Source organism: Pinus tabuliformis, chromosome 2_1, assembly GCF_031772625.1.
Source record: "Pinus tabuliformis cultivar Carrire ecotype Pingquan chromosome 2_1, CPIR1, whole genome shotgun sequence".
NCBI lineage: Eukaryota > Viridiplantae > Streptophyta > Pinopsida > Pinales > Pinaceae > Pinus > Pinus tabuliformis.
In genome coordinates this window covers 840651540-840723628 of record NC_142299.1, presented here as the reverse complement: position 1 = coordinate 840723628, position 72089 = coordinate 840651540, and the positions used below count along the sequence as shown (strand labels likewise).

Sequence of the window (72089 nt, the reverse complement as noted above, 5' to 3'; positions counted from 1 at the left end):
CCTCGGTAAGAAGATCCACGAGGGGCCGCAAAACAGACAGAGAAAAAAGAGAGGAGGAGACGTACAAGGAAAAACTACAAGGCAGTCAGCCAACCCTGGAAAAACTGCTAGCCTCAAAGCCTAGGATGCAGAAAAGCCAGCCACAAGGCTCCAAGGGAGCCCACCAGAAACATAAATAATGAAGATCATCTCCTGGAACTGCAGAGGTATGGGGAGCAAAGTCAAGGAGGAAGCCATGCGAAGTCTGATCAGAACAGAAACCCCAGATATACTTCTCATCCAGGAGACCAAATTGGAAGGCTCAGCCTTCCTCCAAACAAGCAAGAAATTTTGGTTCAACAGTGAAGCAAGAGCAGTCTCCGCAAGGGGAGCCTCGGGAGGGATTGGTACCCTTTGGAATGCTAACAAATTTGCAGTCACCAGTGAGGCTAGCAACACACACTGGTTGCTGTTGAAAATGCAGAATCTGATCACTAAAGAAATACACTGTATCTTCAATGTCTACTCTCCAGTCAACATTGGGGAAAAAAAACATGCTGGGATTCGATAAGACTTCAAGCAGATCTTATGAATCTGGAAAACACTATCATCGTCGGAGACCTCAACCTCACCCTCAGCTCATCTGAAAAAAGTGGTGGCAGTGATGTTCATGATCCGGCAAGAGAATGGGTGGAGGACCTCATGCAAGACTGGGATTTGCTAGACATCAAACCCTCCTCCGGTAAGTACTCCTAGTCCAATAAAAGAATAGGCCCAGGTCATATTGCTGTTAGATTAGATAGATTCTTCATTCAAAGCTCATACTTGTTGCTTGGACTAGAACCAAGAATGCACATTCTCGCTAACAGCATCTCGGACCATAAACCTATAAAGCTAGACCTTCTAGCTCATCTGGATCTGGGCCCTATTCCCTTCAGATTCAGCCCAATCTGGGTCAAGGAACCAAACTTCATGCAGCTAGTCAAGGAATGTTGGAGCCAATCTGTTAAAGGATCCCCCTTCTATATATGGGAAGAAAAACTCAGAAGGGTAAAAAGAGCTCTAAAACATTGGGCCAAAAACCTCCCCAAACCTGATATAGAAAGAAAAAATATCAAAGCCGCCCTTGTCATTCATCAATCTCACATGGAAGACACTTCAGTCACCAAGGATCTGCTTGAACAGGAAGCCCATCTGCAACAGCACTATCATAAGGCCTGTCTTGTTGAAGAGGAATACTGGAGATTAAAATCAAGAAACCTCTGGCTCAAATCAGGGGATAGAAACACTACTTTCTTCCATAAACAAGCGCAGAGCAGAAAATGTTTTAACACCATATCTGAGATCAAGGTGGACAACGAAACTTACAAGGATTTTGCAGACATAAAGAAGGCAGCCCATGATCACTTCTTAAAGCTGTACAACGAAGAAAAGGTCCAGCAACAAGCTACAGATCTGTTAGACTTGATCCCAGCCACAATTTCTTCGGGTATGAATGAAATCTTAGAGGCCAACATAACCAAAGAGGAAGTCAAAAAAGCCTTATATGACATGGATCCGGACAAGGCCCCCGGGCCGGACGGATTCTCTGCCAGGTTCCTCCAAATATGTTGGTCTATTATTGAAAAAGATCTGATCAAAATGATTCGAAAATCTCAGAACTCCCAGAAAATAGGCGGCAGTACAAATTCTGCCTTCTTAGCCCTCATACCCAAGGAAAAAGGAGCCAACAATTTCAGAAGATTCCTGCCGATCTCTTTATGCAATATTGGGTACAAGCTAATCACAAAAGTTATAGCAAATCGATTGAAGCACATCCTTCCCAAAATAATCCCAGAGAATCAAGGAGGCTTCATCCAAGGGAGGCAGATAGTGGACAATTTCACCCTCGTTCAGGAGGCAATCCACTCAAGTCTTCAACGAAAAGAGCAAGGTATGGTAATAAAACTAGATTTAGCAAATGCTTTTGACCGTGTAAATCATAGTTTTCTGTTAAAAGTCATGAACAGGTTTGGATTTGGATCAAACTTCATTAATTGGATCCGAGCTTGCATCTCAGAGCCATGGATTGCTCCACTCATAAATGGAAGAGCTACGGACTTCTTCAAAGCATCAAGAGGGCTCAGGCAGGGGTGTCCACTCTCCCCTATGCTCTTTGTCATTCAAGCCTCAGCTCTCAGCTTTCTGCTGGACAAAAAAATGCAAGACCAAGATCTTATGGGACTGCGTATAGCAAGAGGAGTCAAGAACATTAATCATGCCCTTTTCGCAGACGACACCCTGCTATTGGGGGCTGCCTCTCTCCCCTCCGCCTCCAAATTCAAATCTGTTCTGGAAGAATTCAGCAAGGGCTCAGGCAGCGTTGTGAACAAGAATAAGTGCCACATCTTCAGTTGGAATACCCCGCCCAGACTTCTCTCTGCTATCTCTAGGTGCCTAGGATTTGCAGCCTCCGCTTCATGGACTTCCTTCAAATACCTGGGCCTTCCTGTTGCCCACAAAAGAATCTCAAGCAAATATTGGCTACCCCAGCTCAAAAAATTTCAGTCAAAAATTCAGGCCTGGGGCTTCACCTGGCTCAACTATGCTGGCAAATCCGTCCTTATCAAATCAGTGCTCACCAGTCTTCCTATTTTTCAATTTGCAGGGATCCTAGCTCCATCAATCATACTAAAAAAAATGGAAGAGCATATCCGGAGATTCTTCTGGAAGGGAGGAAAGCAGAATGAAAGAAAAATTCCCCTCATCAGTTGGGAAGTCATATCTAAGCCTCTGTGGGAAGGAGGCCTTAATTTCAGAAACTTAGGCCACCTGAATGTAGCAATGGCTGCAAAGGTCATTTGGAGAGTTGTCATGCCTAACCCTGGCTGGGCCCAAACAGCCCTCAAAAAAAAAAAATTCCGTGGCCCTCGCTCCAGCTGCTTAAACAGAGTGATCCGTCTACCTAATTCGACATTTCTCAAGCTATATGACAAGGTCGCTGCTCTGATCAAGAACCACATCTACTGGATTCCTGGAAACGGTAAGAAAATAAAAATCTGGACTGACAAGATCATGCTCTCAGATCCGATCACTGACAGAGCACAAATGGGAGAGTTGCGGGAGTGGATGGAAAGAGAGAAGCTGAGAACTCTTTGGGACATCTCCCTCTGGAATGACGATGAATGGACAGGCTGGAAGAGAACGGAATTGCCAGATCACCTGGTCGATGATTGGGCCACGATGACAGGCCTCCTTCACGGTCTTGCGCCCATCAACAGGAAAAAACAAGATGAAATCGGTTGGGGAAAGAAAGCCAAAGGCTACTCTGTCGCCGAGGGATATGCCAAACACTGTGAGCGACCACACGTCCCCTCAAATCCTGCGCCCTGGAAAGCGATCTGGCACTGTCAGTCTTGGCCCAAAATCGACACATTCGCATGGATCCTTTGCCACGGTCGACTCCTCACCTTCGACAGGCTGCAGAAAATGGGATACAATGGCCCTTCCATTTGCCTTATGTGCAGTAACAGCGTAGAAACAACAGCGCATATATTTTTGGAATGCTGCTACGCCAAACAGGTATGGAGCGCCCTCCTTCATGCCTTGGATCCCGCCTTCTTGCTTCCAAATTCTATCGCAGATCTTTTTTCTAGCTGGGTACTCAAATACCCTGGTCCTCCTCCACAAAATCGATTGATCAAATCAGCCTGGGCCACTCTTCCAAAGGTCATCTGCTGGCAGTTATGGCTGGAACGAAACAGAAGAACCTTCAGGAATTCTAGACAGCACCACAAGATCATCGAAGTTAAGATCAAGTGCCAAATAAAGGAATGCCTATCTCAGATAAACGATGATGCTAATCTCAGTCATCAAGATATCATTTGGGGCTCTTTCCTTGGATTACAATTTCTCCCAGCAACCAGAAACGCTCCACCTCTCAAAGACTGGCAAATAAGAAAACCGGAAGCAGACTTCCAAGACTGGCTTACATCGCAATCAGGGCACTTTCTATTTTTCGATGGGGCAGCTAAGGGTAATCCAGGCAGAGCAGGTGCTGGAGGTGTCGTCCTAAACTCAACGGGAGAAAAAATTCATTCATATGCTTGGGGGCTTGGACACATGACCAGCACTCAAGCTGAGGCTTTGGCCCTCCTGCAAGGCCTTAAGACTCTAAAGGAGTTAGACATAAGGGAAGCAACAGTTATAGGAGACTCTCAGATTATTATAAGTGCAATGGTTTCTAACTCCTCTGCTGCTGATCTTAGTCTAGCCAGGATGATTTCCAGAATTAAAGGCCTAGAAAACGCTTTTCAGAAGCTGAACTACTATCATGTTCTGAGAGCTCATAATAAAGAAGCGGACAACGAAGCAAATAAAGCAGCCCTCCTCTCCGCCGGGGTCAAGTTGAAAGACGGAAAAGAATCATGGGAACCCATCCCATAAGCCGCGGGCCGCCATGTTTTACTGCTTGATCTTAAAAAAATTTGTTTGTATATCCAGGTGGGGGAAAATTGCGGATATAGAATCTATAGAAATCCAAGCTAGGAAAAAGATCTCAAGTCATAATAATACTCTCACTCCCATTAGTGAGACTTTTCAGGATCTAGACATCCTCATTGTATACAGATACTTGGCATTTAGGCCAGGAGGAATATAATCACAATATAACCGTTTCTGTAAAAAAAAAAAAAAAAAACTTTATATAATTTTAGGAAATAGAAATTATAACTCACTACTACTTGACTTAGTTGTGTAACAAAATCCTCTATGCACCATATTTATTTCTCACAAATTATTTTTTGATTTTTGATTTTGTTTTTAATTTGAAAGTATGATAATAATAATGCTTGAACGGTTGGGCAAAAACTCATATAAATTTTAATTTATCAAAATTTAAAGAAAAATAAGACAAAATTGATATTTTTTTATAAAAATATTATTTTTATTTAAAAATGAAAAATTAATTAATTTTCATAACTTCAAAATAAGTAAATTACCCAAAAAAAAAATAAAAAAAATGGTCCTATATATTTTAAAAGCATATTAATTTCAAAATATAAATTTAAATACGTGACTAAATCTATATCATGTTATAAATGCATTATTTCAAAAATAAAATATTTAATAAATTCACCACTTTGACTTAGTTTGGTAACAAAACCCTCTATGCACCATATTAATTGCGCAGCGATTCATATTAAACTTCATCCTATATATTTTAAAATCACATTAGTTTCAAAATATAAACTTACATATGTGATTAATTCTATATCTTATTATAAATGCATTATTTCAAAAATAAATTATTATATTAATTTTTGCTTTTAATATTTAAAAAATATAACTGCTTTGAGTTAGTTTTATAACAAAACCCACTAAGCTCGCAAATTTACTTCTCTCTATGCACCATATTTATTTCTCACTAATTATTTTTTGGTTTTTTATTTTCTTTACCATTTGAAAATATGATAATAATAAAGCTTGAGATCCATTCTACAACCTCAAAAGGAGTTTGACTATACTATTAAGAGTTGTGTCACAATTTTGATAATTTCAAAATAAATAAACAACCAAAAATATTAAACTTTCTACCTAAAAAGAAGGAGATTGACTATGTTATTAACTGTTGCATCACAATTTTGATAATTTCAAAATAAATAAACAACAAAAAAAAACCTTTCTTATATATTTTAAAATCGAAATATAATATAATACTTTAATTTCAAAGTATAAACTTACATATGTGACTAATTCTATTTATTTTCTATAAATGCATTATTTCAAAATAAATTATTATAATTTAAATATTATTTAAATATTTCAAAATTATAATAATAATTAAAGTGAGGAAAAAAAAATCTAGTAGTTATAAAACATAAATTTTCAGTGACCAAATATTTTTCTAAGTTTACCATTCAAACCACTGTTACTATCTCATTTTTCTTCCATTATCTCTTTAAACCAAGGCTCTAGACATAGTTTTGTAATCTCATAGTAATTATGTCACACCCCTAGTTTTGTAATCTCATAGTAATTATGTCACACCCCATATAAAGAATATATATATTTTTTATTCATTTAAAACTATATGATAAATATTGTTTTTACCATATGATATAACTATATGAAAAATTCTAACTTTAATTATACAACATAAATATAGAACAGAAATTTCAATATTCAAATTTCGTTCTTGGAAATTACAAAGGTAAATAACCATGTCGTTAACGCAATAGTTAATTCCTTATGGCACTATTAGATATTTATTTAAGACCTACAAATTCATTGGATAAAGCCTAAGTGAATTTTAGTCGTATGATTTGATTTTTTTTAATTGTATTAATTTCACATATTAGCTGGTACAACCGTTTAACCACTTGTTTTATTTCTAGGCGGCTAACTGCCCTAGCCTCTCGTACCTCCCATCTCTGGAGTCTTCTCCATGGTTTCCAATTGGCTCTACTTCGCATGGATACTTGTGTTGCTTCAACGGTTCTGCTTTGCTCTTCCAATCAAACAGTGGAAACGCCCTCCCACGGATCTAAGCTCTAGTTGGGTGAGGGAACTCGGCCCTTGTTGCATTTGCCAATTGCTAGCTCGTTCTCTGGTTCTAGTAAGTGGTTTTGTTGTTAACTTTATTCAGCCGATAGTGAGCATAGTCCTACCTTAGAATCCTACCATTGTAACCGAGGGTTTCGTTCTATTTACAGCCTTCTGGTCATGGCTAGACTTTCTTCTGGTTATGGTTTGAAGGTGACTATTGTCGAGCCAGGTAAGAGTCCTTCTTCATGATTTCTTTGGATGTTATTTGTTTCTTTCGCTCCAGTTTGTGTACTTACTGAACTTATTTGTTGGTTCTTGTCAAGCTTTACATGCTCGAGTGCTGGAGGGTTTTGTGGCATAGCTCCCTCTACCAGAATCTCTAATCTTCATGCCATTCCTTACTGGGTCTGCAAGAGAGTTTTGAGCTAGACAGAAGGGGTTTTAGTTTTCTTTTAGAGTGGCATTTTGGAATCTAGAACTATAATGTTTGTATACTATTATTTTAAGGCTTAGATTCTGTGTTTGGTTGAGGACTTCGACTACAACCCTTTATTCTATTTTTAAATTGTTCAACTATAACAAATTCTCCCTGAAGGCTACTAAATGTTTGGGTCATTTTGTTGCTTAAGGGGTACAATAAACCTTGAATGAACTTAGTTGCTTTCATTTGGAATTTTCATGTTGTAATACAAAGGATTTTGTCCCTATGCTTGTTATTTCTCTCTTACAAATGGTAGTAATGGTCTTTGATTTTCTGCAATTGTTTGTTTAGACATGATATCCGTAACTCTTAAAGAATTTTATTAGACGAGGGTTCTTGTAAATGCTAAATCGGTTCTTTTTCTTTATCGTATGCTCATTTTTGTATGGCTAGCATCTTTTGTTGAGTAATATATCAAACACTTCGTAAGATGGTTAGGGTTCCAATAATCTGGTCATATAATAATGACAAGGGCATTTACTTAGGCTAGAATTTTAATCTCCTTTTAATATAGACACTTTCATCCTTTCATTCTTTCTGGTGAATTTAGTTTCCTGGGGTTCCTCGATCGAAATTCCTTAACCAGGAATGTCGAAGTGTTCAACCCCTATATTATAATTTATAGGGTTTAGGGGTTTTTCCTAATTCTGAAACTATCATAGATTTACTTTTTTTCATTCTCGTACTTGTACACTCTGAATTTAACTATCTGGATTATTTGGTGGCATTTAACTACCTTCCCTCATTGGTTAGTTTACCACAGTATTTCCTTTCTACAGGGTTTTGTGTCTGTTTTCAGAGTTTTCTTTGAGGTTTTAAGAAATATATTCATTTAGTTGTTCTGTGTCTTTTTAAAAAAATAAACTTAATAGCAGCTAAAGTTCTTACCCATCTTAGCTATAGGCATCACATCAAAAACCTTTCATATATATATATATATATATATATATATATATATACTTTCATCTGTACGCAATTGCTAATAAGGTTATTGAAAATATATAATCATCCTGTCATTCAATAAATGGATTTGATGATTAAGTGTTCAAGATTCCAGAATATACTTATATGGCTTTGTTGAAGCCCCGAAAATCGGGTCGACAACAAGGGGGATACCCACCCGGTCCGGACCTTGGTTGGCAGCTCCTTATCCGTTTGGTATAGCGGGTCCGACTGGGGATAATGGGACCAGTTTCCCAATCTAAGGGTGTGTGTGTGCAGAGTTGGATTATGCTGATCTAAGAGTTCTGATCTAAGCTACTTTAATCTAATTCTATGCTATTGTAAACTAATGAAAACAACACATCTAATCTATGCTAACCCGGGGTGTATTTCTTCTATTATGCGATCTAAAGAGATTTCAAACAATAACTGGTAATAAAGATCATTCAGCTATCATAAGAATAGAAATCAATTAAGATGAACCACTTTGCATAAAAAGTTAGGCAAAACAGTTGTGAACAACATATCGCATAATAAGTTATTCATATATCAAACATAAATAAATGACTCCACCGTACAAAAGTGCCAAATGGTAATTCACGCATTCATGCAATAACATATAAACAACTAAAAATTGTATATCACTTCAAGAATATAAGCAGAAATGGCCAAGAGATAAAAGTACCATTTATGACTGGTCCTACTCATAAGCTTCAAGTAATAATGATTTATCTCTCCTTGTTCTGATATCTACTAAGAGTATAGAAGTGCAACATCAGTAGCAGACATCAAATTCAAAAATTAATAAACCTTGATCCATTCATTCATCAAAACCTCCTCTGAGGGTGCAAAAGTGCATGTTTTGAGGACAAGTTTTTGACAAATTTCCGGACCCTTCTCTAAATGCATGAGAAGGGCTTAAATACTGCTAACTAAATAACTTAATTACATAAATTTCGGATACGGTTCAAAATGACCGCCATTTAACTAAGTAAACTTATTTCTAAAAATTGAATCTAACTTCTAACTATTTCTGCATTTTCTCCTTAGTGGTGTGAGTATGCAACATTTGCCTGGGAAGAGTCCGCTAGTCGTCTTTTGCTTTTGTTTGAGCTACGAAAATAGAAACGACAAGTGCCAACACCTCTTTTTAGTAAACTGGAAGATATTTTTGAGAATTATCTTCTGGTTGAGCGAATTTACTGCGTGTATGCTTGGTAACAACCCAGATTCCTCTTAGCTGCCTCTGCTTTTGCTATCTAGGCTTCCGGACTCATGGATGACTAAGTAAGTTATGGACTTTGCTTTCTGAACAATTTTCTTAGCGATGCATCAAAAACTGCCTCCATTCTTTGATCAGGGCCTTTCTAGTGCATTTTCCACCTTTAACGCTTTTTCCTTTACCGGGCATGAGCTTCAGAATTTTGTAAAAATGCTGCTTTTATGAGTTTATTGACCTTGAGTGTCGAATCGCCTATTGATATCAGTATCTGTTTAGTAACACTCTCAAATCTGCATTTCTGTTGTATGCGGCATCCGTGTATGAGAGCATCTCTTCCCTGTTCTCCGAGCATTGGCGCTTTCCCCTTTTTCCTTAGATGTTTCCTGCAGTTCACGCAAAGGAAAAAGTAATGATAATAAATTTTGACATGAAAGCTTCAAGTTCTACGAATGTGTAAAATCATGACACCCACAATGAACTGACTCTTTGAAAAACACAAAATTGTCCTTCATGAATACCTTGACGTACATTCATTAATTTTCTTTAAGCCGTGCGCTCAATTTTTGGTTTAGGAACAGCTTTCCTTGGGTGCTGGGCTGAGGAAAATTTGCGATGGGTGATTTCTGCGACTCGCAGATCGTAGTTATCGCAGTATTGCGGCATCGCAGATCGTAGATATCGCAGCAATTCGTCAAGTTATTCGTGTGCTGCTTAGGCGACGTTGCGATATGCGATATCGCATATCGGCCATCGGAGATTTTCTTAAGATTAGTCATTTATGGGCGCTTCTCAATGTATGCGATGTGATGAATTTCGCGCCACTTCTTCGCAGTTGTTTTAAGGTGCTCATAAAGGAATGCTTGACTCTTCTTCGTGCGATGCATTTTTTAGGAGTATAAATACAAAAATTTTACAAAAATCTTTTTGGATTTTTTATTACTAAGGGTCCCCACTTCTTTAGCGTTATTGCTAATACTAAAGAAGGAGGGGGGTTGTTGGTGGTCACAACAATGGCGATTCACTTGGAAGAACTATTTATCTTTGCTTTTCTATTAAATTATTTAAACTTCGAAAACTGAAAAATATTCATAAATCTAAACTTTGTTATGGACAGCCAGAGTATATTATGCCTTATTCTATCAATGATATTTTGTTTCAACCTCTTTCTTTTCTAATTGTTTTCTTCCTCAGTCTTGTCCTTGTATCTACATCAGCCATTACTTGGTCTACATCAGCCATTACTTGGTCATGTAAAGAAAAATAAAGTTTTCTCTGTGTGCTAGCCTTAAAATATGCTTGTTTGTTGTAGGTAGACCCTCTGCTGCCAGCAGGCGTCCATAGCCTCGACAGGGTTACCTGTTACCCAGAAATGATCCTTTATCCTGTTTAAGGTTACCTACAACCCTCAAAGAAAAATCCATTTTGACACTTTTTCCTTTTTTATTCTTAAAGAACAATGTCTTGGTTTGGTAGCCAAATTGTGACAGTCATTCACTTGATTTACACTTTTGTTGAACAAGCTGGCTCGTGATGAGACCACTTGTCTTTTGATTTCAATAATCTTGAGTCATTGCCCTGTTTTTATGGACAGTGTTTGGCAAAGTAAGCAAAGTTATTATATCTGTGATCATGATAAGCCGGCTCGTGATGAGACCTCTTATTCTTTGAGATATAGTGTTTCTTAGATTGTCCCTTTGAATGCTACGATTTTCTTTAACAGGGAGGATATCATTGTTTTCCTTAAGAAAGCTCTGGACGACAACAATAGAGTTTGCAAATAGCAGTTTTACATAGAATCTTTATTTTGTTATTGATACCTTTCATTGTGATGATATAAAACAATTCCTTTTCTAAAGGTTGCTTTCATCATATATATATATATATATATATATATATATATATATATATATATATATATATATATATATATATATATATATTATTTTATTTTCTGAAGTCGAAACTAATATCATGTCTAGGCTAAAGTTTTTTTTTTTTTAACTGTGTCTGTCAATAATAAAGATCAGATTTTCAAAAAAAATTCTATTTATAAAAGCGAAAAGATCAAAATCTGAAAGAGAATTGGTGCCCTTTTTGCAAATACCGATAGTAAACATTAACAACGAATTTTATTATGAAAGAAAGAAGAAAAAAAAAAATGAAACTATTCTACAAAATAGAAGAATAATCTTCTATGGAAAATATATTTTAAGGACTTGACCATTCACAGGCAAAGAATCCCTTCTACCTGCTAGATCCTGTAAGACAAACGTTGATGGACCTATGACTTCAACAATCTGAAAAGGACCAAGCCACATCTTTTGAAATTTTGTATGTTTGCCCTTTTCTTCATGAGCTTTATCCCATTTTAAAACTAAATCTCCCATCTGAAAAAATTTTCTGGTCATTTTGTTTGAATCAAAAGAGGATTTTATTAGCACTTGATGATGAGCATCGGTTCTTTTAGCTTGTTCTCGCTTTTCTTCTAATTTGATTATTTCCATTTGTCTTAGCTGTATGGAGGAAGTAGCTACTTCATCAATGTACTGTATTAAAGACAAAGAGGGAATGACTAAGTGAGTTGGAAGAACCGCTTCTTTCCCATAAACTAAATTAAAGGGGGGAGTGTCGATCGAAGCTTTTTTTGTTATTCTATCTGCCCATAAAGTGTTTATCAAAGCTTTATGCCAATTCTTTTGGTTCTGGTCAACTGCTCTTTTCATAATCCTGATTAGGTTTTTATTTGTTGACTCAGCTAACCCATTACCTTGCGGATAGTAATTGGCCGAATATTTTAGTTTGAATCCCCTTTTAAGTGCGAACTCAGTCGTTGTATTTCCAAAAAAGTATGATGCATTATCAAATATTAAATTCGTTGGCAATCCAAACCTAGTGATTATAAATTGATCTATGAATTCGATAATATTTTTAGAATTAGCTATCTTGAGAGGAACTGCCTCTACCCATTTAGTAAAATAATCTGTTGTCGTGAGGATGTACCTATGATGTTTAGAAGAGTGAGGAACGATCTCACCAATTATGTCCAAGCCCCACTGGCTGAATGGTTGCTCGATGTTTACCGGTTGTAGTGGCAGGGATGGCTTCTTTTGTTTTCCAGCAGTAGTTTGGCAGACTTGACATTTCCTCACGTAACTGTGTGAATCTTTGAATAGCGTAGGCCAGTAATATCCTGCACATAAAATTTTATGTGCAGTAGCATCTCCAGCATAGTGTTCGCCTACTGGTCCATCGTGGAGTTCCTGCAAAACTTTTTCGGCTTTAGTTTTTTCAAGACATCTAAGAAGAACAGAATCATAATTCTTTCTAAAGAGAATATCATTTATGAGCTGATATTGTTTAGCTTTCAATCTCAGAGCTCTTTTCTTAGTGTGATCCAGGTGTGATGGAGCATACCCATTCTTAAGATAATAAATGATATCAGCATACAATGATTCTGCATCATTCAGGCTTATCTCATACATTTGTACCTCTTCGGATGGCATTTCAGGGATTTGCGATGCTCCAGCTAACATCCTGCAGAAGCCTTGACCTCTTACAATGTTTGTTGGTTTGATCTCAAGATCATATTCCTGTAAAGCAGTGATCCAATTCACTCTTTTCTCGACCATATCCTTCTGTACTAGAAGATTTCTTACCGCTGGAAACGGTACTATGATCTTAATATGGGTTTTGAGTAAGAAAGGTCTGAAATATTTAACCGCTTTGAAAACGGCATAGGCCTGTTTCTCTACATCTGAATAATTGAGTTCAGCACCTTGTAGATTCGAGCTAAAAAACACAATTGGAGATTCTTTTTTTTCTTGATTTGCTTGGGTTAGAATCGTAGCATATGATTTTTCTGAGGCAAATGTGTATAAAACAAAAGATTCTGAAAAATTCGGGGTTGCTAAAGATGGAGCATTAATAATAGCTTGTTTAATCAGGTTGAATGCTTCATGTTCATCTTGACCCCATTTGAAAGTTGAATTATTTTTAATCATGGTTTGCAAAGGAGATACAATTCGTGAAAAATCTGGGACAAATCTCTTTACAAAATTGATTTGACCAAGGAAAGATTGCATGGATTTTTTATTATGAGGTAGGGATATTTCTGAGATTTCTTTGATTCTGTCAGGATCAATGTGAATACCAGAGTTTGACACTATGAATCCTAGAAGTTTTCCTTCACTTAATGCGAAAAAAGATTTCTTCGGGTTAAGTGAAATCCCATACCTTAAACATCGTTGAAAAAATTGCTTTAAATCTCTGAGATGGTCGCTTCGCTTCTTGGAATACACTGTTATATCATCCAAATAAATCACTACAGATTTATTGACTAAACCCTTAAATGCGATGTCCATGGCTCTTTGAAATGTAGCGTCGGCATTAATCAAACCAAATGGCATCTTCCAATATGCGTATGTGCCACATTTAATTCTGAATGTGGTTTTCAACTGATCATTGGGATGCACCAGCACTTGATTATATCCTGAAAATCCGTCCAAGAAAGACATTAGTTCTGAGCCTGCTACTGCCTGTAATATCTGTTCCATAGGTGGACGAGGAAAATTGTCTTTTTGACAGGCTTTGTTAAGATTCCAAAAATCGATACAGATTCTAATATCTCCGTTTTTCCTTCTAATGGGTACCATATTGGAGACCCATTTGGAATGTCTGATGGGGAAAATTATTCTGGCTTTTAACAACTTATTTAGCTTAGTCTTGATCTGATTTTCTAAATTGGGGTGGATCTTTCTCAGTTTCTGTTGGATAGGTTTTTCGTTGTCAATCATAGGAATAGTGTGTTGAATGATAGAAGTGTCATATGTCTTTAGCTCATCGTAATTCCAGGCAAAAACATTTTTATATTGTCTCAAAAGATGAATATACGCTATTTTTTCTTCAGGGGCCAGGTCTATGCCTAGATTAATGTTTTGTGGTTTATCATCGGTTCCTAGGTTTATTAATTCATAGTTCAGAGTTGAACTGTAGAGCTTTGAATTGGTAGAACTTTTGAACCGATTTTTCAAATCGTACAAGTCCTCTAACTTAACCATCGATTTAGGTATAGCATTATCAGTTCTATTTTGTTTTGTTTGTCAATCGTGATGGTCTTCGTCAATTATCTAATTGGAGTAGGATCCTTCAGAAGTGAGGAAATTTACAATATCAGGATCATCATTGAATACTCTCCAATTTTTAATGTTGTCAGGGATGGAAGGTCTAAAGATTAATTCTATTGAGAATCTATCTGGACTAAAATCTTCGGAGGGAATAAGCCTAGAGGCTACATTAGCCAAAAGGTCTGCACTCGCATTTTGGAGTCTCGGGATTGAAGAGATATTAAATGCTATGAAATGCTCAGTCAGATCTTGTACTAAAGATTAATAGTGTTTTAAATGACCTGATAGGCAATGTATAGTGTTACGTACATGTTTGACGATAATCTCAGAGTCTCCAAAGACCTGAAGATACTTGACGTTTAACCTGATTGCTTTGTATAGGCCTTGCACCAAGGCCTCATATTCTGCTGTGTTGTTTGTGCAATTGAATTCAAGTTTGCATGTAAGCATGGTCTTGTTTCCTTCTGGACTAATTAGAACGCATCCTGCTCCTGCTCCTTCGTTAGATTTAGAGCCATCGAAAAATAATTTCCAAAACAAAGATGTATTTACAGGTTCATCTACAAAATTAACACACTTTGAACTATCAGTTTGGGAAAAAATTTCGACTTGGGATAAAACTGAATTTTCTAAGTAAGGTGATGGGTGAGCATTGAAATTACCGAGAAAAGAATCTACCGAATAATTGCCTATGATACTGTTGTTATATGATACTGCTTCATTTTCTCCCTCTAATTCCGTTACTATGTACTTCTGGTGTAATTCTCGTTCAACTTTTATCTGATTCGGTTTACCATTATAGGGTAACCACATGTGCGACCAGTTGGTTGCAAAGTATCCATGGAGTTTCTCAGACCAATCCCTGCTAAGAATTAATCCATATAATTCTGGGATATCAGCCACTAGAATGTCAATAACCTGACATACCTTCGGGTTAGACGAAAATCTTATGGTTACTTGATTAATTTCACCAATCACTTCGACTTAAGATCGATCAAGCTGAACTATACGCACTGCGGATTTTTGTGGTTGAACATTTAGCTTAGCACATATTGATCTGGGTAAAATATTCGAAGAAGCACCAGAATCTATCAAACAATTGTGCACATTTTTATTGAAAATCTCATAAGTGAGAAGAAACGGGGGAGTGTGAGATCTTGATCTTCCTCCAATTAAGGTGATATCATTTGGATCAATCTTATTGATCACATTAGTTGGAGGTCTTCCCATGTTATGGGAAGCTTGAGAGAGTACAGCGGCAGGCAAAGGTAAAATAGGCACAACATGTAATTCTTTCATCATTATCTTCTGTTGATGCTTCAATTTGCTCAATTCATAAAGGGTAATATTAGCCCTAGTCTTTTTCATGTCATCAACAATATTGTACTCCATTTCATCTGACATTATCAATGTTTTTGATGGAGTTGTTTGATCTGCTTGGACTGGGCTAGACTGAGTCGCTTTAGTTGTTGCTTTCTTCGTTGCAACTTTATCTTTTGTTGTAGGGCTTGCGCCCTTCTGCTTGGGGGTAGTTTGGGGAGGATCAAGCTTATTTTTGCTTCGTGTGCTAACCGGAAATATTTCTTGATCCTCTTCTTGTGGGAGGATGAAATCCCACATTCCTTGTAATTCCACAACTTCTTCGTCATCGGTTTGCCCTTCAGTGGCACTTTCTTCTTCTTCCTCTTCCTCAGTTTCAACATTGGAGATGGCATTGGGTGGTTTTGTATCCGTTGAAGGACTTCTTTTAAAAGTTCTGTAGGGCTTTTTTAAAGAAGTTTCTGCTACTTGTTTTTTTATGTCAATCATCTCATTAGACATGGTCTTTAATACTTTCTGCAATCCTTCCAAATCGAAAGGGTCTTTTGTTTGTTTCTTCTTGGGGTCTTCCTTGAAGGTGACCTTTTTAGACTTTCGTTCCTCTATCGCAGATCTCTTTTCCAGGGCTATTACGCGTTTCTCTACTGCTATCGCCTCTGTCATGTTTTCAACTAAAGTTGTTTTATTTGCTCTATCCACGAAGATTGCTATGTTTGATGGTAAAGCAGTAATATACCATTCACATCGTACTTCTTCACTGGGTTGGGAAGTAGTAGGAATTTTGTTGAGAATTTTATTGAACCGTAAATCGAAATATTTGATAGGTTCTTTAGCTTGGGCCTTGAGATTGGATAGGTCATTGATTAATGTTGTTGTTGATCTGTCATCACCAAACTTGATAAGGAATTGATTGTGGAAGATATCCCAACTTGTGATAGACCTGGAAGGTAATGAAAAATACCATGACCCAGCTGTTCCTTGCAGTGTGTAGGGGAAAAGCCGAACAACAACATCTTCATTAGTAACTCCGTTGAGATTGATAGAAAGCATGAAATTGTTTATGTGTTCTTCTGCTAGAATGCATGCTTCTGGATTGAATTTAGGCAGCCATTTCTCAGGATGGGTCGGTATTGGGCTCAATGGTGCAGGCATCAAGACTGCTCCAGGGTTGTTCCATGGAGATTGGGCCATCGTTGAGCTGCTAGTAGAGAAAAGTGCAGGAGATAATCTCTACAGTTGGGAAGATGATGATACTATGATCGTGGATGATTGAAGAGGGATTGTGGTAGACGGATGAATGATGGTTTGGAATTGAGGTGTGGGTGGTTGACTTTGCAGTGAGGTAGTTGAAATGGGTGATGTAGACGAAAGAATCTCACTGTTAGACTCTTGTGGTGATTTCCTTGCTCTTTTCCTGGTGGGAAGAGGCAACTCAGTCGGCTAGATGCCAAATTTTTCACTTTTCAATTTGGTTAGGGGATGAGCAGGATTGTACTGCGAAGTCACACTGCTTTGAGATTTATCACACCTCTGAGGAGAAATGGAAAATCCCTGAAGTTTGTGAATCAAAGATTCGACTTCAGGAGGTTTAATGGTAAATTGGTCTGAAATATCAAGGTGTGCAGCAGCGATTGCTGCTCGAGCAACTTCCGACTCTAGATTTAAATATATTGGAGAAGTCGGGGGAGATGATAAGGGCGATTTACTCTCAGAATGGTATTTAGATTTTGATTTAAGTGCCATTCATAGTTCAGGCCCTACTTCTAGCGCCAAATATGTTGAAGCCCCAAAAATCGGGTCGACAACAAGGGGGATACCCACTCAATCCGGACCTTGGTTGGCAGCTCCTTATCCGTTTGGTATAGTGGGTCCGACTGGGGATAATGGGACCAGTTTCCCAATATAAGGGTGTGTGTGTGCAGAGTTGGATTATGCTGATCTAAGAGTTCTGATCTAAGCTAATTTAATCTAATTCTATGCTATTGTAAACTAATGAAAACAACACATCTAATCTATGCTAACCCGAGGTGTATTTCTTCTATTTTGCGATCTAAAGAGATTTCAAACAATAACTGGTAATAAAGATCATTCAGCTATCATAAGAATAGAAATCAATTAAGATGAACCACTTTGCATAAAAAGTTAGGCAAAACAGTTGTGAACAGCATATCACATAATAAATTATTCATATATCAAACATAAATAAATGACTCCACCGTACAAAAGTGCCAAATGGTAACTCACGCATTCATGCAATAACATATAAACAACTAAAAAGTGTATATCACTTCAAGAATATAAGCAGAAATGGCCAAGAGATAAAAGTACCATTTATGACTGGTCGTACTCATAAGCTTCAAGTAATAATGATTTATCTCTCCTTGTTCTAATATCTACTAAGAGTATAGAAGTGTGACATCAGTAGCAGACATCAAATGCAAAAATTAATAAACCTTGATCCATTCATTCATCAAAACCTCCTCTGAGGGTGCAGAAGTGCATGTTCTGAGGACAAGTTTTTGACAAAGTTCCAGACCCTTCTCTAAATGCATGAGAAGGGTTTAAATACTGCTAACTAAACAACTTAATTACATAAATTTCGGATACGGTTCAAGATGACCACCCTTTAACTAAGTAAACTTATTTCTAAAAATTGAATCTAATTTCTAACTATTTCTGCATTTGCTCCTTAGTGTTGTGAGTATGCAACATTTGCCTAGGAAGAGTCGGCTAGTCGTATTCTGCTTTTGTTTGAGCTACGAAAATAGAAATGACAAGCGTTGGCACCTCTTTTTAATAAACTGGAAGATATTTTTGAGAATTATCTTCTGGTTGAGTGAATTTACTGCGTGTATGCTTGGTAACAACCCAGATTCCTCTTAGCTGCCTCTGCTTTTGCTATCTAGGCTTCCGGACTCGTGGATGACTAAGCAAGTTAGGGACTTTGCTTTCTAAACAATTTTCTTAGCGATGCATCAAAAACTGCCTCCGTTCTTTGATCCGGGCCTTTCTGGTGCGTTTTCCGCCTTTAGCGCTTTTTCCTTTACCGGGCATGAGCTTCAGAATTTTGTAAACATGCTGCTTTTGTGAGTTTCTTGACCTTGAGTGTCGAATCGCCTATTGATATCAGTATCTGTTTAGTAACACTCTGAAATCTGTGTTTCTGTTGTATGCGGCATCCGTGTATGAGAGCATCTCTTCCCTGTTCTCTGAGCATTGGTGGTTTCCCTTTTTTCCTTAGATGTTTCCTGCAGTTCACACAAAGGAAAAAGTAATGATAATAAATTTTGACATGAAAGCTTCAAGTTCTACGAATGTGTAATGACACCCACAATGAATTGACTCTTTGAAAAACACAAAACTGTCCTTCATGAATACCTTGACGTACATTCATTAATTTTCTTTAAGCCGTGCGCTCAATTTTTGGTTTAGGAACAGCTTTCCTTGGGTGCTGGGCTGAGGAAAATTTGCGATGGGTGATTTCTGTGACTCGCAGATCGCAGATCGCATTGATCACAGATCGCAGATCGTAGTTATCGCAGTATTGCGGCATCGCAGATCGCGGCATCGCAGATCGCAGATATCGCAGCAATTCGTCAAGTTATTCGTGTGCTGCTTAGGCGACGTTGCGATATGCGATATCGCATATCGGCCATCGGAGATTTTCTTAAGATTAGTCATTTGTGGGCGCTTCTCAATGTATGCGATGTGATGAATTTCGCGCCACTTCTTCGTAGTTGTTTTAAGGTTCTCATAAAGGAATGTTTGACTCTTCTTCGTGCGATGCATTTTTTAGGAGTCTAGATACAAAAAATTTACAAAAATCTTTTTGGATTTTTTATTACTAATGGTCCCCACTTCTTTAGCATTATTGCTAATACTAAAGAAGGAGTGGGGTTGTTGGTGGTCACAACAGGCTTGTTGAACCAGACTTAGTCCTTGATTTTGTCTTTCCTCCCAACTGTGAGACTATCACTGCTTCGCTTTATGTCCCCCCCCTCGAGCTACCCCTCACAGGGTTACTCCTCAAGAACTCATGTCTTGAACAGGAATAGCTATTTGGTCTTCACTAGACTTAGCTACTTAACACTGTCTGTCCTTCCAGCACAGTTATCCACTTTCTTTTAATATCACTCAATCTATTCATCTTTGATCTTAGATGCCCCCATCCTCTTGATCCCTTGGAATAAATCTCTCATGGAAGTAGTTAGGGTTGGGTAACTGCCCAGCCTAACTATTTTGAGAATAAAAACTATCACCCTTTAGACAATTTATTTTCTTTCAAGTTTAATCACATAATTACTGCCATTATTCTAGTATTCCACTTTTCATGCATTTTAATAAAAAATAACTAATTATATAAAATTAAACAATTTTCAATTTGTTTAATAGTGCAGTAAATAAATATTTACATATATGAGGGACATCACATCTCCCCCCCTAAGATTGAACATTGTCTTGACATTCCTTTAATGGAAATAACTTCGGAAAAATTTCCCTCATAGTCCATTCATCTTCCCAAGTAGCCTCCTCTGGCCCAAATTGCTTCCACTGTACTTTAACTTGGGTGATAACTCATCTCCGTAGCATTACTTCTCTTCGATCAAGTATACCCATTGGTTCGACTAGGAACTCGCCTTCTGGTTCAACCTATACACCAAAGTAAAACTTTAGTTAATTCATGAAATCAAAATGTAAATAAGTTATATATATATATATATATATATATATATATATATATATATATATATATATATATATATAGATATAGATATAGATATATAGATAAGATAGGCTGTTGAGAATTCAATTCCTTTGACTTACATGTATATCCTGCCAATTTATTATGTGTTTGGGGTCATGTATATATTTCTTTAATATAGAAACATGATAAACATTGTGCACACGAATATGGCTGGGTAAGGCGATTTGATAAGCCACTGGTCCAATTCATGCTAAAACTTAAAAGGGACCACAAAATCGAGGTGCCAATTTGGCGCATCCATTCCATTGTAGTGTACTTTTATTGGCCCGAACACGAACATAGACATGATCCGTCAACTGGAATTCCTGAAAACTTATTTTATAGTCAGCAAAATTGTTTTTTCGGTCTTGGGAGACCGTTAAATTCGTTTTTACTTTGTTAACCATTTCTTCCATTTTTTGCAACATATCAGGCCCTAGGATTAAATTATCTTCTGTGCCCCCGCAATTTGAGGGAGTTTTACATTTACGCCCATACAACACCTCAAAAGGACTCATTTGTGTAGAAGTGTGATAGTTGTTATAAGAAAATTCTACCAAATGTAATTATTCTTCCCACTTAGATGGTTGTTGCATTACATAAGCTCAAAGCATATCCTCCACTACCTAGTTTACTCGCTCAGTCCGCCCATCCATTTGAGGGTGGTAGGTGGTACTAAAATGTACCTGAGTGTCCAGTCCTTCAAACAAGGCTTTCCAGAAAGCTGATGTAAATTTTACATCATGGTCCAAAATTATAACTTTTGGTATGCCATGCAGCCTAAAAATAGTTTTCATAAATATATTAGCAATCTGTACTTCCTTATAAGTAGGTTTTACAGGTATAAAGTGTGCAGATTCGCTCAACTTATCAAATACCACCATTATTGAATTGTTTTGCTTCTTTAACTTGGGTAGCCCTATTATAAAATCGATGGAAATAACTTCCCATTTCCATTCTGGAATAGGTAATAGGTGCAGTAAACCAACTAGGTGATGGTGTTCTGTTTTGACTTGCTAGCATTCTAAACAGCGAGCCAAATATTCAACCACCTCCTTCTTCATGTCGAGCCAGAAATATTCCTTTCTAAGTGAAGCTATCAATTTATGATAACTCGGATGGCCGACATATGGAACCTTGTGATATTCATCTAAAATTAAATATTTAATAACCTTTATGTTAGGTACATACATTCTTGTTCTATAGATCAGCATAACTTCTTGATTCACCTCGTATCCAAGCTATTTTTCTTTGCTATTTGGAATCGTAGTTTTCTACCACATAAACTTATACTCCGGATCTTGTATTGCTACCTCCTTGATTTGTTCTTTAAATGTGTTTTGTGCTTCACTGAATGATACTTCGTATAAACAATTGACTTTCCTAATTAGTGCATCAATGACACAGTTCTTTTTTCCTTTTAAGTGCTTGATTTCAAATTCGAACCTGCTTAAAAAATGAACCCAACGAGCTTGCCTAGCATTCAAAGTGGGTTGTTTAAAATAGTTAGTCCAACTATGATGATCAGTCATTAACAGAAATTTCTTACCTATCAGGTAATGTTTCCACATCTTTAAAGCATGGATGACTATTTTCAGTTCCAAATAGTAGATTAAGTACCTTTTCTCATGCTCCTTAAGCTTCCTGGACTCGTAAGCAACAACCTTGCCTTCTTGCATTAGTACGTTGTCTACGCCTTCCTTGCTAGCATCCGTACAAACTACATAATCTTTATTTGGATCAGCAATGCTTAATATGGGCGCAGTGGTGAGTAAATGTTTAAGCCGATCGAAACTTTTTTGGCATTCTATACTCCACTTAAAAACTTTTCCTTTCTTTTGCAGCGAAGTAATAGGATAGGCTACCCTGGAAAATCCTTCTATGAATTGCCTGTAGTATCCAGCTAGACCCATAAATGATCTTATATCAACCACATCTTTTGGTACTAGCCACTCCATTATGGTCTTTATTTTTTCTAGGTCTACGACTATTCCATCTTTAATAATGACATGACCAAGATATTGCATTCGTTATTTAAATAAGTCGCATTTTCTCTTTGTGCTCTTCTACCGTCTGAGAGTAAATTAATATATCATCGATAAAAATTAGCACAAATTTATCTAAATATTGATGGAATATATTGTTCATAAGGCACATGAAGGTTGCAGGTGCATTTGTTAACTCGAAAGGTAGCACAACAAACTCGTAATGCCCATATCGAGTCCTGAAGGTTGTTTTTTCTATATCCTCTTCCTTGATTCTAATTTGATGATAACCTAAGCGAAGGTCGATTTTTGAAAACATGGTTGCTCCTTTCACTTGATCAAACAACTCATCTATACAAGGTAGAGGATACTTGTTTTTTATGGTTAACTTATTTAGTTGATGGTAATCCATACACATACGCAAGGTTCCATCCTTCTTTTTAACAAAAAGTACTGGGGCTCCCCAAGGTGATACACTCGGTCGAATGTACTTTTTGTCAAGTAGTTCTTGTAACTGCATTTTTAATTTTGTTAACTCCGGTATACTCATATGATAAGGGTCTTGAGATACTGGAGTAGCCCCTGGTACTAATTCAATAGTGAAATCTATATCCCTTTTTGGCGAAAGTCCTAGAATTTCTTCAGGAAATACATCCAAAAAATTCTACACTACAGGTATATCTTCTAAGCCAACAGAATTTTCTTTTGAATTAGAGTACGTTTCTTGTATTGAATAAATCTGGCATCCTTTCCGGATACACTTGGCCAATTGAGAGGCTCTCACCGACCTCAGCTTTAAGGGTCTTATTATTCCTTGAATTTCCTGACTCGTTATTTCCTCATCCATATAGTTAATAGTTTTAATTTTATAGTTAACGAGGGACCAATGATTTTCCAACCATTCCATACCAATTACAATATCATATGATCCTAAGGGCAACACATTCAAGTTTGCCATAATAGACTGTCTTGCTATCTGTAGGGGACAATTGCTGACCTTGGCTAGCACCCTTCTCTTGGCTCCCGTAGCTAATTGCACAAACCAGGGATTTTTAAACTTAACAGCTTGCAAACAAAATTGTTCTACTATTTTGGGACTAATGTAACTCGAGGTAGCTCTGGGATCAATTAAAATATACATGGTTTGGTTGAAGATTTTACCTTCAAACTCTATCATGGTTGGCTAGTACTCCTCCTGATGGTCCTCAAGAGAAGCATTGATCTTAGGCATACTTCTTGCTGCTTCTCCCATTGTTGATGCTTCTTGAATCTGTGCTACCTTATCATTTCCTTTTCAGTCTGGATAATTTTTAACATAATGGGGTCCTTCACATCCCCAGCACTGTACCAGGGGTCTAGCTACCATCTCTACTTTAGTCCTTACTCATTGTTTGTTTGTCTTGGTCTCGATGGGAAATTTGAACATCGGTTGATTTATGTTCATGTTTCTATTCATCTACCCTCTAGGGGGGTTATTGGCCATAAACTTATTTACTTTATTGTTGGAGGAAAATTTACTCCCCTTTTTGTCATTCCATTTCTTACCTCCTTCCCCTTTTTTCTTATTTTGCTGGTAGCATACTCGAGCCTTCTGTATGACCTCATCCATGGTTTTCGGGTTATCGAACTCAAGGCACTCTTTCATAAACAACGGTAAGCTGCTGATAAACATTGCACCTTAGCCTTTTCTTCCCGTATGTATGGGACATATCGCAGTAAGGATGTGAACTTGGTTATGAACTCATCCATAGATAGTTGTCCCAATCGAAGGTCATGAAACTCCTTGGATTTCTCATCATAAAATATTTCAGTTAGATATTTTTCCTTAAAATATTTTTGAAATTTGTCCCATGTTATGCTCTATTTGTTTACACCACAAACTGTTTTTACCTCCTCCCACCACAAGGTGGCTTTTCCCTGCAGCTGAAAAATGGCCAACCAAGCCTTTAAGTTATGATCATATTCGTACAACTAGAAATACTTGTTCATGTTGATGAGCCAAGCTTCTGCTGCCTCCTCTTCTTCGCCATCAAAGAGTGGAGGTTTAATCTTTCGGAATTCTCCCTGAAGTTCTGCTTTTTGTCTCTTGTGCTTGTTCTATTCTGATACATTACTAGATTCTTCTTCCTGGTTCTCTTCACCACCTTCAATTTTTGCTCTCTCAGTATGAAATTCATGTTCTCTAGTATGATTCCTTCCTCAAGACTAGGAATTGTTTGTATAAATTATCACTGTAGGTTAAAATGATTATGCAATGTACTAAAGAAAAATACTTAATCTACTTTTACAATCAAACTTGCAGAAGCTTAATCGATTTGAGCAAGATCAAACATAACACATATAATAGAGAAGAAGATTCAATCACACATGAAACACAGAAAATTACTCTATGGAAAGCCTCAGCTAAAAACCCTGCTATATGTATTATCATACAAGTGGAAATATCTCAGGATTACATAAAGCTTTAGCTCTCAATCTATCCAACGCTCAGTACAATCCCTCACTGCTGCTCATAGACAAAATAGACAACACATATGCCTTCCTTCAATCCTCCAAGCCTCCTATTTCCTTGTGCATTTTTCCCTAGGTCCTCTAACTGTAACTTGTGTGATTCTCACCTCACACACTGCTCAGACCTCTGTAGAAACTACACAATCCTGAAGGAATGAATTCCTTCTACATGGATGAGTTTCCTTTATAGGAAAATTCCTCCAACTGACAGTACATTGTCCCTGCCTTTAATCTCAATTGGGTCTTTGTTTGAACTGACATGCATGAGTTATTTATGAGAGAATATTCAGTTATATGGAGAACACTAGTTACATGCATGCATGCATTAACTAACTAATTAACTCAAGATGAATTAATTAATTATTTTTCAAACGGCTAGTAAGACTAAATTTGAATTTTAATTCTCAATTTTGATTCAAGGACAAATAAAAATTGGAATATATCCCAAAATGCTATTTATAGAAATGCTATTTTTATCATTTCTAATTTTTTTCTATTTTCAACAGAGTTGGAGTATATCCTGGAATGCTATTTATAGCAATGCTATTTTTAGCATTTCTATTTTTATCATTTCTTGTTGCTATTTTCAACACTCCCTCTCAACAAGAAAGGAACTCAACTTGATCCTGATCTTGAACCTTTGGAATGTTGTGCATGTAACGCTTCTCTCGAGTGTTGTTGCTCCAGAAACTCTAGAAACAAAAAAAGCATACAACCTGAATCAGAATGATGCCTTTGTCATCAAATTCTTTGACTACTATGGCCTCTACCAACTGAAAACTCTACACCTCTGTGCTCTTCAGTATCTTACTGCTCTAGCCTCTGTCACTTTGATCTTTGACTGCATTAATCACATTGATTCCTCCTACTGCATCTGTGTTGTTGCTAGTCCTATCTCCGAGCACTGCACCTCCTCTCATCATGTGCATCGTGGTGCCCAATGCTGCACTGCAACTCAGTTATTGAGAAGTAAGTAACTCGTCTCCCAACTGACCTCCATGTTGGGCTAGAAACACCCTCTGATGTTGAAGCTCCCTCCGCCACTCCATCTGCATCTGTCTCTACCCTCTTAGTCAATCCTACTACTCCTCATCAGTGCTCCCGTAGCAAGGTCTAATCAAAGAGGCTAGGTACCTCAAGAATCCTGCCCCTATTTCACCCTTCTTGGGACTATCTCTTCACATTGCCCCACCCCACACCTGGAGGTATGGCTGCATGTGATCCCTCCACCCACTTGGCTCAAAATTCCCCCCTATTGGAGGTCTCTGCATGAGTGGATGCCTCCACTCAATCTCCTCTCGGCTTCTCTAGTTATAGCTACTCCACAACCTCCTGAAGCTGCTTCACCAATTTTGGCTCATCCACAATTGTATTAGACTTCTTCTAGCGCTACATGTTGAGAGGTAATGTATTGTCTCTCTCAACCACCAAGTCCCTAACAATTGCCTTGCTCCTCAAGGCCTTGCATGCATCTTGAACCTTAAGAGAAGATAGGTTCTATATCCGTGAACCAACCTGTTTCACCTAACTCATGGTGATCTGTCTAAGGAAAACCTTTCCCTTATTGAAGACAACATTGTAGCCTTTTTCCTCCACCATCGCGATCGATACCAAGTTTTTCTTCAATCCAGGCACATACTTCACATCAGTAAGGGTGAGAGGAGCTCCATGCTCCCTCTGAAAGACAATCATACCTTCACCTAAAAAATGGTACTTTCTAACATCACCCATCTCTATTCGCATCTGGAGCTCCTTCTCCTACAAGGTATTCAATAAACTCCTATCATCGGTCATCTGGAATGAGGCTCCACTGTCCAAAAACCAACCACAACCCATCATCAATGAAACCATGCATGCGATGAGGGTAAAATCCAATTCAAACTGAAAGGCCAATGCCTCACCTTCAAATCCTTCCGAGGATCCCTTCTTGGATTTCTTCAATGGACAATTTGTTGCATAATGGCACACCTCATGACAATTAAAGCATCTCACTTTAGATTTGTCAATATTCTTCCCACCATAAGAAGAACTCGATTTGGGATGAGAATCCTTCTCCTTCCCTTTCCTTGGCTTACTTGCTAAGGCTAGATTTTCTTCATTGTCATGCTTTGAAAGAATCATCCTTGGTGCTTCTCCTGATCTCCTCTTGCATCAGATCCAACCATAGTCGTTCCCAATTTGGTAGTTTCTCTCTTCCATTCACTGAGTCCTGGTAGCTATGCTAGCTCTTAGGAGCAGAGCAAGACTCACCATATCATCATCAACTATCATGATTCCTACACTTCCAAGCTCATCTCTGCAGGTGGTGAGCATGTTCAAATATGTAGAGATCGTGTCGCCCTTTTCACACTTGATTTTCCGAAGCTTGTCCTTCAGCACCAAGTTCCTCTGGTCGCTTCTATTCTGATATAGATCCTTCAATGTCTTCCACATTGAAAACGTAGTCTCCTTCCATGCTATGTAATTCGAGATGCCATCTCGGCATACTAGAGTCTCAAGCCATTGCACGCAATTGGTGAATTTTGAGATGTGATAAGAAATCAATTTTGTACCTACAATCAAGAACTTCAAACTTCTCCCTTCTTTGTATACTATTCTCCACTTTCATCACCTTTGCTATGATATCATGTAGAAATTTATCTATAGATCAACTAGCTCTGATACCATTTAGAAATTCTCACTATAGATTAAACTAATTATGCAATGTACTAAATCAAAATACTTAATCTACTTCTACAATCAAACTTGCGAAAGCTTAATCAATTTGAGCAATATTAAATAGAACACATATAACAGAGAAGAAGATTCAATCACACATGAAAAACAGAAGAATACTCTGGGGAAAGCCTCCATTAAAAACCTCGCTATCTATATTATCATACAAGTGGAAATATCTCAGGATTACAAAAAGCTTTAGCTCTCAAGCTATCCAGCTGGATTACAAAAAGCTTTAGCTCTCAAGCTATCCAGCTGGATTACAAAAAGCTTTAGCTCTCAAGCTATCTAGCTGGATTACGAAAAGCTTTAGCTCTCAAGCTATCCAGCTGTCAATACAATCCCTCACTGCTGCTCATAGAAAGAATAGACAACACATAATCCTTCCTTCAGTCCTGCAAGCCTCATATTTCCTTGCACAATTTTCCTTGGGTCCTCCAGCTATAACCTATGTGATTCTCAGCACACACACTGCTTAGACCTCTGTAGAAACTACACAATCCTGAAGGAATGAATTCCTTCTACATGGATGAGTTTCCTATATAGGAAAATTCCTCCAACTACTAGTACATTGTCCCTGCCTTTAATCTCAACTGGGTCTGTTACACTAAAAAATGTCACCATGGCTATTTACAGTTGGTATGGCTCTATCAACAGTCATACTACCCTCTTAAGCAAGTCTTATTCCTCTGCTATTCATGTCAAACTCCAAGAAAGAGAGAAAGTCTTTATAAATATGTTTATCTCTGGGTACGCAGGTTCTCTCAAACCTTGCCTGCAGGTACGCATCTATTGTTCATAAGGTCTGCGTCCAAGGACGCTCTGTATCTAAAGGGGCAGGTGCGTCCCTCTGAAAAGGTTAAAATGTGCAAGTTTTATCTTCAAAAACTTACTTGTGGTCATTTCTAGAGCATTCTAGAAGGTTGTTTGACGTGTATTGAGCGCCTCCAGATGGTTCATGCACTCCTACCAAAGAGGAACTTATCCCATCAATAAGGGAGTGATCCCATCCAAAGAGGGGACTATCCCATTGATGGTGGACTTGATTAACTTCCTCTTGAGCACTATAAATACAGGCATTGGGCCAAAAGGAGGGAGGTTGAAAGCTATACATTTCTAAGGGTAAATGCTGCAGGAATTTGGACTCCCATATAGAAGCTTGTGAGGAGAGATTGCCATCTTTACTTGTTCTATTTGGAAGTGGGTGAGCTTTGTCAAAGTAGAGGAAAACTCTTGTGGACCCTGGAAGGAGCTTGCACAACACCAAGGCTCAGGTTGTAATGGTTCCTTTTGATTACCTTTAATGCAAATTGGTCCATTCTTCTCAATAACTTGTTGTTTATGGGTTATTTCATGTACTCCTTGGTCTATATGTTGAATATGCTTTGTTTTATGTTATAATCAGGTGTTATTTAATCGTTTGACTGTTGGTGATTGTAGGTTTTGGAGAAAAGGAGGAGCTCATCCAGATCAACAAAGCTTGGACTTCTACAACAGCGTTTGGACAAAGGTAGGAACGAAACACTTGATTTCTCATATCATAATGTATGTTTAGAGAAGGATAGCTCCAGTTTGTTTTGTTTGTCATTAGAATGTCTTAGACTTCTAGGAAGGTCAGTTGTGTCCGCACCCTTGACTGATTCCGTGTGACAAATTGGTGACTCTGCTGGGGATAGATTCCATTGATGAGAAGAGTCTTTTCTTTTGTGTGAACTTTGCTTTCAGAAAATTGGTTTATTTTTCTGGTTTTGGCTCTGTGACCTTGTCTCTGGGTGGGTTAGCTTAGGATTAGTTTTATTTTGGTTTTTCTTGAGTTTTTCAGTAGGACACACCCTCTGAGTGCTGCACAGTGCGTCCCTGGACGCACTTTTGTTGTGTGCACAGAGCGGGCCCGCACCTGTGCTAACGGGTTGCCTGTGTCCCCTGCCAAAATTTGAGAAAATTCCATTTTTTGCCTTTCTTGCTCTTAGATTTTGTTTTTTCTTATTTTTTTCTGCCCAAATTCATTAGTCCCTTGCCCAGAATCTTCACCTGAACTTGTTTCAATAGCATTGAGTGTTTTAGTGGATTTCATCGAAGTGTAAGCCCTAGGGTTTGATTTTTGAGTAGGTCTTGTAGTGACTTTAGCGGTAGGAGTTGTCAAACTTTAGATCTCTCTGGTTTTGTCAACGTTCTAAGAAGTCAGACCTGTCAGAAAGTCTACCTGTGAGAGCAACTTACCATCAAGTTGTCTTTTGGGTCAATTTCGAAGTGCTTGTTGTTTAAGTCTTGAATTCCATTTTACAAAAAGAACAAAAAGATTTGAGTTTTGTTTTGACTAGTCTTTTGATTCTGCATTAGCTGGTCCTTGATTTGATTTTAATCAAGTAAAACAACCTAGAATCATCTTTGTGAGCTTTTGCCTTGTTAGGTTTGCTTAGAGTAATCTCTCTTTTGATTTGCTTGTGAGTCAAGTTTTCATAGTTTTGTAGCTTTTGAGATTGTTTTTTGTTAAACGTAGGTTTACATGCTTTATTAAAAAGAGAAAATACAAAAACATCTCCTTTGAAAAGTTTTGTTTCAAGTAGCTTTGAAAGTTTTGAAAGAAAAAGATTTTTTCGTGCAAGTAAAGAGTGGTTATGTTTGTGTGCTTGAAAAGAAAAAGAGAATTGTTTCTTTGATTGTCTTTTCTAAGGAAGTTGTTTTCTCTAAAAATTTGCATTCTCTCAACTCTCTTAGTTAAGAATTTCATTGAAAAAGCAAAGTAGCGTAAATCATCTTAGGTGCATCTTTGTAGTGGTTGGAGTCGAGTCTACACACCATTGGTTTCACTTCCACTACCTTGTGACTTTAAAGAACAACCATAAAAGTAACGCTTAAATTAAAATTGAAATAGTAACTTTTATTTACTAGGGCTCTGAAGCATCAATTTAGATCAGGCTAGTGTCTTGGAGTAGGTGAGTAATTAACTCTTCAAGACAGTAAAACCAAACAAGTAGCTGATCTTGTGATAGAATCAAATCCAATTGTTACATTTACACTCTGGGAAAGCTCCTCTTAAAGGAGAAGCACGAGCTCGTGTCCGAACCAGTGAGGGGATCCATCCTCCCTCATTGGGAACGACGCCAGACAGTACGTATTACAAACGGTAAACCTCGGATTAACCATTGTCGAGGAGCCAGGGGTCACTTATCGGTAAACCTTGGATTACTGTCAAGGAGCCGGTAAGGGGATTGAGCTTGCTACTCTGCCCTTGCATGCTGTCGGAGTTTAGACTGTTCCCCCAGGTGTACTTGTGGCCGTTGGTAACCTTAGTGACCATAATCTTTAGGATTCTACCCAAGGTGATGGTGGAGGGAAGGTCCCACTGTACCTGGAGCAGACGTCGGCTATACTCACTTGGATTTTCTGGGGGGTTCACTTCACTCGAGATGGTTAAAGTGGAGGAACTTGGTCCAATCTATTCATTAAGCAGGTTGTCGGCGTAACTGTTCCACCCGCCATTTCTGTACTGAATCCAGCGAGGTTGGGCTTCATCACCAACTAGCGCTTTTGGTCCGGAAGAATACTGTTTGTGTTTGGTTTGACACCCTAGATTCTTTAGGCGTGTGATTCAAATTTGTTTGGTTCTTTAGAGACTTTAGGTGGTTTGATTTGAAATTTTATTTTGTTTTCGTGTGTAGTAGTTAAAAGTTTTTAGCTGTGGCGGAATTACCAAGACAGTCCCGTAGACTTCGGGGCCAGTCTCCTGAAGTTGTTTCTGTGGTTGAATTGTTGAGAAGATCCCGTAGACTTAGGGGTGAACCTCCTCAAGACGAGTCCAGTCATTTAGAAGGTTTAAAGGTCCTTGTAACTCCTCCTAGTGGCAGTAGAGTAGGTTCACCTGAAGAAGGAGAATCTTCCTTGGTAGTCCATCCAGATTACCAAAGTTTAGAGACAGGTTATAATCCCGAAGCTGTTACAGTTTCTGAGCTTGTTGGTAGTTTTTCATCTGCTAGTGATACAGGCGAAGAACCAGAAATATCTGAACCTGTTACTCCGACTCCTAGTGTTCCTGATTCACCGAGAATAGAAAGAATTATCACCGAAAATCTTCTTGTTGGTTTGATTGCTATTGAAGAACATGTTCCAGAGGAAGAAATAGGCGTCTCTGATCCTGAAGATCAAATTACCCTTGATCTAAGGGAGCGTGAATCTATCTTTTACAGTCCTCCTAGAAGTACTACTTGGTACCTTTCATTAACCAATTATTTAGACAACTTTGGGCTAGGTTTTTCTACACCTCGTACTCCTTTTCCACCTGGAGGTATTCATACTCCTGTAAATATGTCTGGTCAGTCATCTGTGTTTACACAAAGTCCTGAATCTTTTTTACATGGCGGTCCTTCTGTTCCTACTGGGTATCAATCTCTTTCTGGTACCTTTGCGGGAGCGTCTCCTCAACCTGTTGATCATGGGTTATTAGTTGGAAACAGTGGTAATGTACCATTGGGTATAGGAGACATTTACATGATGTCAGGTTCAGTTCCCGTTACCCAACCTCAAGGTGGCAAATTACCGCCTGGGGGGCAGCCTCCGTTAATGCCTGGGGGGCAACCTCAAGGTACTTCATTCGTGTCTTGGGGGCAACCTCAAGGTCAGTACGATCCTATGGGGCAATACATACCTCAAGGTCAACCCCAGCCTCAATATGTACCCCAAGGTCAACCTCAGTATCAATATCAACCTCAAGGATGGCAACCTCAAGGATGGCAACCCCAAGGGTATCAACCCCAAGGGTATCAACCTCAAGGATACCAACCTCAAGGTCAAGGTCAACCCCAGTACCCGTATTTACCTCAAGGTTATCAACCTCAAGGTCAATACTCAGGTCAAGGTTATCAACCACCTCAAGGTCAATCATATGGTCAAGGTATGGGAACTGCACCTTACAGTTATCAATCCTATCCTCAATCCGGCTATGGATCTCAGTACCCTCAACCTGTTATGGGTCAATACCCTGGAATGTTAGTGTGGGATCCGTCACAGGGTCAACAGATGTTGCAGCCAAGTATACAGTCGGTACCTCAAGCGGGACAACCTGTAGTTTCTGGTCCACCCCAGCAACCGCAACCTGTCCAGTCAAGTGTTCAGACCTCTGTAACTTCGGTAGTTACTCAGCCGCCAATTGCACCTAGTACTCCATCTCAAACGGCTGCTGCAACTACCGCCACATCTACAATACTTACTTCTGGAGTATCGACGGCTCCGGTTTCTACTGTCTCTGTAACCACTCCTCAGACATCTGTACCGTTGTCTGGATCTATGATTCAAACCACAGTCCAGATGCCTGTAGGCCAACCCGGTATAAGTACGGTTGTTACTACTCAACCTCAATTTGGTCAACCTCCGTACCAGGGACAGTATCAACCTGGGCAAGCTGTCCAACAACCGGTTTACCAGTATCAACCGTATCCTGGGTACACTTATCAACAACCTCAGCAACCCCAGTACGGTCCGGTTAATCCTGGTTTTCCAGGAGGATATAATATCCCAAATGCAACTCCTGTTCCTAGTTATCCTGGATATCCTCCTCCTGGGGCCGGTATTGTGACCCAGATTTTTAGAGATCCTAACTCGCAGTTACCGTTTATCGCAACTTTGGATTTACCAGACTTGACGCGCCTAACGAACGATCCAATTCAATATCTTCCGTTCTGGCCACCAATGCCAAATAAGTTGCCCAGCGATATACCCAAGTTCGAAGGTAAGTCTGGAGAGGATCCGTCCAATCACGTGATGACTTACCACCTCTGGTGTGCTTCAAATTCCATCTCGGATGATTCGATCCGCTTACGTCTTTTCCAGCGTACACTCATTGGTCTCGCGGCCAAGTGGTACATTGAGTTACCACGGGCCTCTTTTTACAATTTTAGCCAGTTAGCTACCTCGTTCTTAACTCACTTTCAGTTACCGGTCAGATACGATAACGGTACGGAGTTATTAACTTCACTAAAACAATTAACCTCCACGTATATTTCAGATCACATTCATGAGTGGAGACGTCGAAGAAGGCTAGTGAAAGTTTTTATCCTAGACCAAATCTTAGCTGAATGGTTTGTTAAATCATTATTACCAAGGATTACTGAAGATGTAGCTAAGGCCGAAGTAGTTACTGAGGAGCAAGTCATTGCTCAGGCACAATACCTTGACTTAGTTTACACGCAGTCGGGTACATTACACGAGAAGTTTCCGGATCTTCCAAAGTCGAATCAAATCACTGCTGCTCCTTCGGGATCTCATGCCGCTGATGGTATGATTGGTATCGTGAATACAATGAGCAAGAAGAAGTCTTCCAAGGCTTCAACTACTCCTATTATCACTTTGCCTGATTCCCCGACAGGAGAGTCTTCTCCTGAACTTACCGCCGATATTCACGTTATAGAGTCATCTACGGCCAAATCAAAAAACGGTGGAAAGAAGAAAGGAAAGAAGAAGGCTAAAGCAGACAAGGCTCCGAAGGAGAAAACTGAAAAGTCGGAAACCAATGACGAAAAGCGCAAACCTCGATATCCTTGTCTTATTTGTGAAGAGGATCATTTTACGAGAGATTGCCCTCATCGGGCCGAGGTAGTGAAAATAGTCAAAGGTTCTCCCACTCCTGCTGTGTTAAAAAATCCATTTCCGGAGCAGGAGAATAAGATGATAGGTTCTTCCTCGAATGCCAGTGAAGAACCCATTTTGATGATGTCTCATGTGAGGATTGCGACTCGATCGCAAGATTATGGTAGTAAGAATCCTGTTGATGGTAAGGAAGCAGAATCTTCTCACTCTAACCCATCAACCTCAGCTCCTGGTTCCGATCCACTACAGATCGAGAAACCTAACCCAGACTTAGTAATTAAACCGCCCGCCAAGGGTGTACTTCGAAGGTCTGCTTTCAATCCACATGCGAGAGCGGCCCAGAATTACAACATTGTTGAGGACTTAGCTGTTTCACCCTCAGCAATGTCGGCGTTAGAAGTGCTGCAATCATGCCCAGCACAATGAAAATTGCTTTTGTCGGCTATAGGAGTTGTTGATGTTCAGGATCCGAGTCTAATGATCTTCGATCTAGAAAATAGTACACCACGTCTCCCCCATCAAATGGCTTTCCAAATTCCAGTGATAGTCAAAAACAGGCCTATTCATAGAACTGTGATTGATGAGAGAGCTTCTACGTGTATTATGTCAATTCAATGTTGGAGATCCCTTGGTTCTCCTTCGTTGAACCAATCCCCCACCATCCTTAAGGCCTTTGATGGCCGTGGGTTCCGTCCGTTTGGTATTCTACAGGAATTGCCTATAGGGGTAGAAGGTAAAACCGTTAGTCTGGATGTGGAAGTGGTTGATGCCCCTCTAGACTACAACCTTCTATTGGGTCGAAGTTGGTCATATGCTATGACAACGGTCGTTTCATCGGTCTTCAGAGTAATTAAGTTTCCACATAACGGTAAGATCATGACTATTGATCAGTTGACATACTTTTCATCCAACCCAGCCTCTTCAGAGAGTATCCAGCATGTTGGTAAGACGACAATCCCTTATAGGGACGTTAGTGTAGGTTTAGTTAAGGATTCCGGTTTACTGGGAACTTTTCCTCTCCCTCCACTCAGCGTAGAACCTTCGTTTGCAACAATTCATATGATTTCATCAGAAAACATTGTTTATGATGATCCTTGGTATGTCCCATCTGACTCTGAGATAGACTCATTCGGTAATGCTATGCCCTTGAGTCCATATGAAATTGCTTATGAAGCTCTCATGTCTTTTACTGACTTTCATTCACTTTCGTTACATTATTTAAATTTTCATTTTCTATAAAATTTGTTCTAATTTGATCCTTTAAATTGCGACTGAGCCTATTTATAAAATAGAATCTATTTAATAAATTTTTCGAATACCTGTTGTCAATGTTATACTTAATTGATTCATACCAACCCAAAGCTTCAGTTCTATAATTGTTAAAGGGAGTTCCTATCTCCAAGCAATTTTTGGAATCGATTTGGCTCAATTGTTTGTCGATTATTTGATCTAAATAATCATCCGCTTTATCAATAATATTGAGTAGGACCCATAAAGATTGATTCTTCCATTTTTCTCTGTGATTGAAGATCTGATCTGATCTCAACGATCCATTCTTTTTGAGTTCATATAATGGATTCATTTTATAATAAATAAAAAATGAAATTTTATCATGAACCTGACTAGGCTTAGTTATTGATAGAGTGAATTGATCTGTCATTTCCAGAAATTTTTTGTGCAATATGTATTTTCCTTTGCTTTGATCACAGAATGCAGAAAATAGATTCCAAGGTAGAGTAAAACTCCGCATAGCACAATTCAAGGAAGGATTTTCAATTTCAAAATATGTTTTGATCTTCCATAGATCAACTATCCTATTCATTAATGAATAGGATTTTGAATCCCTTAAATCTTGGGAAAAAACATTTTTTTTTTATTTTAAATAACCTTTTGGATAAGTTGAAATCTTCAATGGGCTTTTTAGTAGCACTAGGACCACCCATACACGGTTCATCTATTGGCAATATGTAAAAAAAAGAATAGCGAATTGATTTTGTAAAATTTTCAATGAATCTTTTCCTCTCCAAAGGAAAGGAATTCTCTTTTGTATATCTTTGATCTTCTGTAAATAATTCTTTCGCCCAAGAGATTGGATAATCTTTTGATAAACACTTTGAGGACAAATCCGATTCTATTTTTGTTTGTTCTCTTTCAATAAAAGAAAGATCCCAAAGAATTGATCTTTTTCTTCGTTGCTCAATCTCCGTTTTATTCCTTGTGAATGGATCTTCACAAAGATATTTTTCAGGTTTCCAATACTCATTTTCGGTTGAATTAAGAGTTGAATCGATCTTCAAATTGATATCTTTCTCATCATTTTCCGAATGAGTTTCGCTCGGTCCTTGATTCTTCGAGATAATCTCATCCTTCTTGTTTGTGTTCTTGCCATATCCTGAATTTAAACTAATGGGATCAAAATCCCGATTGTAATATCTTTTCAATTGTAAAGATAGTAAAAGATGCGGAAATCTCAACCAATTTTGAGTGAAAGGCTTTAAATATTCTTCCGGTGTTTCATTTCCAAGTTCCATAAAGTTATGGATAGGAAAGAGTTTAATCAAATAGAATTTTTTTCTATCAATCATACTACTTTGATGATTGAAGCGATATATGAGGATCGATAATGTAAGTACTACTATACCATTGACCAAAAAATATGGATTGCTTACATTAGGTTTAGGGATAATCAGGCTCGAACTGATGACTTCCACCATGTCAAGGTGACACTCTACCGCTGAGTTATATCCCTTCCCTAATCTCATCTGGAAGGAGAACTGACTTATGAATAATAACTTACCAAAGGGTCGAGAGACTCAACACAACTATCCCACTATTTTATCTCGAACAACTTGAAGCCAGACCTTCCTTCTTTTCACACTACTACGAAAAAAAATTGGAGCCTATTCTGAGTGAATCCTGTCCGCCCTATTAGGCAGAATGCCTTCCGCCGTGGGTTATCAGCCAACTCTTAGCACGGAAATGGGTTCTTTGCAAGAGATAATTACTTCCACAAAAAAGGGATCCATAACCTCGATTCAAGCAGTTTATGCACCTGCTGACGACTTGACCGACCCTGCTCCTGCTACGACATTTGCACATTCAGATGCTACTACCGTACTATCGAGAGGATTAGCTGCGAAGGGTATCTATCCAGCAGTGGATCCTTTAGATTCAACATCGACTATGCTCCAACCTTGGATCGTAGGCGAAGAACATTACGAAACTGCACAAGGGGTTAAGCAAACTTTACAACGTTATAAGGAACTTCAAGACATTATAGCTATTCCTGGACTGGATGAATTATCGGAGGAAGATCGTTTAATCGTGGCAAGAGCAAGAAAAATTGAACGTTTCCTATCACAACCCTTTTTCGTAGCAGAGGTATTCACAGGTTCCCCGGGCAAATATGTGGGTCTCATGGAAACAATTAGAGGTTTTCAAATGATCCTTTCTGGAGAATTAGATGGTCTTATCGAACAGTCTTTTTATTTGGTGGGTAATATTGATGAAGCTACCGCGAAGGCTATAAACTCCAGCATGGAAAGTTAATTCTGAAAATGACCCTAAATCTTCGTGTACTGTCTCCTAATCGAGTCATTTGGGATTCAGAAGTTAAAGAAATAATTCTATCTACTAATAGTGGTCAAATTGGCATATTACCCAATCATGCTTCACTTGTGGCAGCTGTAGATATAGGAGTTATGAAAATACGTCTCAATGGGCAGTGGTCCACTATGGCTATGATGGGCGGTTTCGCCAAGATAGACAGTGATAGAATAACTATATTGGTAAATAATGCAGAGAGAGATGTTGACATCGATCCCCGAGAAGCCCAGGAAAATTTTCGAATAGCTAAAGCTGACTTAGCTCGAGCCGAAGGCAAAAGACAAGCAATTGAGGCTGATTTAGCTCTGAAAAGGGCTAGAACCCGATTAGAGGCTATCAATGCTAGCCCCCCCGTCTCTAATTAACATTTTCTATAATGATCTGAAAAATGGATTCAATGTTCCGCCTCGATCCAAACACGTGGAGTAAAACTTATTAGATACCATTGAAAACTCGATGGCATCTAATAAGTTTACCTACTATTGGATTTGAACCAATGACTCTCGCCGTATGAAAGCGATACTCTAACCACTGAGTTAAGTGGGTCATTTATTCTCATAGGTAGAGTTGGATTTATAAACGATTCTAAATCGAAATCGAATTAAATGTATAGACAATGTATGTGTCCCTGGCACAGATCGAACTTATTGGAACGTATTGGATCATAGTATTGGATCATGAAATATCTACCTTGATATAAAGTGATCCATCTGGTTAGTATAGTAGTGTATCACCAAGACTGGCAAGGAAGGGCTATAGCTCAGCAAGGTAGAGCACCTCATTTACACGTGCGCCAATGGTTTTCGGGAGAGTTTATCGATTCGTCCGATCGACGAAATAGATTCTATGTGAAATAGTCTTACTCTATAAATTTGTTTCTCTGGGGAACAATAGCATGACAAAGATTAAGTTCGATCTGATTCGAATTACGGATCTAATTGATATGGTCAATCCCAGCTCTGTTCAATGCCAGGCATAATGAGTATAATACGGGGACCTCAAAATAGATTCTTTTCGCTCTATGAACTTTTAGGTGTATGAAGTGTCATATTTTACTTTTGGAGCGATAGAAGAGACTCTATTTGAGTCAATCTATGCCCGAGCAAGGTAGACCTACGTCAAAAAAACCTTTTGAATAACTTTGGGATTGCTTCCGAAGGGTAAGACTTTGGAGCACACAGAGCCATATTAGTATCTTACCGGAAAGAGGAGAATGGCAGACTAACCGATCTTTCCATCAGTTAATGAAAGAGCCCAATGCGAGAAAATTCATGTTGGGTTCTTGGAACAGTTCAAATTATTTTGATAATAAGAACTTTGATCTGTTCTACCGAGAAGGTCTACGGTTCGAGCCCGTATAGCCCTATACATTCCACTAAGTGATACTATTTATATATATCCCCTCATAGTCCGTCCCTATGACTTGGCCTTGAAAAGTCTTTCAGATCATATCAATCTCATGTCCTTATCTAGATCGATGGATGGGAACGTTGGACCAGAGCAGGCATATTAGTATTTTGGATCGATCGAGATTGATCCGATACCAGATGATCAAACCTATAAACTATTTTTATTTTTTTTTTTTATCGCTAGTTCTTCGAAAAATTCGAGAGTTCTCTCGAATATCATATGTTCCAAGCAATCCATAGAGCAGTCAAAGTATCGATCGGACATGTGACTTTTAGCTCCATCCAAACGCAACGCATTCCGTTGGGGTTGAACAAAATTTCCGTTCAATCGAAAATCCCGGATGTATCTATCCCTTTGCTAAATATCGGGGCGAAGATCTTGATCAACTAGGATTCTCTACAATAAGTTATGTGCGGTAAATCGAGCCTATTTTTGAACCATAGAAGTGGCAAGTACGACGGATATTCCGAATACCTGGGCAGAGAAATTCTCTGGAGTTGATCCATCCTCGCTAAAGGCGAACCTTTGGTTCGTTCTCTTTCTTCACCTAAGATCATCACATGGTTTTTGAGACCCAAGATTTTCATATTGGGACAAACACTCTTCCTTGCCTCTAGTTCCGTTCTGGTAACATATCACAAAAATGCAATCTACCGGCTATGCATATTAGATCTACATCTGGACCAACGTTTGCTTTAATCTACCCCACTATTTTATAGAATACACATATTTCATGGAATGCGTTCTGGAACAAACAATAGAATAAAGAAGTCTGTTGGGTTGGGACGAAAGAAAGAAACTATTACCCCTTGTCCAGAAATTATGTGGACAGCGACCCAAAAGAAGCTACTTTCTGCCCCATTACAAATAGATCTCTACCCCGTTACAAATAGATCTCTACTCGGCAATAGATCTGTCCGAAATGATTTTATATCATTGTGAGATGAGTGGGCTCATCTCATAACGAACTTATATGTGAAAGATTTGATACGTTCCACGGATCGATTGACGCCTACCAATTCTGTTCGCTTGATCTAAACTTTCAAACGAATTAACTGAAAGACAACAATCAAATTTATATTTGATTCATCAAATGTTCACTATCTCCGTCGGTAGATGAGCCTTTAAATTTGTATCTTTGTCCCATAACCTGCATAATAATATAACAAAGAACTTGATTGTATCCTAACCGTGCATGTAAGATAACAAAATTTTCCAGATTGGAAAACCCTATACCTTCTAATACGAGAAGGAAGGATACAAGTTCAAATGGTCTAGATTCATCGAATCTGAATATATGATAAGCGAATAGGGTCGAACTTGTCGACACAGCCACAACCTTGATCATTTTAAACAACGACTCTCCGATCAAATACCCTGCCCAGAGTTGTTCAGATGGACAAGATCTTAGTATCAAGATAAAACATACAATAAATCTCGAGATAGATCTCGATCTATTCCATTTACACCGAACCATTTTAATGGTTATGGCCCGTTCGTTACAACTCGAATAACGTGGGATCTACCGAACCAATCTGCAAAACTGTGTTAGTTGAAAACTAAAATCTAATAGGGAAAAACAATAATTATCGCCCATGAGTGAATAGACAAAGGATCGATACGAAAGAAGAAAGATTCTTCTTTCACGTTCAAAAGAACGGAGGGAAGATGGGATCGTGATATTTCTCCGGGAGAAATACAAAATACTTCATATTTATCACATATTTGATAATAAGCCATACAACTTGTTCGAGAGTTGAGAGTTAGTCATCGATCTTGCTTTGATCCCCTATCAGAGGTCACCGACGACCCACATAAGAACAAACGTTAGCTCATTTTTTATTCTTGGAAGAAATGACTGTAGATAGATAAATTGGTTTTTCCGGGGCGGACGTAGCCAAGTGGACCAAGGCAGTGGATTGTGAATCCACCACGCGCGGGTTCAATTCCCGTCGTTCGCCTCATAAAAGAAGATAAAAAACGGACTGGATCCGAATCCGATTTGTTGTCATTTTCATATTCATATTTCGGTGAAAATATTTCTCTCTATGTAATAGAAATGGACACCCGAGCCTTCTTTCTTCGTGGGAAACATGAGCCCTTTATCGGACTTGAACCGATGACTTACGCCTTACCATGGCGTTACTCTACCGCTGAGTTAAAAGGGCCCCCTCATCATATATGAATGAGTGAGTCTACTATGGTAGATGGACAACAAATTGGATATGGATGATCCATCTATCTTTATAGATATCAAGTTGAGAACATATATTATAGTAGCTCGTAGGGTAAGGATCGCTATACTGGAAACTCCGGGCTGAGCTGATACGAAACGGATGGAGAAAAGTTATGCCTGAGAGCATTTGCTGAAATATGTTCGTATTGCTAGAAGAGCCAAAGGCTCAACGGGTCAGGTCCTATTGCAATTACTTGAAATGCATTTGGATAATATTATTTTTTGATTGGGTATGGCTCCCACCATTCCTGGAGCTAGACAATTAGTGAATCATGGACATATCCGGTCAATGACCATATGGTAGATATACCAAGTTACCCTTGCAAACCTCAAGATGTGATTACTATAAGAGATCAACAAAGATTGAGAGCTAAGAATATGGAGCCATTCCAGTTTATGGCTCTTTTTCTTCCTGGAAGAGGAAGATCTTTCTAAAATGAATTAGAAAGAATTCAATTAGAAGATTAGAGGAGTTGAGCAAAAAAATTCCTTGATAAAGAGAAAGAACAACCTAGAATTTCTAAAACTAGAATGGATAGAATCCTTTCTTCTCTCTCGGAAATAGAAGAGAGAGAATTAAGGAATTCCGGAATTTGGATTCAAATGTGGAAGGAAAGAAGTGACGGAATATCCGTCAATGGGATTGTGGCGTGTATAGTTTAGTGATACAGGTGGGTTTTATTCGTTACATTATCAACTTAAATAGTTAAAGGATATTTGGATGGATCTCTGATCCATCCAAAGCTCTATCTATCTATAACTAAAGGGCCCGATACAACCATTAGAGTCAGAACAGTGAGCTGCGCAATAACTTCTAGATCCATTTGGTTTTCTTTCACCCTCCATCGACTTAATGTATGAATAAAATGTTGTCGGGATCAATCACTTTTCTTCTATTTTGTCTTCTTCGGACTCCTACCCATTGGTGTAGTTTCGATCAGGAACCTATGGCCTTGAGCAACTGATATCGTTACAATAATAATAAAATAGATAGAGAACCCTTCAATATCTAGATAATAAAATTTGATATTGGAGAGAAATAAATGGACTAATCCATGTAACGCATTTAATCAAACTCATTGAGGAGGGAATGAAGATATGGTACAGCTTAAATTTTTGATAGCTTTTTTTCTTGCTTTTACAGTAGGTATTCTAGCTATCAAATTAGGTCAAGCACTGTATGACTGCTGATTTTTTCTGCTTTTCTTGGCCTGGCCATCGGCCAGGCCAAGAAAAGCAGAAAAAATCAGTCATACAGAACTATTTTTAACGAAATGAACAATACGATTGACTGGATTGTTCTTTATCCAACTGAATAATCGCAATATTCATTATATTGCCGATCTTGGAGAGATGGCTGAGCGGACCAAAGCGGCGGATTGCTAATCCGTAGTACGGATCATCCGTACCGAGGGTTCGAATCCCTCTCTCTCCGTTCGTCCACTATTGATCCTGAAAACGAATAACCCCGAATCTTTCTACGGAACGGAAAAGGCCCATTAACCTAGAGACTTCCTATTTTGACCTTTTTTTTCATTGCATAGCACAAAATGATAAAGTTATCATTTTGACTGAGCATTTGAACTCAGTATTTTATTTTTTTCCCGCAGTGCAGTAAAGTATTACTGTTTATGGAACAATAATAGCTCCACTCTTTAGTAGAAAAATGATATTTTTTCATCAAAAATTATATCTGACTTAGTCCATAAATTGCAAAGGTATCGTTCATGAACGAAACGAATGGAAGGATTAGAATATCTCGTTTCTTTCCTCTTTTTTTATCAATATAAATGGGACCAATCCCTACATTGTGTATTGGTACATACAAACGATAAAATATCTTTGTCTCTCCCTGCTATTATGTATGAACAAAATTGTTTCAAACCTGTTCCATCATTAGCAATGTCCAAGTGAATAGATGTTCACTTTCGAGATGATTCGGGTCTAGCTCGATAACATGATCTCTTCCAATCCAATGTGAGAAAGTTACATAGTGTCTACTTTTTCCGATAAAGGGGTGTTTGCATGGGTTTGCCTTGGTATCGCGTTCATACCGTCGTATTGAATGATCCTGGACGGTTAATTTCTGTACATATAATGTATACAGCTCTAGTTGCTGGTTGGGCTGGTTCAATGACTCTGTACGAATTAGCAGTTTTTGATCCATCCGATCCTGTTCTTGATCCAATGTGGAGACAAGGTATGTTCGTTATACCTTTTATGACTCGTTTGGGAATAAATGATTAATGGAGTGGGTGGAACATCACCGGAGAAACTGTAATTAATCCCGGTATTTGGAGTTATGAAGGTGTGGCCGTGGCACATATCGTGTTTTCTGGCCTGTGCTTTTTGGCAGCTATCTGGCATTGGGTATATTGGGATCTGGACATATTCTGTGATGAACGTACAGGAAAACGTTGTTTAGATTTGCCAAAAGTATTTGGAATTCATTTATTCCTCTCAGGAGTAGCTTGTTTCGGATATGGGTGTCTGATCCTTATGGACTAGCTGGAAAAATACAACCAGTGGATCCAGCATGGGGAGCTAAAGGTTTTGATCCTTTTGTTCCAGGAGGAATAGCTTCTCATCATATAACAGCGGGTATTTTGGGTATATTAGCAGGTCTATTCCATCTCAGTGTTCGTCCTCCCCAACGTTTATACGTAGGATTATGCATGGGGAATATTGAAATGGTCCTATCCAGCAGTATTGCTGCTGTGTTTTTTGCAGCTTTCATTGTTGCTGGGACCATGTGGTATGGCTCCGCAACTACTCCGGTCGAATTATTCAGTCCCACTCGTTACCAGTGGGATCAGGGATACTTCCAACAAGAAATAGATCGACGGGTTCGTGCCGGTCTGGCCGAAAATTTAAGCCTATCAGAAGCTTGGTCCAAAATTCCCGAGAAACTCGCTTTTTATGATTACATTGGTAATAATCCAGCTAAGGGGGGGTTATTCAGAGCAGGTGCAATGGACAATGGAGATGGAATAGCTGTTGGTTGGTTAGGACACCCTATCTTCAAAGATAAGGAGGGAAATGAGCTTTTTGTACGTCGTATGCCTACCTTTTTCGAAACATTTCCAGTAGTTCTGGTGGACAAAGAAGGAATTGTGAAAGCTGATGTTCCTTTTAGGAGGGCAGAATCAAAGTATAGTGTTGAACAAGTAGGTGTAACTGTTGAGTTCTATGGTGGTGGACTTGACAGGGTCAGTTTTGGTGATCCTGCTATAGTTAAAAAATACGCTAGACATGCTCAATTAGGTGAAAATTTTGAATTAGATCGTGCTACTCTAAAATCTGATGGTGTTTTTCGTAGTAGTCCAAGGGGTTGGTTTACTTTTGGACATGCTACATTTGCTCTCCTTTTCTTTTCTGGACACATTTGGCATGGTGCTAAGACCTTATTCAGAGATGTTTTTGCTGGTATCGACTCGGATCTGGATGATCGAATAGAATTTGGAGCATTCCAAAAACTGGGAGATCCAACTACTAAAAGACAAGTGGTATGATATTGCTCCTATCTCTTCTCTAATAAATATTAGTACGAAAGCTATCTCCATAGTTGTAAATTACGATCAAATCAAATCTATGGAAGCATTGGTTTATACATTCCTGTTGGTATCGACCCTAGGGATAATCTTTTTCGCTATTTTCTTCCGAGAACCACCCAAACTTCCGACTAAAGGGGGAAAATAATTTTGCTTCTCCAAATCGTCATTCTTTCTCTCCCATCAAAGAAAGAATGACCTTCCCTATAGGGAAGGTCATTCTTTCAATTAGTCCTCGTGATCCTCAAAAGGATCCCTAAGTTGTTTAGAGGGTTGCCCAAAGGCGGTGTATAGGGCATAACCAGTAAAGCTTACAAGTAAACAAGATATGGAGATGGTGACTAAGGTTGCAGTTTCCATTATTAGGTGATCCCAATATCATGGTATGTTTACCATATAATAACAAAGTTAACAGATCTCAACCAATACAATAGTTTCTATGGCTACACAGACCATTGATGATACTTCCAAAACCACGCCAAAAGAAACCCTTGTAGGAACGACCTTAAAACCACTTAATTCAGAATATGGTAAAGTAGCTCCTGGATGGGGAACTACTCCTCTTATGGGTTTTGCAATGGCTCTATTTGCAGTATTCCTATCTATTATCTTGGAGATTTGTAATTCTTCCATTTTATTGGATGGGATTCCGGTTAGTTGGGGCTAAGGAACTCCAAAATTCACCTGGTGAGCTCTTGAAGAAAAAAAAAGAACTGAGGGATTCAAACCCAGACCAAATAGTGGCTTTGAGTTTTTAGCTTATCTTGTTCTAATAGTTTGATCGTGTAATTACTTTTCTCTAAGGATTTTTGGAATATGGGTGTGCGACTTGTTGAAATCGATCCATATTTATAGTACAGAAGACCGATCTGTTATCTTCATCAAGATGGTCCTACCTCGTTGGATATTTAATTTCTAGAATATTGAATCTCTAGAGCACGAGGTCTATCTTAGATATGTTTCGGAAGATCTGAACTATGGTTTGTACCTATCATTTCCTCGTCACCAGACTTCCAATAAATAAATTGAAAGAGGTATTTCCTATAATAAATCGAAGGATCTATCCCCTCTCATAATTATGCTGATTATGACCAAAGAATGATATAGTATCTGATTTCTCTTAGTTAGCATATTTCGTCGAATGAGCGAAAATGAAAAGGTTATTACCCAGAGAACCTTTTGGGGATTTGATAAAATCATCGGGGTCTAATTGAAATCTGAGGTTTGGATTGATTCATCTATTGAGATCTCGACAAGATAATTCCTATAAATCGTCTATATTAGTTCTTTTCTAGGGAACTGATATCACACGAATAGGGTAAAAGATCGTTCAAAGGGCCTATAGTGATTTATCATAGGGATGAGCCGACTTGAAATTTTGGCACTTTTTGAAATTTTGGCACTATAGAGTCTTCTAATAGAAATGCTGGATTGTTTCGAATGATCTTCATTTCTCCAGCTGGTCAGGCAACGAACCCTCAAGTATCTCTTTTCCAAAATTTATTTATTCGTGTCCAAAAGCATTTGCGTGTTCTTGTTCAAGCCGTATGAAGGGAAATTCTCATGTACGGTTTTCGGAGGGGGAATTTCAGTTTACCTATCTCAATAAAGTATACGAGGTTCGAAGAGCGTCTCGAGATTCAGGCGATTGCGGATGATATCACCAGTAAATATGTTCCTCCTCATGTCAATATATTTTATTGTCTAGGGGGGATCACACTTACTTGTTTTTTAGTACAAGTAGCTACTGGTTTTGCTATGACTTTTTACTATCGTCCGACTGTTACAGAAGCTTTTGCCTCTGTTCAATACCTAATGACCGAAGTTAACTTTGGTTGGTTAATCCGATCAATTCATCGATGGTCGGCAAGTATGATGGTTCTAATGATGATCCTGCACGTATTCCGTGTTTATCTCACAGGTGGATTCAAAAAACCCCGTGAATTAACTTGGGTCACAGGTGTAATTTTGGCTGTGTTGACCGTATCCTTCGGTGTAACTGGTTATTCTTTGCCTTGGGATCAAATTGGTTATTGGGCGGTGAAAATTGTGACTGGTGTGCCTGAGGCTATTCCTGTAATAGGATCTCCTCTGGTAGAATTATTACGCGGAAGTGTTAGTGTGGGTCAATCTACCTTGACTCGTTTTTATAGTTTACACACTTTCATATTACCCCTTCTTACTGCTGTATTTATGCCAACGCACTTTCTAATGATCCGTAAGCAGGGTATTCCAGGTCCTTTATAGAGAGGAAAGATAGATTGAAAATAACTATTCATAACTTATTGTTCCGAATAACGAGAGTAATATATCATCGCCAGGAATATTTATTATTCAAAAATGGAAATGTCCATAGAAAATATGGTCCTCGGATTTCTCCTTTCTATTTTGGAGTATTATTCATCCAATACAAACAAATAATTGGAGTAGATTCTCAGACGGAGAAGATGGATTATGGGAGTGTGTGACTTGAACTATTGATTAGGCCATGCAGATACTTTCTCCGATCTACCACATAAATATTTCTGATAAAATGTGTCTCTGTCCCAATTTCCTTATCAGAAATAGGAAGTTTAGCACCTGGGTGGAAGGACATTGGTTAGTTTGTTCTGTTCCAAGAGAATTCTTTCTATGATCGAATCTAAATCAGGAAGGGCTCCGTGAGATCCGGACAATGGGACAATATTTTCATATATCCAATAATTGGACTATATGACTTTACTTCTCCTTTTCATAGTGTGAAAATGCATCCATTTCCCTTGCATCCATTTCGATGGTAAAACTATTGGAGTGAAAGAAGGGATCTAAGGAAGGAGAGAGGCCGGATCAATAACAAGTCAATACCTTGTATGCTAAAAAAATTTTGAGGTCTATTCGTGGTGATAAACACAAATTACAAGGACTAAGATGGTCCAAAAGGCATATCGATCATGATCGAATTTGTGAGCTTACTTGGGTCATGAGCATTTAACTGGAATAATAAAATGACCAATGATGGATGATCATAGACATTATTAGTTCCTATTTTTCCAATTCGTCTTCCATCACGGGAAAAAATAAGTGATATATACTTCCTCCAGTTATTGTTCGAGCCGGATGATAAAAATTGGCATGTCCGGTTCTTTCGGGGGATAGATCCATAAAGATCTACTTATCCCAATAACAAAGAAACCTGACCTAAATGATCCTGCATTAAGGGCTAAATTAGCTAAAGGTATGGGACATAATTATTATGGAGAGCCCGCTTGGCCCAATGATCTTTCATATATTTTTCCAGTAGTAATTTTAGGTACTATTGCATGTACAATAGGTTTAGCGGTTCTAGAACCATCAATGATTGGTGAACCAGCAAATCCATTTGCAACTCCTTTGGAGATATTGCCCGAATGGTATTTTTTCCCTGTATTCCAAATACTTCGTACAGTACCTAAAAAATTATTAGGTGTCCTTTTAATGGGCTCAGTACCCGCGGGATCATTGACGGTGCCTTTTCTAGAGAATGTGAATCAATTTCAGAATCCATTTCGTCGTCCAGTAGCTACAACAGTATCCTTGATCGGTACTGCAGTAGCCCTTTGGTTAGGTATTGGGGCAGCGTTGCCTATTGATGAATCTTTAACTTTAGGTCTTTTCCAATCCAATTTGATCCAACTGTCGAATATAAAAATATTTCAATTTTTTTATTCATATATCTAGGGAGTAGTTGCTTTAAGACAAATTATATCTCCCTAGATATACCCATATTGTCAGATATTTCTTTCGAATATCCGAGGTCGACCAAATGAATGTGGTCAGTGAAGAATCACTTTTCACCTCAACCTTAGAATGGATAGCGTTTCCCGAAGTCGTGTCATCTGACGAACAACTTCACGAAATCCTAAGTGTAGACGATCTACCATGGGAAGGTCTCCATCACAGATCTTCGTTTTTACCTAAGGATGATGCATTTGAAAATGATTTTTCATCTATCTTTACCGCTGAATATGTCAAAGACACTCAGGATCCAACGAAACATTCTGATTCAGAGTTGAATTTAGGGAATATTTCTCATACTATTCCCATTGATATTTCAGTGAAGCCCGGAATTGAGGAGTACATTCATATAGGTGCCGCATGTACAGAAGAAGAAATCCAAACTTACAAGGCCCTATTCCAAGAATTCCGCGATGTGTTTGCCTGGTCTTATGAGGAAATGCCGGGAATCGATCCTGCCATTGTTGTTCATGAAATCAAAACCTACCCGGATGCTAAACCCATTCGGCAACGGTTGCGTCAGATTCACCCTCGAAAAGCGGCTGCGATTAAAGCAGAAGTCGAAAAGCTGTTGAAAGCAGGTTTCATTTATCCGATCCCGTTAACGGATTGGGTATCGAATATTGTTCCGGTCAATAAGAAACAAGGAAAAATAAGAATCTGTATCGATTATAGGGATATCAATCGAGCTTGTCCAAAAGACAACTATCCTACGCCTTATATCGATCAAATTATTGATGATTGTGCCGGAAGTGAAATGTTTTCCTTCATGGATGGTTTTTCGGGCTATAATCAAATCAATATTCTACCTGCCGACCAACCAAAAACGACATTCATTTGTCCATGGGGGACGTTTGCTTACTGCAAATTACCTTTTGGGCTTAAGAATTCCGAGGCCACTTTTCAACGGGCAATGTCTTACGCATTTCACGACATCAAACACATTGTGCAACCGTATCTTGATGATTTGCCTGCTCATTCTTTACGTCGAGCTGATCACCTTGTCCACCTACGAGAAATCTTTATGAGGTGTAGGCATTATCGAATTCGGTTGAATCCCCACAAGTGTGTTTTCTGTATAGAAACAGGTCGATTGCTGGGATTTGTTGTTTCAAAAGCCGGCATTCGCGTCGATCCCTCGAAAGTCGAGGCTATCATCAAATTGCCTCCTCCTTCGAGTTTGCGCCAACTCCAAAGTTGCAGGGGAAAGCAAACTTTTTACGCCGATTCATCCCAAACTACGCCGAGGTCACTACAGGTTTTACACGGTTGTTGAAACAAAACGTTCAATTCTTTTGGGACGAGATTTCCCAACAATATTTTGATGCACTTAAACACGCGTTGACCCATGCACCGTTGTTGCATCCTCCCAACTAAAACCAGGACTACTTCTTATACCTCGCAGATTCGCATTCCACCATTGGAATGGTGTTAGTTCAAGAAGATGAATTCGGAGCAGAACATGTGATATATTATCTCAGTCGGACCTTAAATCCCACTGAGCTAAAATATTCGCATGTGGAGAAATTGGCCCTGGCAGCCGTTCAAGCTGTCCAGCGTTTTCGTCACTACATTCTTCTCCGTAAAACTACAGTTATTTCAGATTGCAACCCTATGATTTACATTTTGACAAAGCAATTGCTAGGGGGCAAGTACTCTAAATGGATCGTTATCCTGCAAGAGTTCGACTTGGAGTTTGAGAAGTCCAAGTCTAAGAAATCCTTAGTTTTTGCGGAATTGATGTGTGATTTCCCGCGTACTGACACAGAGACTGTGGCAGAAGAATCCATTGCGGACGAATCTTTGTTTCTTATCAGTAATTTAGATCCGTGGTTCGGGGATATAATCATATATCTCCAAACCCAAACCTTTCGGCCTGAAGCTTCAAAAGCGGAACGTCGAAAAATTAGGTTTCAATCCCAGCAATACAAAATTATTGGAGATACACTTTATCGCCGGGGGGCAGACTTAGTTTTTCGACGTTGTCTAACTCACGAAGAGGCTGAGAGATTTTTGAATGATTGTCACTCTGGAGCATGTGGCGGTCATATGTCTGGGTATGCCACAGCTCAGAAGGTGTTGCGCGTTGGTTACTTCTGGCCATCTATGTTTAAGGATTGTATCATTGCAGTCCGGAAGTGCCACAACTGCCAAGTGTTTGATCGAAAGATGTGCGCACCACCTGCTCCTCTCCACCCTATAATTGTCGTTGGTCCATTGGCCAAATGGGGTATCGACTTTATTACTTGTAACCCTCACTCGGCCGGGGGGCATGCGTATATCATCCTCGCGGTTGATTATTTCACTAAATGGGCCGAGGCGATGCCTACATTCGACGCAAGCGGCAAAACAGCTGCAGTTTTCATATTCAATCATATAATAACTAGGTTTGGTGTCCCACAAGAAATTATTACTGACCATGGGAGCCATTTTCGAAACACCATGATGACTGAACTTACAAGCCAGCTTGGTTTGCACCATGACAGCTCTACTCCTTATTATCCGCAAGCCAACGGTTTGGTTGAGTCTATCAACAAATTTCTGGTTATCATGATCCGACGAACCATTGGTATTCATCGGTCAAATTGGCACAACATGTTATTTTCGGCGCTATGGGCATACCGAACCTCAGTAAAAACCTCAACAGGGTTCACTCCTTTCCAGCTAGTTTATGGCTTAGAAGTAGTGTTACCCATTGAATGTGAAATCCCATCACTTCAAATGGCTGTCGAATTACTTCCAGCTACTTCCGAAGAGGAGAAACGTTTATTGTACTTAGCTAAATTAGATGAGACTCGACGTGACGCTGCATTGGCAATCGAGACTCACGCGAAGCGAATGAAAGCTCAGTATGATAGAAATGTGACCCCTCGAAGTTTTTCGGAGGGAGACCTAGTGCTTTTATATGATCAAGCTAACGATAAGCTAGGTGCTGGAAAATTCATTCCTATGTGGCATGGACCCTATATTGTGAAGCGAAAGCTAGCAAAAGGGGCTTATGAGTTGGTAGATTTTGATGGGGACTCTTTGGGTAAACCCAGAAATGGACTTTACCTAAAGAGGTATTATGCTTAAATGGTGGGTATGGAGAATTTTTAGTTAGGTTAGGTCTTCTTTCTAGCTAGTATGATTGTTAGTTAGTCAGTGTGCTTAGCTTAGTGAGTGTGTTTTTCGTCGTTATTCTGGCTTATCTTGGTTTTTCTCTTGATATTGTAGATGTCGACGCCCCTCCAAACATACATTGGATTTGCTGATGGTGCTTGTCGTAGTACACGGAATATCTCTTCCGCGGCTTGGGTTATCTATTCACCCTCTGACGAGTTAGTTTCTATGCATGGGGTAAGCCTCGGTCAAACAACGAATAACATTGCAGAATACAGTGCAGTGGTTGAATTATTATCCGAATCTATTTCATTTGGAATTCGACGTTTGATAGTGAGGTTAGATTCTTAACTTGTTGTATTACAGCTTAATAGAGTTTATGCCATTAGAAATCCTGTGTTATTAAGGTTGTTTTTGAGAGTGCGTCTCTTGGAACGTGAATTTGATTACATTGAATATCAGCATATTCCAAGGTCCTTAAATACATTAGCAGATGCAATTGCTTCTCGAGTGTTGGACAGACATTTACAATAATCATGCAAGTAAATTTAAAAACATTTCATCATACATGTTAAACAAGATGAGCCGGTAATAGTGATATATATATAGATAGGAGTGTGTCAAAAAATATACATTGTCTTCGATCATAGATTGAAAAACACCTTATGATCGGCAAAAATGATAGAGTACAAAAAGTAAAAAATGTCACATGTGTCTACAAAGTGACTAGCCAATCACTGGTGGTGCTCCCTGTACGACACCACTGCATGGGCTACCTTGCGCAAAAATCTCCTAAACGGTCCAGGGACCGCGACTACATAGCGCTGAAGTCTGATAGGAATATCATCCATAGTAGTCTCAGGTATATCCGCCGTCAGACGCTGTAGATCATGCTCCAACTCAGCTAGTACCTCTGCAGCCGCCGCGTCCTGTGGGGCCGGTACCGGTGCAACTGGATGTCTCCTCTCGAAAGGCCGGAGGTTGGCTGAACGCTGTGGACCAACATCTGCATTTTGAAAGTTCTACTGTCAGTTCTGAGACGATATATATAAAAAACAAAAACAAAATACATAATTTGAAAACTCGTGAAAAATAAAGTACCTCTGTCATCCCATTGTTCTCCCTGTGGAAGAACCATGTCCGGATCACCTCGAAAATCTATTCCGGCATACGGAAAGTCCTGAATCGCAAACACCTGGTCCTCTAACCAGTGAAAATAACTGTCAGTGAATCGAACAACTGCCGCACCCTCGTCCCGATGTCGGGCCATCACCGCAACCCATCGTACCAGCTTTGGCTCCCGAGGACCCGAAATATCAACAGTGAGATGCTGAGGGATCAGCATTGGAATTCTCTCTAGGGCAAAGCTCATGACTATAGACCCATATCCAAAGGTCTTTAGTCTCCCGGTCTTTGCCCTGGTCATTTGGGCTTTCAAGTTAGCCGACAACGCATCACACCAGTTGAAGATGGTGCCTTGGAGACAGTCAATTTCCATCCGAAATTGAGACCCAGTAGCAATATGTAAAGTGGCTGAACCACAAATCCTGGTCACAGTGAAAGCTAAGACCATGAGTTCAGGCCGAGACACATATTTGATCTCTATGCCTTTCGCGTGGTGTCGATCAGGTAGGCACCAATCTACTCGGAGACTATCAAGGGATTAGCCACCCGGCCTAGTCCCAGCCAGATTGAGTTGCTCACCTCTATTCGGCAAGGCAGTGAGAAAGTAAATATCAGCGGGCTCTATCTCGAGTTGTTGCCCGCCGATATAAAAGCATTGCTCTTGAACATTCCATCTCTCGACCAGCCACTCCAAGAATCTTACCTGAGCTCTCATGCCAGGTATGGCCCAGTATTTGTATAATCCACATCCTCTTAGGGCATCGAGGGAAGGTTGATGATTGATTGCAGCTTCATCAACCTCCTCATGCTCTCTTTCTCTCCAATCTAGCATGATAAATGCCCTACACATGAACAAACAGGCATTAAAATAAATTTTGGGTAATTTCAATGGTTAATTTGGGAGCTTGGGGTTTCAAAATCCGCGTTTTGCGGAGGACGCACCCCGCGTTTGGCGCACAGTGCGCCGGGACACAGGTGGCCTAAAGGTAACCTGCATCCCCTGACCTTTTCCTTGTATAGGAAAAAGTCAGGGGACGCAAGCCAGCCTTTAGGAAACCTGCGTCCCCCGCAGAGCGGTTTTCAAAACCCAAAACCCCCCAAAAATAAAAAATGAAACCTAAAATAAAATTCTAAACGGATGAAATTGACAAGGAGGATGTTGTGAAATACCTGGAAGAGACGGCGTTCGATTCTAACGGTCAGATTTTCCGCAGCGACCACAGGAAGTTTCTTGTCAAAAGCTCCTTTTTCAACTTCAACAGTCAAACGGTAAAAATGACATGGTAAAAAGTCTTTTTATAGGTTTTTTGGATGAATTTGTTCATTTTTCACCATGGAAAGATGTTTTTCGATGAATTTTTGCCTATCTTAAACAGGTATGAGTAATGTGTCGCTTTTTTGCAGGACAAAGGGACTTAGAAGGAAAATTGTCATTTTTTCACAAACAAAATATCAGAGTCATCTTTTAAGCCCTTTTCTGACTCCTAAAACATGAAAAGATTGCCGAGCGTTTCTTTTACACTCGTTAAAACGGAATTAAAAGACGGTCCCCTTATAGCTCTTTTCTGACCGAAAAATCAGGAAAAGATTGTTGTGTTTTTGTCGTTTCAAACTCGATACGGAAATAAAATGACGTGTCCTTGATCGCTTTTTACTTTTCAGGTCAGTGACGCTAATTATGAAAGTACTCCTTGGTCGCAAGATCAAGCGGTTCCCCCAGGTATTATTTTATACTTTTTCGGGCTTGAGGGACACAAATTTACGAAAAAGTTCAACTTGGAGTTTCCTTAAGTTTTTCAGACTCTCTAAAATTGAAAAACGCCAAGTTTCTCCTATACTGGGTTCGTTAAACATTTCACAGTAAAGGACCTGTTCAATTACAAACAGGAACGAACCACTCCTTCCTAGGGTTCGAATCAAAACTGGGTTGGACTCATCCGAAGGATGAGCTTATAATCAAGCATATGTTATCCTCCTCAAGCTTGTTAAAAATAAAGAGGTACTTGCCAGAAATGGTGGGGGAAAAGAGAGAAGAATGAGCCTATTTGTTACCTTTTGTCTCAGAAGAAACTTTATTACCACTCTTGGACACGACACTTTTCATTCACCTGGGTTGGGAAATCCTTTACCTCACAGTTGATCAAACCACTTTTGAAAGTCTTCAACCAGGTTCCGGGGATTAACTTTGAGTTATTTAGCACCAAACCATCTGTCGTGTCGTTATGTGTCCAAGAGGTCTGCAAACAAAACTTTCATCTGCAAAATACTTGTCATCCATTTGACCATCCCTGAGTCAGTCCTTACAGCAACATTTCTTCAACTTGAACAATTATTTTGTGTTGTGGGCTTGCCTGCAACGGGTCACTTTCTATCGACATCAGCACATTATCTAGAGAGATGACTTAGAAATCGTCAGTGCCTTGAATTCTGCATGCATCAATGGCAGGTTTCTCGCTTTTGACGTCAGTTTACATCATTGACTTTCGATCGAAGGATTCCGTGAAATGTTCGACATCAACTCATTCATTCACATCTCATGGATTGTACTGGGTACTTTGAGAACCATTGACATTACTGGTGGTCTCTCTCACGCTTGTTAACAGTTCACATCATCGACTGGTAATCAAGTGGTTTCTACCATGTTCGACATCGACTCATTTATTCGCATGGCTAGAATCGTACCAATTCGAGAAGTAGGAATGAAGACCCTGGATCGAATCTTTACCATCCAGGCTGCGAGGAGTTTTGTATTCATTATCTAAGTAGACTAACCATAAACAGATGGCTGCGCCCATACTGTGTCTACAAAAGTCTATGATTATGATGTACTGCAAAATCATTTCTGTATCAGAGTAGTTAGTCAGTTAGTTGAAGTTTTAATCTGAGTATGGGAATGCCTACCTCAGTGATGATATAATCTTATACATGTATTTTGTGTTGAAAATTGCAGGTTCTGACCAGGTTCTCCACGAGATAATCCTCGAAATGATAAAGCGCTTCACCCTTCCTAGATAATACAAAACCCTAATCTATTCCAGGCTTCGCACTTTAGGGGGCAATCTGTTACACTAAAAAATGTCACCATGGCTATTTACAGTTGGTATGGCTCTATCAACAGTCATACTACCCTCTTAAGCAAGTCTTATGCCTCTGCTATTCATGTCAAACTCCAAGAAAGAGAGAAAGTCTTTATAAATATGTTTATCTCTGGGTACGCAGGTTCTCTCAAACCTTGCCTGCGGGTATGCATCTATTGTTCATAAGGTCTGCGTCCAAGGACGCTCTGTATCTAAAGGGGCAGGTGCGTCCCTCTGAAAAGGTTAAAATGCGCAAGTTTTATCTTCAAAAACTTACTTGTGGTCATTTCTAGAGCATTCTAGAAGGTTGTTTGACGTGTATTGAGCGCCTCCAGATGGTTCATGCACTCCTACCAAAGAGGAACTTATCCCATCAATAAGGGAGTGATCCCATCCAAAGAGGGGACTATCCCATTGATGGTGGACCTGATTAACTTCCTCTTGAGCACTATAAATACAGGCATTGGGCCAGAAGGAGGGAGGTTGAAAGCTATACATTTCTAAGGGTAAATGCTGCAGGAATTAGGACTCCCATTTAGAAGCTTGTGAGGAGAGATTGCCATCTTTACTTGTTCTATTTGGAAGTGGGTGAGCTTTGTCAAAGTAGAGGAAAACTCTTGTGGACCCTGGAAGGAGCTTGCACAACACCAAGGCTCAGGCTGTAATGGTTCCTTTTGATTACCTTTAATGCAAATTGGTCCATTCTTCTCAATAACTTGTTGTTTATGGGTTATTTCATGTACTCCTTGGTCTATATGTTGAATATGCTTTGTTTTATGTTATAATCAGGTGCTATTTAATTGTTTGACTATTGGTGATTGTAGGTTTTGGAGAAAAGGAGGAGCTCATCCAGATCAACAAAGCTTGGACTTCTACAACAGCGTTTGGACAAAGGTAAGAACGAAACACTTGATTTCTCATATCATAATGTATGTTTAGAGAAGGATAGCTCCAGTTTGTTTTGTTTGTCATTAGAATGTCTTAGACTTCTAGGAAGGTCAGTTGTGTCCGCACCCTTGACTGATTCCGTGTGACAGGGTCTCTACTTGAACTGACATGCATGAGTTATTTATGAGAGAATATTCAGTTATCTGGAGAACACTAGTTGCATGCATGCATGCATTAACTCACTGAACTCACAATTAGTTCCAAAAACTATTTGGAAATAATTTAACTTGACTTAACTCAGCTTATTGAGCTAACTAATTACAACTCAAATACAACTCATCCTTATCTCCTTAATTAAGGGATAACTTCCTCAATCAAAGGGATGACTATTGCATGACTTCACAAAGAGTTCATGTTTGAATTTCACCAACTAATTAACTCAAGATGAATTAATTAATCATTTTTCAAATAGCTAGTGAGACTAAATTCGAATTTGAATTCTCAATTTTGATTCAAGGACAAATCAAAATTGGAATATGTCAAGAATTGCTATTTATATCAATGATATTTTTAGCATTTCTATTTTTTACTATTTTCAACAAAGTTGGAGTATATCCTGAAATGCTATTTATAGTAATGTTATTTTTAGCATTTCTATTTTCAACACTCCCTCTCAACAAGAAAGGAACTCAACTTGATCCTGATCTTGAACCTTTGGAATGTTCTACATGCAACATTTCTCTCAAGTGTTGTTGCTCTAGCAAGTCTAGAAAAAAAACATACAACCTGAATCAGAATGATGCCTCTATCATCAAAGTCTCTGACTATTATTGTCTCTGTCAACTGAAAGCTCTGCACCTTTTTTCTCTTCAGTATCCGACTGTTGTAGCCTCTCTCACTTTGATCTCTCATTGCATCAATAACACTAATTCCTCCTACTGCATTTGTGTTGTTGCTATTCCTATCTCCCAGCACTGCATCTGCACTGCACCTCCTCTCATAACGTTGCATCGTGCTACCCAATGCTGCACTGAAACTTAGTTACTGAGAATTAAGCATTTGATCTCCCAACTGACCTCCCTATTGGGCTAGAAACACCCTCTGATGTTGAATCTCCCTCTGTCACTCCATCCACATCTATCTCTACCCACTCAGTCAGTCCTGCTACTCCTCGTCGGGGCTCTCGTACTAAGCTCTAATCAAAGAGGCTAGGTACCTCAAGGATCCTACCCCTATTTAAGCCTTCCTGGGACTATCTCTTCACATCGCCCCACCTCAAACCTGGAGGTATGGCTACATGTGATTCCTTTGTCCACTTGACTCGAAATTTCCCCCTACTAGAGGTCCCTGCATCAATGGATGCCTCCACTCGATCTCCTCTCGGCTTCTCCAGTTGTGGCTGCTCCACAACCTCCTAAAGCTGCTTCACCAATTGTGGCTCCTCCACAATTGTCTAAGACTTCTTCTGCCACTGCATGTTGAGAGGTAATGTACTCTCCCTCTCAACCACCGAGTCTCTAACAGTTTCCTTGCTCCTCAAGGCCTTGCATGCATCTTGAACCTCTAGAGCATACATGTTCTATATCCATGAACCGATCTGTTTCACCCGACCCGTGGTGATGTGTCTAAGGAAAAAATTTCCCTTACTGAAGGAAACATCGTAGCCTTTGTCCTCCACCATCGCGATTGATACCAAGTTTCTCTTCAGCCCAGGCACATACTTCACATCAGTCAGGGTGAGAGGATCTCCATGCCCCATCTGAAACATAAGCATACCTTCACCTCAAACACGGAACTTTCCATCATCACCCATCTCTATGCACATCTGGAGGTCCTTCTCCTCCAAGGTACTCAATAAAATCTTATCATCAGTCATGTGGAATGAGGCTCCACTGTTTAGAAACCAACCGCAACCCATCATCGATGAAACCATGCATGTGATGAGGGTAAAATCCAATTCGAACTGAGAGGCCAATGCCTCACCTTCAGATCCTTTAGAGGATCCCTTCTTGGATTTCTTCAATGGACAATTTGTTGCATAATGGCCCACCACATGGCAATTAAAGCATCTCACTTTAGATTTGTCAATCTTCTTCCCACCATGAGAAGAACTCGATTTGGGATGAGAATCCTTCTCCTTCCCTTTCCTTGCCTTACTTGCTAAGACTAGATTTTCTTCATCATCATGCTTTGATGAAGAACCATCTCTGGTGCTTCTCTTAATCTCCTCCTGCATCAGATCTGACCATAGTCTTTCCCAATCTAGCAGTTTCTCTCTTCCATTCACTAAGTTCTGGTAGCTATGCCAGCTCTTAGGAAGACCGAGGAGAGCAAGACTCACCATATAATCATCAGTTTTCATGATTCCTACACTTCCAAGCTCATCTCTGTAGGTGGTGATCTTGTTCAGATATGTAGAGATCGTGTCGCTCTTTCCACACTTGATTTTCCAAAGCTTGTCCTTGAGTGCCAGCTTCCTCTGGTCGCTATTGTTCTGATATAGATCCTTTAATGTCTTCCATATTGAAAATGGAGTCTCCTTCCATGCTATGTAATTCGAGCTGCCATCCAAGGCATACTCGAGTCTCAAGCCATTGAATTTCATTGGTGAATTTTGAGATGTGATAAGAAATCAATTTTGTACCTACAATCAAGAACTTCAAACTTCTCCCTTATTTGTATAATTTTCTCTACTTTTATCACCTTTGCTTTGATACCATGTAGAAATTTCTCTATAGATCAGCTAGCTCCGATACCATGTAGAAATTCTTGCTGTAGCTTAAACTAATTATACAATGTACTAAAGAAAAATACTTAATCTACTTATACAATCAAACTTATAGAAGCTTAATAGATTTGAGCAAGATCAAACAGAACACATATAACAGAGAAGAAGATTCAATCACAATGGAAATATCTCAGGATTACACAAATCTTTAGCTCTCAAGCTATCCAACTCTCAGTACAATCCCTCACTACTGCTCACAGACAAAATAGAAAACACATATGCCTTCCTTCAATCCTCCAAGCCTCCTATTTCCTTGCCAGTTTTCCCTCAGTCCTCCAGCTGTAGCCTGTGTGATTCTCACCTAACACACTGCTGAGACCTCTATAGAAACTGCACAATCCTGAAGGAATGAATTCCTTCTGCATGGATGAGTTTCCTTTATAGGAAAATTCCTCCAATTGATAGTACACTGTCCTTGCCTTTAATCTCAACCGGGTCTCTATTTGAACGGACATGCATTAGTTATTTATGAGAGAATATTCAGTTATCTGGAGAACACTACTTGCATGCATGCATGCATTAACTCATTGAACTCACAATTAGTTCCACTAACTATTTTGAACTAATTTAATTGGATTTAACTCAGTTAACTGAGCTACTAATTAAAACTCAAATACAGCTCATCCTTATCTCCTTAATTAAGGGATAACTTCCTCAATCAAAGGGATAACTATTGCATGACTTCACAAAGACTTTATGTTTGAATTTCACCAACTAATTAACTCAAGATGAATTAATTAATTATTTTTCAAATAGCTAGTGAGACTAAATTCAAATTTGAATTCTCAATTTTGATTCAAGGACAAATCAAAATTGGAATATATCCCGAAATGCTATTGATAGCAATGCTATTTTTAACATTTCTATTTTTTTCTATTTTCAACAGAGTTGGAGTATATCTTGAAATGTTATTTATAGAAATGTTATTTTTGGCATTTCTATTTTTATCATTTCTATTTGTTATTTTCAACACTCCCTCACAACAAGAAAGGAAGTCAACTTGATCCTGATCCTAAACCTTTGGAATGTTCTCCATGCAACACTTCTCTCAAGTTTTGTTTCTCTAGTAACTATAGAAACAAGAAAAATACATACAACCTAAATCAAAATGATGCCTCTGTCATCAAAGTCTCTAACTGATATTGCCTCTGTCAACTAAAAACTCTGCACCTTTGTGCTCTTTAGTATCTGACTACTCTAGCCTCTCTCACTTTGATCTTTGATTGCATCAATCACAATGATTCCTCCTGCTGAATCCATGTTGTTGTTGGTCCTATCTCCCTACACTACATCCACACTACACCTCCTCTAATCTTGTTGCATCATGCTACCCAATGCTGCACTGCAACTCAGTTACTGAGAAGTAAGTAACTGATCTCCCAACTGACCTCCCTATTGGGCTAGAAACACCCTATGATATTGAAGCTCCCTCTGTTGCTCCATCCACATCTGTCTCTACCCACTCAGTTAGTCCTGCTACTCCTCATCGGGGCTCCCGTAGCAAGGTCTAATCAAAAAGGCTGGGTACCTCAAGGATCCTGTCCCTATTTCAGCCTTCTTGGCACTATCTCTTCATATCGCCTCACCTCACACCTAGAGGCATGGCTACATATGATCCCTCTGCCTACTTGGATTGAAATTTGCCCCTACTAGAGGTCTTTACATGAGTGGATGCCTCCACTCGATCTCCTCTCAGCTTCTCCAGTTGTGGCTACTCCACAACCTCCTGAAGTTGCTTCACCAATTGTGGCTCCTCCATAATTGTCTGAGACTTTTTCTGGCACTGCATGTTGGGAGGTAATGTACTCTCCCTCTCAACCACTAAGTCTCTAACAGTTGCCTTTCTCCTTAAGGCCTTGCATGCATCTTGAACTTCAAGAGCATACAGGCTCTATATCCGTGAACTGATCTATTTCACCTGACCCATGGTGATGTATCTAAGGAAAACCTTTCACTTACTGAATACAACATCATAGCCTTTGTCCTCCACCACCACAATCGATACCAAGTTTCACATCAGTCAGGGTGAGAGGAGCTCCATGCTCCCTCTAAAACACAACCGTACCTTCACCTGAAACATGGTACTTTCCATCATTGCCCATCTCTATGGGCATATGGAGGTCCTTCTCCTCCAAGGTACTCAATAAACTCTTATCACCAGTCATGTGGAATGAGGCTCCACTGTCTAGAAACCAACCACAACCCATCATCGATAAAACCATGCATGTGATAAGGGTAAAATCCAATTCGAACTGAGAGGCCAATGCCTCACCTTCAAATCCTTTCGAGGATCCCTTCTTGGATTTCTTCAATGGACAATTTGTTGCATAATGGCCCACCTCATGACAATTAAAGCATCTCACTTTAGATTTGTCAATCTTCTTCCCATGATGAGAAGAACTCGATTTAGGATGAGAATCCTTCTCCTTCCCTTTCCTTGCCTTACCTGCTAAGGCTAGATTTTCTTCATCATCATGCTTTGATGAAGAACCATCTTTGGTGCTTCTCCTCATCTCTTTACGCATCATATCTAACCACAGTCGTTCCCAATCTGGCAGTTTCTCTCTTCCATTCACTAAGTCCTAGTAGCTATGCTAGCTCTTAGGAAGACCGAGGAGAGGAAGACTCGCCATATCATCATCAACTATCATGATTCCTACACTTCCAAGCTCATCTCTGTAGGTGCTGAGCATGTTCAGATATGTAGAGATCATGTCGCCCTTTTCACACTTGATTTTCCAAAGCTTGTCCTTTAGCACCAGCTTCCTCTGGTCACTGCTATTCTAATATAGATCCTTCAATGTCTTCCACATTGAAAACGGAGTCTCCTTCCATACTATGTAATTCGAGCTGCCATCTAGGGCATACTTGAGTCTCAAGCCATTGAACGCCATTGGTGAATTTTGAGATGTGATAAGAAATCAATTTTGTACCTACAATCAAGAACTTCAAACTTCTCCCTTCTTTGTATACTCTTCTCCACTTGATCACCTTTGCTCTGATACCATGTAGAAATTTCTCTATATATTAGCTAGCTCTGATACCATGTAGAAATTCTCACTATAAATTCATCTGATTATGCAATTTACTAAAGCAAAATACTTAATCTACTTCTACAATCAAACTTGCGGAAGCTTAATTGATTTCAGAAAGATCAAATAGAAAACATATAATAAATAAGAAGATTCAATCACACATGAAACATAGAAGAATACTCTGAGGAAAGCCTCAGCTAAAAGCCCCGCTATCTGTATTATCATACAAGTGGAAATATCGTAGGATTACGCAAAGCTTTAGCTCTCAAGCTATCCAGCTCTCAGTACAATCCCTCACTACTGATCATAGATAGAACAGACAACACATATGCCTTCCTTCAGTCCTCCAAGCATCGTATTTCCTTACGCATTTTTCCCTAGGTCCTCCAGCTGTAACCTGTGTGATTCTCACCTCACACACTACTCAAACCTCTATAGAAACTGCACAATCCCGAAGGAATGAATTCCTTCTGCATGGATGAGTTTCCTTTATAGGAAAATTCCTCCAATTGATAGTACACTGTCCTTGCCTTTAATCTCAACTAGGTCTCTGTTTGAACGGACATGCATGAGTTATTTATGAGAGAATATTCAGTTACCTGGAGAACACTAGTTGCATGCATGCATGAATTAACTAATTGAACTCACAATTAGTTCCACAAATTGTTTGGAACTAATTTAACTGGACTTAACTCAGTTAACTGAGCTAACTAATTACAACTCAAATACAACTCATCCTTATGTCCTTAATTAAGAGGTAACTTCCTCAATCAAAGGGATAATTGTTGCATGACTTCACAAAGACTTCATGTTTGAATTTCACCGACTAATTAACTCAAGATGAATTAATTAATTATTTTTCAAATAGCTAGTGAGACTAAATTTAAATTTGAATTCTCAATTTTGATTCAAGCACAAATCAAAATTGGAATATATCCTGAAATGCTATTTATAGCAATGCTATTTTTAGCATTTCTATTTTTTGTTATTTTCAATAGAGTTGGAGTATATCCTGAAATGCTATTTATAGCAATAATATTTTTAGAATTTCTATCTTTATCATTTCTTGTTGATATTTTCAACATTGTTTGTTGTTGATTCTGTCTATCCGACAAACTCTTCATGATCTTTTCGTGTTCCTATATCAACCATTCATTGTCTGCTCACAGTCAAGCCATTTATGATTTTAATTCTTGCAGAGTTTCCAAGATTGCAATATTAGTATTCCACGACTCTTCTCCTGTTGTACCTGTTGTAGCTTACTCTGTCATTTAAGTTTTTGATGTTATTCAAAATCCAAAAAAATGAAATATCATGTCTAAGTTTTGAAAAATCAAAATAAGGTTTGAAATTTTAAAATATTAGTTCAAATTGCACTATCGGTGCCATTTAAGGCATTATGAATGTGGGCCCAATTCATCTGCTAAAGCCTGAGCATTTATGTGAAGCACGATCAAATATCAGCAAAGGAGGCGGATAAAGTACTTTGTGGGGGAACAACGAGCATAGGTTATAATTCACGGCTCAACCCACACAGTTGACCCTAACTTCAACACAATTGATGGAGATCGACGGCCCGTGATTGTTGTAGGGGTTTAACTTTGATCAACGTCCAGTACATCCCCTACCCCTGCGGTGGGCCACCCATCAACGTTTCACTCCACCTCACGTCCTCCACGCCATGCTCCACTACCGTTTGTTTATGTCTAGCCCGCCCTCCGTACCCCATCAGCTCATCTATACCACTTCATTAATTCGTTACATGATTCCCTTTTTCCCTCCATTTTACTTACCATTTATAAAAGAAAAAATGAAACCCCATTGTATTAGTCACTTGTTTTTGGTATGAGCAATGCCAATGTGTCAGCTCCCACCTCCAGTTCAGCATTCCAAGTCAGGAACTATCATTTTCAGTCATCATGGCCAAACAAGTAAGTTCATCCTCTGTTATCCATACCCCGTTAATGGATGACGAACATGATATTTTTAATACCTTCTGCACAATTAAGCATCTCCCCCTATATCAAGAAGTTATTCCAAACCATAAGAAGTCCCCTGTATTCATGGTAATGGTTAGGTCAGGTGTTTTAGCAGCTTTTGTCCCAAAAATCCACTTGTTTCCAGAATTCATTCAATGGTTAGCTTCTTCCATGTACCCTAAGCAATGTTTTGTGATGAATCAGTTAGGAGAAAGTGTCTTCTAGGTAACCTCTCAGTTAACTCTGGAACTTATGACACTTTTACTGAAGAGTATTTAATCTCATATTATGAAAACCTATCATCCTAAGAGTCCTCTTATGCTTTATCCTTCTTAGCTCCCAAACTTGGACAGTTCTCCCCAGATGAAAATGTGTTTTCTTTAGATATGTTTGCAGCAAACATAAGAACAATATTGCAAGTGATTTCTAAGATTCTAGGGAAGGAGGACTCCAAACATGTTGATAAAGCAGTTTTGGGATTTTTCACTATGATGATGAAACCAGAGGTGATATTAGATATTCCATAATTTTGGGTGGACACCGTTAACACTCAATTCATGACTCTGTCACTTACTGGTTCATTTAAATTTCCTTCAGTTATCACTTATTTGTTTTTGTACTAGAATGCTGAGCATTTTGTTGATTTGGGGCTAAGAATTATAGACATAAATAAAAAGAAATAGTCAATGGTGTTCTGGATAGACTTGGTGAGGGGTGATCCAGAAGATGGTGGCTTGTTTGAGTTTACTTCTTTATTTCTTCCAGTGGCTTACAAGATTTTGAATTGGACCTTGCCACCAACATTTCTCCCCAAAGCTCAAAAATTTCTTCAATTGAGCAAATATGTAATATGTGGAGACTAGTTTATATTTGAAGAGCATGCAAAAATTAGGCTTTATGGGGCCTCAGTTAAACCATATAGACTACCAAAATGTGTGCCAATGCGACTCTTTGCTCTTGAGTTTATTAGACAAAGCTTAAATGTGGATTAGGTTCATTTTGTCCCAATGAAAAAGGGTTATCTCTTTAAGTTGCCCAGAACAGTGGGACCTTTCATTGTGAACACAAGACAGGCTGCCTAAGAAGTTGAGAAGTTATTGGGTGATATGTGTCTTTTGCAAGTTGTTGAGTGGGCTTATGATCCTCATCAGATCATTTCTAAGAGCAGGATAGAAAATGAATATTCGACATTTGTGCATGAAAATAGGCCAGAAATGGAGAAAATGGAAAATGGAGGTCCCCTAAACACCAAAGGAGCAGAGATTGAAACCCCTAGTATTTCAGAAAAAGGTGCAAAAAGGGCTAGAGAGGAAGTCATTGATCTTGATGAAGAAGAGTCAAAAACAACAAAAAGAATCAAACTATTGGATGCAATGTCTTCAACACAACCTGGTTTAATAATTCAATTGGGAGTAACAAAAGGTGCACCAACTTCTCCATCCTTTAGTGAGCTTGTTCATGAGAAAGTTGCTCTTATTCAGAGCATGTTTGCCCAGATAGATGGAAGAAGCCTGGAAAATAAAGTTGAATATGGAGGCTCAGGTTGAGTCTCAAATCATTTATGAGCAAACCAGGTTATTGTCTGCTGTGGATTTAGAAAAGAGCCAACTTAAAATTGCACTCTCTCATCCCACAGAGATGTTAGTTGGATCCTCTAATAACTTTAAAACTGTTAATTTGACAGTTCATACTCAAAAAATCCCCATGCTTGATAAAATCAATTTGCACATGCAAACTGGGCAATTGATTGTAAATGATTTACATAAGACAAATGCAGCTACTATTAAAGCAGAGAAAATGTTACACAAAGTGATCAAGAAATTGAAGCTGGAGAAAGCCAATTCCAGAGCTCTAAATGCTCAGGTAAATGAATTAAAGAATATTACTATGAAGATATGAGTCAATCCTGATGATCAACTTGCAATACAAAAGTTATTGCAATCTGCTAAGTCTGGAATTGGAATCTTGAGAAAGAAGTTGAATCTCCCTACACGTGAGCACCTTATTGTTGTAGGGATAGATGAAGTTGAAAATGAAAAGGAGAAGCTTTTACAGGATGTTTTGCAAAAGACTGAAGAGGTTTATGTGCTTAAGGAATCATTGGCCAAGCTACAGAAACAAGTAGACACTCATGTCTGCACAGTAGTGATGTTAGCCAATACAGAGGATCCAGTGGCACAAGTGATGCAGTTGGGTACAGAATTGAAGATGGTTGAGCATGATTTGAAAAAATCACAGAGGGATATGGAGACAATTTGTAAATTATTAAACTTGAGTGAAGAGGAAGCTAGAATGGAGAAGGAAAATGCTAAGAAATACAGGGAAGACTTCCAAAGGGTTGAAGAGGAGATTAAAAGGTTAAAGGAGAGAATGAAAGGTAATATGTATTTAATCCAGGCTAGGGAAATTCTCTGGGATGAAATTATCGAAGTCATCAGGAACATCTGGGAATTCCTTGTCATTGTGTTTGTTGAGAAAACAATTGTCAGGGACATGGAAAGTTTGGTTATGCAAGATAAGAAAAAATTGTTAGAGAGATCCAAGTTTGCAAAAAGAATGATAGATTTCATTAACTCTAACTCTGATGCTGAGCTAAAAGAACATGACCTTATAGACAAAACACTGTATGCAATGGATTTCAATAAGATGTTTATAAAAAATGTTTATAGAAAAATGGTTGAGAAGAAGATGAATGAAATAAAAGAAGTAGTTTCCAGGTTCAATATCCTGTTTGATAAAATAGTTAGAGTTGGGCTCCCCTCTTGCTGGGATTTACAAGGAAATTTGCTACCATGGGAATCATATGAGACTTTTCTAGTGGAAGAAAAAAGTAATATTGATGGCACCCATGAGAAGACAACAGTACTGAAAGGGGAAACTGTTTTGAATTATCTGCATAATGATTTTAAAATTTTGTGGATGGTAAAGACTTTGTTTACAGACAAGCCTACTTATAGTAGGATCATAGTGTTCAGAATGGCACTCAACACTGGAAGAAGTAGCAAAGCCAAATGTACCATTCTGGAGAAGATGCAAAGAGTGGATGATAGAACAGACAAAATATTCATCAGCAGGGCCGTCTACTCAAACCAACAATCCGAACAGTGACTAGCAACAATCAATCATAATTTGATTTGATTTCACTTTATGTTATTTTATTTTCTAAGAAAAGTGAGGTGTATTTTACCCTCCAATGTAATATTTTAAAATGACTTTGTACTTTGGGCAATTAGAAAGTAGTTAAGTAGCTCAACAGTTTTGGTAGTTACCAACTGTCTCATGATGTATAAAAAGAGGGAAAATTAAAGAAAAAGGTCTGAGTCTTGGGAATCTGAAGACCACAATTTTGTACTTGATGAATTGATGATTAATGAAAGAATCAAGAGTTTTCCATATGGTACTAAGTATGACCTGTAATCTCTATGTTATGTGTCATTTTATCTCTTTCTCTCTTTGAATATGGTAATGACGCTACTGGTCTTTGTTTACTTCTGTGAATAAAGTTAAATTTCCTTAAAATAGCACTCCCATGTTTAGAGCTCCTTCTCTGTATTTCCTCTAAGTTAATGATAATAGTTTATGTTAAATACAAAATATTGTCTCTAATCTTCCTAAATACTATTCACACAACATTTGTATTCAGTATCAAATGGCATCTTGAAATTTTAATGTCACCTATATGTCAAGGGTTTTAAAAATGACGTTTTTCATACTCCACAAGGTAAAGACACTTTATACTAATGAGTGACATGCATAATCGAACTTTAATGTCTTAGGCACAATTTCTCCACAGCCAAGAAATTGGTTTCCTAAGGGACAAAAGTACCCATACCTCGGGATTGGTCTCTTGGAAGGTTGATGCTCCTGTCCCTGCCACTGTTTGGTGTGGTATGGTTCCCATTCTTCTCATACTAGCTGCTTCTATCCCTGTCTGTGCACATCACACAAATGTTGTTAATAATTATTTTCCAGAGGCCTCATTTTTGTAACTTGAGCGCTCTAATACCACATGTCACATATCCATATAAAGATTTTTTTTATATTCATTTAAAACTATATGATAAATACTGTTATTAGCATATGATATAACTATATGACAAATTCTGACTTTAATTATACAACATAAATATAGAACAGAAATTTCATTATTCGAATTTCGTTCTTGGCAAAAACAAAGGTAAATAACCATGTCATTACCGCAATAGTTAATCACTTATGGTGATATTAGATATTTATTTAAGTCTTGCAAATTCATTGAATAAACCCTAAGTGAATTTCGGTTGTATGATTTTATTTTTCTTAATTGTATTAATTTCACATGTCAGCTGCTATAGTTGTTTAACCACTTATTTTATTTTCGGGCGGCTGACTACCCTAGTTTCTCAGACCTACCATCTCTGGAGTCTTCTGCATGGTTTCCAGCTGTCTCTACTTCGCATGGATACTTTTGTTGTTTCAACGGTTCTCATTTGCTCTTCCAATCAAACGGTGGAAATACCCTCTCACAGATCTAACGTCTAGTTAGGTGAGGGGACTCAGCCCTTGTTGCATTTTCTGACTGATGGCTCATTATCTGGTTCTCGGTAATGATCTCCATCCAGTAAGCGGTTCTCTTGTTAACTTTCTTCAGCCAAAAGTGAGCATAGTCCTGCCTTAGAATCCTACCATCATAACCAAGGGTTTCATTTTGTTTGCAACCTTCCGATCATGGCTACACTTTCTTCTGGCTACAGTTCAGAGGTGAATTCTCTTTGTTTCTTTCGCTCCAGTTTGTGCACTTACTGAACTTATTTGTTGGTTCTTGTCAGGCATTGGATGGTTGAGTGCTGGAGGGTTTCATGGCATAGCTCCCTCTGCCGGAATCTCTAAACTTCATGCCATTCCTTACCGGGTATGCACGAGAGTCTTCAGCTAGGCAGAAGGGGTTTCAGTTTTCTTTTAGAGTGGCATTTTGGACTCTGGAACTGTAATTCTTGTATACTATTATTGTAAGGCTTAGATTTTGTATTTGGTTGAGGGCTTCGGCTACAAGCCTCTGTTTTGTTTTAAATTGTTCGACTGTAACAGATTTGCCTTGTTTTTCATAAAGGCTACTAAATGTTTAGGTTGTTTTGTCGCTTAAGGGGTATAACAAACCTCGAATGAACTTAGTCGCTTTCATTTGCAATTTTGATGTTTTAATACAGAGGATTTCATCTTTATGCTTTTTATTTCTCTCTTAGAAATTGTAGTAATGGTTTTTGATTTTCCACAATTGTTTTTTTAAACATGACATCTGTAACTCTTAAAGAATTTTGTTAGACAAGGGTTCCTGTAAATGCTAATTTGGTTTTTTTTCTTTACCTTATGCTACATTTTTGTATGGCTAGAATCTTCTATTGAGTAATATATCAAATAGTTCATAAGATGGTTAGGGTTTCAATAATTTGGTCGTATAATAATGACAGGGGCATTTACTTAGGCCAGAATTTTAATCTCCTTTTAATATAGACACTTCCATCCTTGCTTGTTTTTTGGTGAATAAAGTTTTTGGGGGTTCCTCGACCTAAATTCCTTAACTAGGAATGTCTAAGTGTTCAACCCCTCTATTATAATTTACAGGGTCTAGGGTTTTGCCTAATTGTGAAACTATCATCGATTTACGTTTCTTCATTCTCGTACTTGTACACTTGGAATTTATCTATCTAGATTATTTGATGGCATTTAACTGCCTTCCCTCATTGTTTAGTTTACCACAGTACTTCATTTCTACAAGGTTTTGTGTCTGTTTTAAGAGTTTTCTTTTAGGGCTTAAGAAATATATTAATTCAGCTGTTCTGTGTCTCTTTTAAAACATAAACTTAATAGCAACTAAAGTTCTTTCCCATATTAGCTACAGGGACCACATCAGAAACCTTATATATATATATATATATATATTCCAAAAGAAAAATCATAATTTTATTAATTAAAACAAAATTACATGTTGCAGATGTTGTGGCGCATTCCATCAGCAATCGTTGATTGCTGATCAAAGTTCATGAAAGCAAGAAAATAATGTACAAGTGGGGAAAGTCATGCTTTTCACCCTTTTTTCTTCTCAACCTTTCGCCACTCCCCTTGAGTCGGTAATGTAGATATAAGTGCTAGTGAAGTGTCAACCATAGGTTGGGGGTTGTCTTTATCAGAGTCTGAGGTGTCTGATAAGTGTTGTCATTTGGTTCCGCTAGTATCCATTGTTTCTGGTATCTTTGCCTGTTGAGAGTCCATCAGATCTTGTGGATTTAAATCCTCTGCTTCTGGTTCTTTATTCATCTGATTGTTCTCATTGGGTATGACATGTTCAGCATCCTCTTCCTCCTCCTCATCGAAGAGTGGTGGAGGAAATTGCCATCCCTTGGCTTGTTTCCCTAATTTCTTCTTCCTACGAATGTCTTTTTTTGCTTCTAGACACGTGTCTTGTAGATGTCCTGTTTGTTGACAAGTTCTGCATCTGAATGCTATATTTTCATAATCTAAAACCTGTGTGCATCACCTCTATTTATTCTTCAGTTGAATTCGATCTGGCAAACCTCTGCTGAGATCTACTTCCACACAAGTTCGTGTGAATGTGTAGATTCTTTCCTCCAGTCTTTGGGTGTCCATTTTGATATAACTCCCAATGGTGTTACCGATTCCTTCAAGGACTTGTTGATTCCAAAGATGTATTGGGAGGTTGTGCAAGCGTACCCAAACTGGCATCCTTGAAACAACCATTGTGTTTGCATCAAATTCTAGAAACCATGGTGTGATGAAGAGGCCCGTGGACCCCCAGAACCAAGGTCCTTCCCATATTATAATATCTCTAGCCTCTACTGAAGGGAAGTTCACTATGAAGAAACCCTTGGAGCAGAGATGTATTTCACATTATGTAGTCTAGGTTGTGAAAATCCAATGAAATAGCTCAACAGGCTTGGGCCAAAAATAGTTGAATCTACAAATTATTGCTTGTTTTTCAAATATAGTATAGTGCTCATCTATTTCTGGTATATCTATGTTTAATTCTGGGGTATAATTCAGTTGCTTCACAATATATGGCCTTGGTTCCATTCCTGCTTGTTTTGGTGTTGTTGTGGATGTACTTTTCCCTTGGATAATGTTTTTGAAAGATAGTCCTCCATTTTTTTCCCTTGATGTGTTTCTGTGCTTTTTGCTAAGAAACTCCCAATTCCTTCTCACCTATAAAGATTTTTACTATTATCTACCACGCCACCTCTTAGTCTCAGATTGAGAATTATGGTTGATACAGGTGCGATTTTGTAGTCCATAAGAGGCTTGGAGTCCTGGAGTGCTCTGCCCCCATGTATCAAATTTTGTAAACTGGTGGGATATCCAACTTGCTGAGAAATAAGGTTCTTCAGATGCATCACACTATCGGTTCCATGTACCCAA

At 38.7% G+C, this 72089-nt stretch overlaps 2 non-coding genes and 1 pseudogene across 3 annotated transcripts; 2 read left to right on the top strand and 1 right to left on the bottom strand.

Moving 5' to 3' along the window:
* Positions 1 to 41241: 41241 nt before the first annotated feature.
* Positions 41242 to 41313, bottom strand: TRNAT-GGU (transfer RNA threonine (anticodon GGU)). Its single transcript has one exon. It is a non-coding gene; the product is annotated as a tRNA-Thr (tRNA).
* Positions 41314 to 42728: 1415 nt separating this feature from the next.
* On the top strand, positions 42729 to 42816 carry TRNAS-GCU (transfer RNA serine (anticodon GCU)). The gene has a single exon. It is a non-coding gene; the product is annotated as a tRNA-Ser (tRNA).
* Positions 42817 to 43289: 473 nt separating this feature from the next.
* LOC149203279 (photosystem II CP47 reaction center protein pseudogene) lies at positions 43290 to 45467 on the top strand (annotated as a pseudogene). Its single transcript, XR_016253616.1, has 2 exons — positions 43290 to 45097; positions 45148 to 45467. The product of XR_016253616.1 is annotated as a photosystem II CP47 reaction center protein pseudogene (transcript).
* Positions 45468 to 72089: the final 26622 nt, after the last annotated feature.